Here is a 72089-nt window from a genome sequence, read left to right as displayed (position 1 = left end):
CTTGATGTTGTTCAAGGTCAATTCTCCTTCCAAAAAGAACTTCCTGGAATCTTCATTTCCAGTGAATGCTATAACCTGAATAAAAATGATGTCATGACATGATCATGTTCTAAAGGAAGTGAGGTGGAGAATGCATGATGATGATGATGATGATGATGATGATACTCACTTTTGGAGCACTTCCTTCAATGCCAAAGTATTCTGCAACTGGTTTACCAGCATCTTCTTCGTCCATTGGAACGTATACAAAAAGAGCCTGTGTAAACAACCGAAGAATAAATGTAAGATTTGAACAAAAATGAAAAACATTATAGTATTGAAGCTACAAGTCCATGTGATTAAATGAGAGACTATAAACATTATACTAACCTTTCCCATAAAATATTTTGCTGCTTCTTGGAATATAGGAAGGTACTTCTCGGTTTCATTCAAAGTAGTAAAAAGAATCACCTGTCAAAGAGCAAGATTTAAAACAAACAAATTTAAGCACCCTTTTGTTAGAATCAATAATCACATAAAAGGTTATGAATATAATCATAAATAGTATTGCTGATTAAGCAAAAAATTCTACCTGATTCTTGATTGGGTTCTCAAATACTTGTGAAGAACTTGCACGAGTGAAGTAAATCACAAGAGGGAGCTTGTTCTTTGAGACAAACTCTGTTATTGCTGAATTTACAAACTGACCCCCTGTAGTTTACATATTGGTTAAGATTTTGCATGAAGTTTAGTGACTTGAAGAAGAAAAAATGGTAAAGAAAACGAACCAAAGTGGCTAACTTTCTCGTCTTCCTTCTTTACCAATACCAAAGCTGGTCGTTTCCCTTTTGGGTCAATATGAAAAAGCTTTGCCACATCAGCACTGGATGTTTGGTAGAAGCTTACTTCATCTTCTTGTTTTGAAGCTGCAGCAAGTTCTTCACTATCTGGACCCTACACAAAAACAAAAAAAAATCATGATGTAATGTTACATTTGTGGATATTTGACACAAAGTCGAACCCTTTAATGTTGCATTTACTTTAAGATTGAAGGTGCAATGTTTTAAACTCGCTAATAATTGAAAATTTAAGTGGAAAATTTCACGTGTAAAAGAAGATATACCACCAAATTTTCCACAAAGGCCACAACTACTGGTGATTCGCTGGTTAATACGCCTTCAGCTTCCTCGGTTGTGGTCAAATTGTGTAGACCAGGACCAATCTTCTTCTTCACCCAAGTCACAATAGCATCCCTATGAAGAAAGAAAGAAAGAAAAAAAAAAAAAAAAACACAAAAGAGCAATTATTTCAAAAATTCTATATTTATTTCTTGATAGATATCTTATATTAACCCAAAATTACAATCCCTCTTTGCTCAATGGATACAAAGGATGCTAGATGTACCAATTGCATTTCCGTTGGTGCTAATTGATCACAGATTTACCCCTCTTCTAATTTCCGTTTATCAAGTTAGGCAGAAATGGAACTCCAGATTAGATCACAAATAGAAGTCACAAATGAATTGACTGTTCTTCACAGCAGAATCAAAGCTACAGGCTATAATTTATCAAGAAGATAAAATCAATTCACTACGAGAGAGATAGAGAGAGACTAACTTGTTCCTCGCACCGTTGTAAGGCTTATGAACACCGTCAATAAAGAATAACACTGTAGGATACCCTTCAACATTGTACTTTTGGGCCAGTTCAGTCTCCTCTCCAGCGTCCATCTTCGCCAGCGCTACCTCATCCGCCTTCAACTCCGTCGCCGCCGCCGCATACTCCGGTTTCAGAGCTTGGCAATGCCCACACCACGGCACGTAAAACTCCACCATGGCATACCTATTTTTCTCCAAGAAATCACTGAAATTTGACCCATTTAGCACAACTACATCACTCTCGTCGATCTCAGCTTCGGGAGCCGATTCTGAATCTGGGTATTCTCCCTCCCCGTCTCCGAAATCATCCAAATCATCATAGTTCTCGAAATCATGGTCCTCGTAACCGTGATGGGATGATTCGGCGGCGTCGTGCTCGTCTTCCTCGAGGAAACTAAGATCTTCTTCATCAAGATCATGGGTATCTTTGCAAGAAGCGTTGAAGCAAAGTAGAAGTAGAATTGACAAAGAAAGAAGAAGTGATCTCGTAGCAGCCATGGTAGCCGTTGAGACCTTGAAAACACACAGAGAGAGGGTAGAAGAAAGTGGTGTAGCTTGTGAATTTGATGTGAATATGTGTACATCTAGCCCTTCGATAGTTTTTTCAAAAATTCATTTCAGCCTATTAATTTTAAGAAATATCAGTTGACACCCAAACTTAACATTCCTTCCTTATTTAAGGCCAACTTCATGTCCCTTGTTAGAAAGTATTTGGTAAAACATTTGATAATGTGTTGTAATATCACGTGCATGTACAAATCGCTAGTAACATAAACCAGAAAGATGCATAACGTGCAACAACCAATTATTTGAAATATACATCGAATTAAATAAATATGAGAATTTTACCAAAAATATTAATTATATTCAAACAATATGATAGAAAGACAAGCTTAATAACGAATAGCTATAACGAGAATATGGAATTGAACTAATTAAATAAATCAACACTTAAAATTTATTAATAAATCAACACTTAAAATTTATTAAGTTGGATGTAAAATGCAGTCTATTTTGTTTCCTTATTTTGTGATGACAATCAAAACGTGGTTATGCATCAAAAAACTATAAGTCTTCTCAAGAGCCAGGGACTGAAACTAATATATGGTAAAAGTGAGGGGTAAAATGTGCATATTTGGTTCTATACATTTGATGCGAGAAAGTCGGTTGCCTTTGCACTTCTTTCGCCGCTTCAGCGTTGAGGTTGATTATTTTTATGTCCGACGTGGCGACTAACGTTTGACCCTAAATGTCCATATCATGTCCACTATAAATCTTCAACGAATAGGCATCTGCCACGTTGTCATAGTGAGTCACGATGTCTGTGAGAAACGTTGATTTGACTTCCGGGAGATGGAAGTGGACCTGTCTTTAGGTACTGTTCCAGTTATGATCATCGTTAAGTCAGCCGGGTGAAGCGTTGTTTAATTTGGTATTTTATGATATTAATTTTTTTAAATAGAAAGAAAATGTAGGATGATGTTTTGTCTCTCATATATTCTTTCAATTTCAACTAAACAAAAATTCAAATAACTGAAAATTACAAAAAATAAAAATAAAAAGTTAAGACAAATAAATGTACTTAAAGATGTAATTGGCAATGAAGCTAGTATTGGGAAAGGGGGGAATACGAGAACATGAAATGAATGGAAGGGGGAAGTTTACATATGTGAAATTTTCTTATTTACATGCTAAAACTTGTGATTACAAGTTTACAACTAAAATAAGAAAATAATAAATAATAACGGTAAGATCTTATAATAAATATCGTACTTATGCGATACATTTATGTATAAAGATGATACAATTTGAGAAAAATCTCAAGGGTGATTGACGCATCAGAAAGAACCTTCGGTGCTCGAAGCCTTAACATGAACTTCAAAAACAAAAACATCATTAGTTCATTTAATATCAAAGAAGAAATTACATAAAAACATTAAACCTTATTGTCTTTATATCATCACTATTGGTGCTTGTTTGTTTTTCCTAAGAAAACCACTTCTAACCACTTATTGTTGCGTCGCGCAGCACACTCACAATACTTGGCTCTTCCTAGTTGTTTGTTTTTCAAAAGGCTTTTGACTTAAAAAATGTTGCACGTGTGCTGCGTGGCGCAGCACTGAACCCTCTGTTTCAAGTCTCTTCACACTTTACTTTAACTTAGTGCAGCAGTATGCAAGAGATTAAAAAACAAACAAACTTATTATTATGTTGCAACCGTTTGATCCCCCTCTTCTGCTATAGAGGTTGCAGAGGTGGTCCGCAGACTTTATATATTTTCGCTTCGAAAAAACAAACAATATCTATATGCTCTTTCCTATTTTCATTCAGGTGAATCAATTTTTTTTGTCTTACACGATTATTATCCTAATTATTTTTTGGACTATCCATCTTCATAGCTCCAACATCTTTTAAGATTCATTAAAGTCACTTGTTTTTTTTCTTAAAGAATTCCAACTCAACTAAACTAAGATAGGATAAACATACATAGAATTAGGCTCGATAGTCGTGGTTGGAGTGATTGGGTTTTATATTGAGTTTACGAGAATCAATAGACGTGATTGGAGTGATCGGGTTTTATATTGTGTTTACGAGAAAAAAGTTGTTATTGTTTTCCTTATTTTAAAAGATATTGTTACCTTAGATTTAAAATAACTTATTAACAATCAGGTTGTTTTCATATATACTTAAAAAACAATTTTAAAATAGAAATTAAAATCTTCTTATATTTTCTTCCTACTCATCTCTTATCCATGTTAAATGTTAACATGTTTCATGTTTAATGATATTAATAATTTTTTAATATATTTATCACCATTTAACATTAATAAAAAGATAGGTAGGAATAAAATATAAGAATATATTTAATTTCTCATTATATATATATATATATATATATATATATATATATATATATATATATAGGAGTATGATCAAATGAGAACACCTAAAAGGTTGAGAACGCGAGAACAGATCTGGACCATTTAAATATTTAGATCTAAGGCTATTATTAAACGGGCGATTTATGATAAATTCTAAAACTACGGGCATTAAATTGTAACTTTTAAATTGCCAGAAGGGCATAATAGGAATTGCAAATTTACCTATTTCCTACAATTTCTCACCCTATCTCCTCTTTCCTTTCATAAACCCGTATCTTTATCTCCCTCGATCTATCTCTAGGGTTTCAACATAAACGCCTCTCTCAATGAATTCGGGTCCCTTTTCTTTCCTCTCTACCCGTCGATCGCTCCACTGCCGTCTTACCCCAACTTCAGGTTTAAATCCATGTATCAAATCAGTGACATTGGATTCCAGTTCCAGGCCAATCATCGACGATCCGACATCGACTTCCACTTCAGAAGAAGAAAGTTCAGCGAAGATCGGCGCTAGGGTTAGGGTAAAGGTGTTGTTGATGAAAAGAAAAGATGAGGAATGTATCGTATATGAAGCTTAAAGGTAGTCAAAACCTAAGGCAACAACTACTTTTATCACCTCTCGCTTCAACATCGATACTAATCGATGACATCCATGCCGACGCCACCTGGCTTGGACTCCTTCGTCATGAGGTCTCGTTTCTCCGCCTTCTCGAGACAATCTCTGATGATTGTCATGTCGAAATCAACGAAACTGGTAATCCTAGGTTTTCTCATTCTTTTTCTAACTTCATGTTCCAATTTTTTGAATGTTCTTGTTTACGTACTAGGAAAATAGAAATTGAAGAGTAGGGGTGCAAACGAGCCAAGCTACTCATGAGCTACTCGGGATCGGATCGCTAAAAGTTCGACTCGAAACCGATTTTAAACGAGCTCGAGCCGAACTCTAGCTTAATATTAAGCTCGTTTATTAAACGAGCTCGAGCTCGAGCCTATGTCACTAAGCTTGATTAGGCTCGCGAGCCTAAACGAGCCTTTATATAATATAATTTCTTATTTTTTATATATTAAAGTATTTGTGGATTAAGAATTTAGGGTATTAGTAAACGAGCCTCTTAACGAGCTCGAGCCGAGCTTAAGCTTATTTAGGCAAGTCAGACAAAAAACGAACCGAGCTCGAGCTCGAATCGAGCTTGTATAATTATTTACGAGCTCGAGTCGAGCTCAGTATAAGAAGCTTGAATCGAGCCGAGCTCGAGCTCGAGCCTCTTAGAACTTAAACGAGCCTGAGCCGAGCCTGGCCAGGCTCGGGCTCGGCTCGGCTCGTTTGCACCCCTATTGAAGAGAATATAGGGCTAATTTGTATTGAAGTTGAAGTTAACTCTATTCAAAGTGAACGATAGTTTGAAATCGATTTACTCGTTAAATTGATAGGGACGAAGTTGAAATACAAACCTGGGATAGTGATGGGTGGGGGATATCTGGAGCATGATTGTGGATTGAGTAGATCAATTGGCTATTTTTTGGAAGCTTTGATTTTTCTTATTTTTTTTAGGAAAAAACCCCTTTCCATTAAGCTCAAAGGTAACCTTACACTCCCTTCAACCTTTTCATCTAATTTTCGTTCTATTGATTTACATCATCAGAAGTGTATTCATTTATGAATATAATTACAATTATAGAAATTCATATGTATTTTATATTTTGTTCAGATTCTTCGTTTACTAAATTTGCTTCATTTAATTGATTGTTAAATGTATTTAATTCTGATTTTGGGGTTTTCTATCAAGAACATGAAATGATTTTGGGGTTTTCTATCAAGAACATGAAATGATGAAGTATGAAATTGTTTCAGGAGCGAAGAAAGAAGAATATGGAGCACCTCCACCGATTTGGTGGTTCATCGCAGTAGTGGAATGGCAGGGGCTATTCTGGCAACCTCTTCACCACTTCGTTTTCTTGTTCCAGTTACTGTCGATGAGAGGGGGAGGAAGCAGAAAGAAAACGACAACAGGGGGTGTTTGGGTTGCTTGGTGTGTCATAAAACAATGGGAGAAAACGGAGGGGTTTGTTGCCCTTGGCTCGCCGGAAACCACCAGCAAACACCACTAGTGGGGGTGTTTTTGTTGCACCTCGAAGACAGGAGAAAAAGAAGGGGTGTGAGAGGAAATGGAAGAATGAAAATTTGTATTTATCTGTGAATAGCAGTGCATTCATGTGTGAATAACAGGGAATGAATAGCAGTGCATTCATGTGTGAATAGCAGTGTATTCATTTGTGAATAACAGTGAATGAATGTATTTATTTATGATTAGAGGTATCCATTTATTCGATTCTGAATAACAAGGTACTTATTTGCTAATAACAGTGTATTCATTTGTGAATAACAGTGTAAGCATGTGTTAATGAGTATATTTATTTATGATTAGAGGTATTCTTTTTATGGAGAAATGATAATTTTTACACTCTTTTTATTTTCAATTGATTAAAAAAAGAAATTAGATTACTTGTAAATTGATGTGTATTTATTTGTGATTGGAGTAGTATCACGTTTTTTGAAAAAAAAAATCATTTATGAATACAAATGTACTAATTTGGTGTCCGATTTCTATTCATTTTTTTGAACACAAAAAAAACGTGAAATAGCAGAAAAAAATGATTTTTTTAAGAATTTTTGTTTCAGTTTTAAAATAAATTTTGATAAAAATGTTTTTTATATTCCATTAATAAGAAAAATAAAAAATTGAATATTTATTTCTTTTTTGGTAACTAATCCTAAATTTAAGGGAATTTGATTGAATTTTATTTTATTTTATTTTAATTTAATTAAAATATACAATTACTAATATACCCTTATATATTGATTGGTTCAAAATTGTTCTCGCGTTCTCAACATTTTAGGTGTTCTCATTTGATCCTCTCCCTATATATATATATATATATATATATATATATATATATATATATATATATATATATATATATATATATATATGGTTTTAGTTGGTGTCATAATATGGAAAACTCAACACTTGATTAGATGTTTGGTAGGCAATTGCCACAACAAATACATCATTCTTTCGGTAAATAAGGGCACAAAGAACATAATATGTTATGGGCGGTGTGGGACCACTTTAGAAGCTATGCTCTCAATAATTTGAAGAATTTGAAGTCAATTTCTCCATCCCTTGATTTAACAAGCATAAGGGCATGGAAGAAAATTGGAAGGGTATGAGGCGGGGTTGATGATCTTTGTTCTCATCTTCGATTCATCGTCGATCTATCAACGTAATAAACTCAAACTTATATATAAAAAAACAATTTCAAGTCTAATAAGTTAGCAAAACCAAAAGTCATACTTAGATTGTTTTTACATCAATTATTAAGTTTAACACGCATCAAAACAAGAAGTGACGATTTGGTATATAGACCGTCAAACGAAGTGAAGATTGAATAACTCTTATAATTGGGTACATAATTTTATGTACAGACTATGTCTCTGATGGTCTAATACAGAACAATTCATGCTTAGTATCCTTACATCAAATTCAATAAATTATCAATATACTAATATTATATATATATATATATATATATATATATATATATATATATATTCATCAAAGCGGGAACGGGATAGGTTAAGGATTGGTATACCCGGTCCCAACCCTATTCCCGGTTTTAGCATGATGGAGATCCTCGACCCCATACCCGATACTCATTTTTGCAGTGAATCCCCGTTCCCGGTTGGGGAGGATCAATCGGGGTCCCCAACGAGCCAGGTGAAAATTTCATGCCTACATAAGGGTAAGTAGAGTCATGCATCGGGTCGGAAGATTTTATGGGAGGTACTGACGATACCTCCAAAACACCCATTCTTTAGTGCGTTGAGAGTGGTGGGTTGAATGGGGTTTGATATTTGGCTTCCCTAACCCGATCCCACCATTTTCATCCCATATAATGACCAGCTATACATTATGCTTATATATTTGTACCGAAGCAATTTTGTATGTTTTTAAATTAGTTTTATATGTTTTTAATGTTTTGTCAATTAGTTTTGTATGATTTTTATTAATTTATGTTTATTAAAATTAAATATTGAGTGGGTTGGGAAAGATATTATTTTCATGTGTTGTGGGTTGGAAAAGATGAAAAAGAGAAAAGAGAAATTTTGATGTGGTAGTGGGTTGAGTGAGTTTGAAAAGATGAAAAAAAGAGAAAATCTAGCGATATTCCTTTGAAAATCCGTTATTTACTTATTTTTAGTGCTAATTGCAAATTAGCGAATATCAACGTACTTTTTTTTTGAATTGCAAACGAATATGTTAAAAATAAATAAAAATGGCCATAAGCGAGAAACTCAAGCCTGAATACAACAAGAACCTGAATAAATGAGACATTCACCATAAAGACTAGTCAAACCTAGAACAATTGGACCTATTCTTAATTCATTTACTTTTATTTAGTTTCTATAATAGCATCTTACTTCCATTTCTTTCCATATATATATATATATATATATATATATATATATAGGAGTAGGATCAAATGAGAACGCCTAAAAGGTTGAGAACGCGAGAACAGAACGCGAGAACAGATCTCATCCATCTATTATCTTAGATCTAAGGCTATAATTAAATAGAAATTTTGTTATTATTAAAATGTTTAAATTCAATTAATTTGAATTAAAAAATAAGAAAAGGGTATCATGGTAATTAATCATTCCCTTATTTTAAACAACTCCTAAAATCTCTCAATCTCTCTCTGTATAAACCTACGACTTCATCATTCACTCCCCCATTTTCGACTTCATCTTTCTCTCTATACCTAGGGCAAGCCTCCCTCATCTGTACATCAGTCTCAATGGATCCATCTAAATCAGACCTTCCTGGTGGTTATTCTTGGCAGCGAATGAAGAACAACAGAGGGAAAGAAGGAGGGTTCGGTGGTGGCAGATTGATCGCGAAGAGGAGGGGAAAAAAAGACCACCGATTCTCGGTTCGATTAAAGAAATGGAGAAGGATGGAAGCAACAGAAGGAGCAGAAATTAGTCAAATTAAACATGATCAGGCTATAGTGGGTTTGGTCGATCGGGAATCAACGAGAAACACACACATGCATATTCAATGTGTGCCGATCGTGGGGGTGAGCACGACAGATCCTGAGAGAAATTAGATGTAGTGGTTTATTAGACAGAATTAGAAGATGCGGGAAAGAATGGGTGTGACTGAAAGAGAGATCGAGAAGGAGGAGAATGTAGCAGGGGTGGCGATACAGTGGTATTAGGGCAGGGAAAGGAGCCGACTGCGGACCTGGTTGTCAAAAATAGTTTGTGTTCCTACTGTTTCTTTACATACAAGTGAAATGCATTCAAGAAGTGAAGGAATCTAGGGGAAATCGATGGGAATTCTCCTTGTTCGTGTTGCAATTGGTTTCCGATGACAAAGCTTCGACATTTGGTTGTTTGGTGATCGAGAAGGGTTGCACCGATTCAACAACAGGTAAGGGCTCCTCTTTTTTTTTTTGTTCTTGTGGGTGTTTGTTTGATTCCCTTTTTTATCTTCTGTTTTGACTAAAATTTGTGGAGTTTGATGTGGGTTTTTGGGTTTGCTTTTTAATAGAAATGGATGAGCTTAATCAATAGATTTTGGTGTTGTTTTGTTGCTTGAAATGAATAGGAAGAATACGAATAATGCAATGTTTTTTTAGTTTAATCGTTAAGGAGGTTTACTTCTTTAGTCTATAAGAGGCGTTTGGAATGTGATTTATTCATCTGTGCATATTTGTATTTTTGTTTGTTTTTTAATATAGATTTATTTCTTGTCGATGATTATAATCGTTCTTTATTAATTTTTGATCAAAAGTGTATGTGGTTAATGAGTTAAGCACTTTGTTGACAATAATACAAAAAAATTCTTTGATTTCTTTTAGATGGGTCGAGTAAATACGGATGACCTACATGATTGTAATGACAAAGGATGAATGAACATCTTCAACAACTTGGAAGGAATAGAAATGTATTTTATTCAACAGGTAAGGGTTCCTTTTTTTTTTCTTCTTGTTTGATTTGACAGCGACAGTAAAGGGAGTGACGGGAAGGAAGCCTTCAATCCACCTTGGGCTACGATGAACTCAACAGTACCGATTCACTCTTGATGTTGCTCCAGTCGATAGACAATAAAAAACGGATCATGAAGGGGTGCATGAATGATTGTATTTATTTTTAAATAGCACGTGTATTCATTTATGAACAACATTGTAGTTATGTGTGAATGATTGTATTCATTTATTAATAGTAGTATTAATGTGAATGAGTGTATTTATTTATGATTAGATGTATTCATTATATGATAGAATGTGTATTAATTTATAAATAACAATGTATTCATTTGTGAATTGCAATGTATTCATGTGTGAATGATTGTATTTATTTATGAATAGTAGTGTATTCATGTGAATGAGTGTATTTATTTATGATTAGAGGTATTCATTTTACGAAGAAATGATAATTTTTACACTATTTTTATTTTCAATTGATGAAAAATGCATTGAATTTTTTGGGATTGGATTTCTATCATTTTTTTTTTTAAAACAAAAACGTGAAATAGTAGAAAATAATATTTTTTTTAAGATTTTCTTTTCAGATTTAAAATAAAAAGAAATATTAATTTTTTTTAGGTAATTTTTTTGAAACGGTCATAAATTATTTTTGGGAAAAATCATAAAAAAATATATTTATATATTTCATTAACTAAAAGGAAATATTAATTTTTTTAGGTAATTAAAATCATTATCCCTAGATTTTAGGAAATCATTAATTAATATTTATATAAAGTTACTAATATACCCTTATAAAATGATTGGTCCAGAATTGTTCTCGCGTTCTCAACCTTTTAGGTGTTCTCATTTGATCCTCTCCCTATATATATATATATATATATATATATATATATATATATATATATATATATATATATATATATATATATAATTTCTTTGTGTAGTGAAGTTTATGTTTTTTCAACTTCTTTTTTGTGATTTTTTTCATTTTTGTATCTCATTAATCTTCAAACCAAATGATTTTTGTTATAAATATCATGTTAATAAAGTGTATATGATTTTTCTAGGGTTTGTGTTGGACGAGCTTTTGTTACATTTAGGGTTTTTTTTCAATTTGAACATAATCAACATACAGATAATGTTCTTTTAGTCTATAATGGATTTCATTATTTCATAGATTTGATTCTTATAGAATATATATTTAAAAAAAGGGGTTTTAGTTTTTTTTCGATTTTAACATGACCAACATATGTAGAAATTATAATGATCTTTCATTATTTGATTCATTTTATTGAATTTATTTGTGTTATTTTTTTAAAGTTCATTAAAAATCAACATTTGAAAGTAAATGATTTTCATGTGAATCTGTATTTATGAAGTTAGATGATATTCTTGTAGATTATGAAGTGTGAAATTCTAATAGAATGATGGTAGGCAATTTGTTGTTTAGTTTGTTACAATGACATTCTAACATAATGATTGTAGCATGAGGTAATATATGTAATTCTTATAGAGTATGTAATTTCGTTTAGAGTATGTCTTAATGAGATTCTAACACAATCATAATATAATTTGGTATTCTGTGTTTTTTTTTTACGGTAAATGAAGGGAAATTAAATTCCAAATTAATAAAGTATGTGATATTCTAATAGAATGGTATTACTTAATTATTTGATTATTTGTTAAATATTTTATTGTGTCAGAATATATTATAATATATATTATGTTCTTTATCAGGGAAATTAAATTCTAAAAGAATGAAGGATGTGAAATTAAATTATATTTTTAGTCATTTTATGATTACATACAGTAGAATATATTATAATATGCATTATGTTATTTATCTATTCTTTATTAGGAGTAGTACAACAACAATAAGAAGTAGAACACGAAATAAGGACAAAGGGAAAATTTGAGAAATCAACTCTAGAAAAGAAGGCTCCTAAACCTTGAAATGTGTTTCTCATGGAAAGAGAGATAAGATCGAAGAGGAAGTTTGAGAAAGTTCCAATTGTGAATAAGTTAAAGTGTAACATCCGTTTTCTAGGTATTTTCATTTATGACTTTAAATTTAAATTTGTTTGAAAAATGGTCCTAACGTGGGGCGTAGGAAGGCCCCTACGCTGGGCATAATGCATTGAAGTGGAGACAGGATTTAACTGATCTACCCTGGGCGTAGATTAGAGTACGCATCGCATACTCGCCCAGGACCAAAACCCTAATTTTTAGGGTTTAGACCTTATTTAAAGGACCTTAAGTCCTTGATACCTCCCTTATCACTAGCCCTCGTCCTCTCCATCAATCATCTCGAAACCCTAGCCTCCTTGTGTGGTATTTGAACCTTTTGACTGATCTTTTTGGTGTTTTATGAAGAAGAAGTCCATTTAAGGAGCTCTTGGGAGTCCATAGCTTGTAGATCCATAGTCTAATTTGCATCTTGCAGCTCTAGAAGGTATAAATCTTGAACCTTTATGCTCTTTTTTCTTTTCAACGTTAAGTTAGCTCATGTTTTGTTTTACTTTTGGTCCCATGGTGTTGATTCTTATGAGTAAAAGCTACTCCAAAGCATGTGGTTGGCATTTCTTGTTGTTTCCAAGGTTCTTACGCCATAAAGATGGGAGCTTGGTGTCATAAGACGGTGTTCCAGAATTTTCCGGACTGATCCAGAAGACGGTGGAACTAGTAATCACGATCTTGAAGAACCTAGAACGTCCTATAATTCTCTAGGACACTAAAGTATTACATAAAATCTTATAGAACTTTGTATCTAAGTAAAGATCTTATAAGACCGATCTAGAATACTCGAGAATGTACGAAACCTAGAAACTTCCCTTTGAGGAGGTGTAAGTTTCCTACAAATAGGGGAGGACTCATTTGTCCAAACCATCGAGAAGTTCTCATGTAAGAACTTGAGTTGTATACAAAGAAGCTTTCTTTCTTACTTTAAAGTTGTCCTTATCGTTTCTCTTGCTTCCTTGAGTCGCTAGTATATCTAGAGTATCGAAGTTAGCCTGACTTAGTCAAGAAACACTAAGTGGCACACAGTGATTGAGTCTTCCCGTGACATTGGGCACTCTCATCCACCCATACATGAACCCTGGAGCTTTAGGATGATTTATGGACTTAGGTTTTAGTATGGTTCACATTGGAGCCATGAAAAGGCATAAAGTTTGTGACTTTATCAGTTAAGACATCCTTTACGTCCAAATCTAAGAGTTAGACGTTTTGTCTTAATGGATTAAGACATTAACATAAAAGTTGGCAACATCAACGAGTACGTAGGACGTAATTCAGGCTACGCAGCGAGTAGCCTGGTTTTGGTCCCGTTTCTGGATAAGGCCTTTATGCCCAACACAGAGTTGTGTTACGCAGCGCATAGGTCAATAGAAGGTTGACTAATCAACTTTTTGACCAATTTGGCTTTTCGTTAATTTTCAGAACTTGGAAGGGCAATATGGTCTTTTGACCATTTAAGGATTTCCTTGGTGTTTGGACTTATCTGTGACATCCCCATTTTCACGGCCAGAAAATACCGATTTTGTTTATGCTTTGTTTGAAAATCAAAGTAACATTTTAAATAAAATTGTTGCGGAATTTGTCCCAAAACAAAATATGATAAAGAGTTATCAAAAGCATTTCCATAGAAATGTATTTCATTAAAAAGACTCGGGATGTCATGTTCGATACAGATCATAAGCATAAACAATACAACATAGACCTTACTACATTATTCCGTATTTACAGGCCTAAAATCCCTTAATCTCTCATCCCAAGACACCACATCTATGCTCATGCGCCGCTACCTGTAATACAAAAAACTGAGTGGGTCAGGCTTGGGAGCCTGGTGAGCAAATAAGGTTTTCAACCCACAATAAATAAGTTTATTAACTTTATCAAACCAAACAAACCCGATTACCCGTTCTCGTTATCCTCACTTTACGTCCCTAAAACATCTAACACAAGGGACCTAGTCTAAGGACTTTCATCGGGATGGACACTACTGCTAAGGGGATTCCTCAGCAATAAATGTCCTTGAGGCAACCATGTGGGGGATGGAGTACACCTGGTGAGCACACAGTTCAAATAAACACCTACAGGTTGCGAGCCTGCTAGTGTTCCACTGGACTGTCTAGAATAGTCCGTGGTCGTCATCTATACTCCGCTAGATGACTAGATCATCAATAACATCTATAACGAGGCCTCTCATTATTTTATTTTGTCACACAGCAACTGTTACATCTACCCATATTTTACCCAACACATTTTGTAGATATAAAATACATATACAGTTTAAATCATTTAAAACGAGTATAAAATCATTCATCCAGCATAGATAGCAGGTATACATATTATATGCACACGTAGCATGTAATTTATATAAAATACTTCATATCTATGTGTAAGATGAAAGTAACTATGCACTCACCTTTTAAAAATATATTACTTATGATTAGGCCAACACTTCTTCTAACACCTTAGCTTTTCCTTCCAAAATTATATCTATATTTCCTTTAACTTTTCTTTTTGATTGAGTGTTATGATATCAACTAAAAGAAGGGGCTATTGATATTTATACTAAAAAATAAGCAAGGCTTCCAAAGCTTCCGTCGAAAAAAAAGAAGAAAATAAGCTTAGTCATCCATACACGTATAAACTTCAATTAAGAAAATATGTATGAACATACTTATATATCCAACACGTATTATCCTTATCTTATCCCAAAATTGGAAAATGTATGATCAACACGTATCATTTACATTTAAGAAGGTGCATGACTCGTCCATTTTGCTTTAAGATTTATATTTCATTTGTAAGAAATATATATATATATATATATATATATATATATATATATATATATATATATATATATATATATATATATATATATATATACGTTTTCTTTATATAATCATCATAAATCTTTTTAACTTAAATATAAATACCAATGTTTCTTGTTTTTCTTTTATTATTTATTTTATAAATATCATCATATATTTTGTTTTACATATTATAATACTTATAATCGTTAAATAACATTGTAAAATTATAATTGGGGACTATCATCGAAAAATAGGTGTAACACAAAAACATTAACGTTTTACTATTTGGGTTTACCCTTGAATGTATTTAGCCCAAATATATCTTATATAGTTTGACATTTTAGGGTCGTTACAATTTTCATTAAGATCACTAAGGCTAAAATCATTTTATCGTAAAATCACTTTTTACGTCATACAACGTCGTGACGATTCTATCGCGAAACTTCGACAGGTCATAACTTCTTTGTTATAACTCGGATTTTGGTATTCTTTATATATCCATAATCCTTGTCACGCCCACTACAAGTTTCTTAATAGATATCGGTTTTATCTAATATTTATTTTCGACGCTCATTTTTATTATTAATTAATTAAATCATAGTAATTAAGCATAAAACACATAATACACATAATATTCACATAATTCCTTTTCATTTCTTCAAAATGAGTTACAAAGGTTAACCTAGACTATAATGTCAATATTAATGCCTAGCCTAGAAACGCGGGCGTTACATTGTTGATTTGGGTATATACCTTAATAATTATTTAGGGTTTGGTTTGTTATGAATAGTACGAGGAGATCCTCTCAGGTGAGTCTTCTCACTGTATTGTAGGACACTAGGTGTCGATATGTGTTTGTTATCTATATGACTCTAGTTGTATGGTTGTGTGTGTGTGTGTGTGTGTGTGTATATATATATATATATATATATATAGGGTGAAATAGACTCATGCGATTGAAAAATACCGACAAAGTCAAGTGGCGCTCGGGAGTGAAATAGACCCGTTCGATTGGAAAACACTAATTTAGTTGGAATAGTCTCGGGGTGAAATAGACCTGATGCATCTTTGAGCAGATATGTGTAACACCCGCAGATTCAGGGCTAGTCAATTAAGATATAATAAGCGTTAGAAAAATGATTTGTTTTTGTTATTTACGATAAATAATCCTAACCAAAGTAATAGTTAGGGTTAACAATTGTAACTATTTTACGTAATTAAGAAAAATTATTTGAATATTAAAAGTTTCATAATTATTATTATAATATAATAAAATAGGAAAAACCAGTTGAATCGTCCGTAAATCGTAAAATAAGTGCCCCAAACCTTTGAACATCTTTCTTGCATAAAATTTTCTAATTTAGACATAGACTCTCAATATACAACTCCCAATATGGAAGCATTTCCATATTTTCCGTATGATAATCCATTCTTAATAGAATCTTATCTATTCATAATAATGTCGATATGGTCCATCCAATACCATACTTCAAACTACTCACAAACGACCAATCATCGGCGATCTTTGGATCGTCATTCGATAGTTGTTTAATTATTTTAGTCAAAACCGATTCTAGTCCTTTTTCCCTCTTAATGCGCTAGACATTTGGACAATTTTAGAATGGTCAAATATTATAGCATTTGCAATCTATCCTATACCTGAAGCATATGGGACACGATGCATAATGTCTTACATAAAGATATGATACTTTATCAATCTTCTGTCATAATATTTTATGTGTCACGTTCTCACAATTCGAACTATGAAAAGGGATGTCGTAATCATAATCGAAATTTGAGAACACACTGTGTATCCTTTGACTATATTTATTAAAATTTCTCAATCTAAGCTTCAGATTTTGAAACGAAGTATAATATTCTCTCCCTTAATTATAGCAAAACAACTTTTCAACCCATGCAACTTTGCAAATTGAATCTTTGTTTTTCTATAATTAATATTGCTAACTTGCAATACTTGCCATAATAATCATACAAGCATAACACTTATGCTCCCACTCTCATGATGATTATTACCATATAAGCATAACAATTATGCTCCCACTAGCTTTGACATGTATTCAGAAAACAACTGAATTTCCAGAAAACAATGCCTATTGAATTCCTGAAGTTCATATTCTAATACCAGATACTTCGATAAGCATTTATCTAAGCTTCTCAAACTTATACACCTTTGCCTTAGATAGCTCATATGTGTGTCTAAACAATTCAGAACTTATGTTACTAAGTTCCAAATGTTCAAACTAATTGCCAAATCTCACAATTCGAACTATGGAAAGGGATGTCGTAACCATAATCGAATTTGAGAATACAATTTTCACAATTGCTATCTTCTTAAAATCTCTCTTAGTGAAAGCATTTCCTCACAGTCATTTTCACGAAGGAGGGAATCTTATGACACTTAGATTTTATGGTGTATGAGTTCCTATCCATGTGAATTTGCCAAAACCAAAGTTTGCGACAAATCCAAACTCATATGGACTGAACTTTCTTAATCTTGATTTTTTGCCTTATGGTAACACGAGTGCCCACCATGTATTCCAAGTAGTTTTGCAACATATCCTTGCATATCAATGTACTATCCATCGATCAAGGTGGTTTGTCTTTATGTATTCAAATGAGAACTCATAGAACTCACATACATAATTAACTCAATTGGAATGACATAGAAACAAAATAATGTCAACACGATAGGTTGTAAACCTCAAGTCGTGTGCTAGTGATGATTGATAAGGTTTATTCTTGATTTGTTTTTGAAACTTTTTCAAGATCATTAAAACTCCCACTGACCTCTTGACATATGTGATTCTCTTGTCAGAAAACTTTTCTAGACAAAACAAATATTCAATAGTTAGTGTAGTTCTTATCAAGACAAAACACTTCACATAATTGGTCCTAGTTGGTCTTTGTCTTATCCAAGACAACACAATTTACCTGTGACAACCTGAAATTTATTCCGTCGCTGTAACCCATTTCCGTTAATAAAATTTATTTTTATTGAAATTTTCCGTTAACTTTTGGGTTAGGCAAATCAATTGATGTTTTTATTTTATTTTCATAAGAGTCGAAATGAAATAAAAAAAACGTGAAACACCCTCGAATTCATTTGGAAAAGTTTTTTTTTTTAGTTTACGACCAAGTCGGGTTACGACCATTTAATCGGGTACGACCATAAACTCCGTTTAACTTCGGTATTGGGTGGATCCCCACCTGGCCGCAAACTCAAACCCTATATAAGGGTTGAGTGGCCTTCATTTGAGCCTTTTTCCCACTCCTAAAGCTTTCTCTCTCTACTCTCTATCTACAAGTTGGATTTTGGTCAAGAAACACCTCATTCAAGATCCAAAATCGTAAGTAATCCTTCCTAGCTTGTTGTTTAACTTTGTATCCATGCAAATTCGGGGTTGAATCATCCAAATACCTCAAAAACTTGTTTTTATGGTTGGGGAACACCTCCCAAAACCGTAAACTCCCATAAGGGGGTTTTGAAGCCCCAAAACCCCTCCAAAACCCTTCTAATGCTTATCTATGACTTAGAAACTTGCATGCAAGAACTTAGAACCCCAAAATCATGTCTTTATGGGAGTAAACATGAGTTTACGGTCCATGAACATTCATGAATCGTAAACACCCTTTTAAGGTGTTAAAATGCCCTTAAACACCTCCAAAAGCTTGCATAAGTGCCTAGAACCTTGTACCCTTTCATTTGATACCCAAAATCATGCAAGAATGAGCCAAGCATGAGTTTACGACCATAAACTCATGTGTTTACGGCAGTAAACTCTCCAATAACACATTCATAAACCGTAAACTCTATCCACGGGTCTTTCCAAGCTCCAAACACTTCCATAACCCTTGAATCAACCCTAGGACCCTCCTTTGTGAAGCATAAGACCTCTTAGCACCCAAAAAACACCCCACCCATGATTTTATGGTCGTAAACTCATGGGGGATATGGTCTTTGGGTCGTAAACACCCCTAAGGGTTTACACTTGAAGAGTAAACTCCTTATCAAGGCCCTACACTCCTTAAATGCAACCCGTATCACTTCCAACACTTGAGATAAAGTGTTTTCGCGCATCGGAGTGTATTATCTTACTTAATTAGTGGTTCAATGTCTAATTAGATACAATTGTGTATCACTTTATGTTAAATAGGATCCTCGCGCGTGTTCAAGCCCAAAATTGACACCTAGAATCCTACCCCGGCACATCCTCGTCTGGTGAGTTCATACCCCTTAATTAACCTTTTAAAAGTTTTTAAATGATTTTATGGGGGGGGATACAAGTGGAATCAAACAAGTTGTAATATCAATCACGTGTGATTTATAACTTGCAACCAAAAAGGATTTTCTATGTTTTTAACCGCTTTGCCAACAAAACTGTTTCAAATGATTATCAAACTCATTTCATATTAAATTGTTATAAACTTTATTTCTAAAACTCTTTTAAACTTCTTTTATCTTCAACCCATATCTACACTAATATATTTGTATAAGTAGGACTTGAAGGACTTAGGACTAATAACTCACCTTACTTCATGTTCTTGTTTGATTGTGGACTTAGGGTATCATGTTATTAGTCCGACTGTCGTTGAATTCTTAGTTATATATCTTATATATTTTTGTCAGATATAAAAGTCTTCATTTCAGCTCAGTGCCTTTGTGCATTAAAGGCATGCAACCAACATTACTATTTAACTATAATAGGTATAGTTAAGGATTACTACTCATTAGTACTATTGCCAGGGTAACTACCAGAGTCACTACAATTATGAGTTAATACATGTTAAATACTATACAAAGAGAATACTAAATACTATACAAGGGGAATACCATATACTATGCAAGAGAACACTTTATATACTTTATAACCGAAAGATACATTATACAATATACAAGGGAATATACTATAACTAGAATGTGACATACTATTTCCCGATACGACACGTCACCGTGGTATCACTTGGTAACTAGAGTCTCCTGGAGGGAGAGCGGGCATTGTGTGTATAGATCTATACGGGACAGACACTCCCACATCCTGACTGCTAGCTACAGTCCGAGCCTAAAGGCCAAAGGGTGACAAATGTCACATTACTACATATGACTCGGAGGGTCAACTGGATTCGATTGTCAATCAGTATGGTTACATACGAGTTCACATTCAAACCTTTAATTAATACATTAAGAATTAAAGGCAAAACAGACTCCTCGAGGTGTATTGTACATTTAATACTACCTGGAGCCTGCACTTCCTTACATATAGCCGACAACGATGTTGTTGGGGTAAAACATTATTTTTTTTCCATCGCTTTACATGAATAAAGTCTAAAACTATATTTTCACACTAATAGTTACTGGGAAAACTTGTACATTTTCAAAGGAACAAACAAACAATCGGATCTTGATAGAAGACTACTTTTTACTGGAAAACGTAGGGTTTTCTAGGGTTTATATTATTTTCAAACATCGAACTTCTCCTTTATACTACATTGTTGTGAACGTTTTTATACAAACAATGACACTAAATACTTATGAGCTCACCAGCTTTATGTTGATAAACTCTTTCAAAATATCTTGTATTCTTAGGTCATTAGTAGGCAGGTACAGATGCAGCTTTTGAGAAGATGGAGCACATACAAGACTCATCTTTATTTTGTTTATACTTTTGGTGTCTAACAAACTGTACAGAACACGCTTGTATTATAATTATTATCTTAATGCAATGGATGTTGTTACTTGTCTTTACTATTATGCATTGTTATGATACTGTGCATGACGTCCTCCACCCCAGAATGTATTCCGCCGTTCTCGGTTTTAGGGTGTGACATTACCAATTTCAAATGTGCAAGAATAATAAAACTTTTCCAAATTCCACATTTGTTGAGTGTTATAAACCTACTAAGACTTGTCACTCAATTCACAGTCTTGGAGTATGACTCTAAGATTCGATATTGGCACGAAGTATGATTGACTTCTTGATTTAACCAATTCCCGGTTCCTCTTCTTAAACATACAAATGTACTAAGACTCACTTAGAGAATCAATTGAGATATGGTTCTTAATTATTAAGACTTATCATGAAACATAATAAAAGGTAATCTCCCTTCTTCTTAAAATAGAGAAACTTTTATCTTTCTGCCTACTTGATTCTTCTTATTCGTTCTGCTATTCATTGAAACATTGTTCAATCAACTCAGAATTACACTTAATCTTATAAGTACATTCATATTTACTAAACTTTAGTAAATCATGTCGAATATCTTTATCACTCTTGTGGTGGACTTGATCAACGTACAATCTTGTGTACTCGATCTCCTAGTCCTTTAATTGACACTTTGTCAAAGAATTAGTCTAATTTCCAAATATGAAGTTTTTCATTCATCACACAACCAAGTTGTATGATTCCAAGTTTCTGTCCAATTGAAACTTGGGCGATGAGAAACTCTCCCTATTTGGTAAATTCTTGACATCTTCACAAATAACATAATTAAGAATCAAATCCATTATTGCTAATAATAGAAACCTTGAAACATCAATTTTTCATACACGCCATTGTAAGGATAAATAAATAAGACAAAATCAAAATTTATTTTAATGCGGAAAAACTTGTCCTTACAGTGCAATTCAACTGAAAAACTATGTTATTACATATTTCTTAGCAATCTATTTTAACTACAAGTAGTAGCTCAAGAATCCAATCTTCAAGCAATGCGATCGAAATCCATTTCTTCATGATTAGATTCAGCTCACTTCTTCCCATAAGCTTCCTCTCTTTTCTTCGATCCTACAAAACATCAAAATGTAATCTTATAACATCATGTATTAAGAATCTAGAATAGGAACTTAAAAGAGTTAGATAATGGATTTTACCTGAAGTAGAGCCATACGTCTTGACTCTCCCATCTCTTAGATCTCTCAGGTAGTTTGCGCAACTTCGTCTCCAATGCCCCTTCTCTTGGCAATAAAAGCAAATGGGCTCCTTTGGTACAACACATTGGACAATCACAAACTTAGTTCTTTCTGGACTTCCAATGTTGCCTGTGTCCATTGAAGTTTGGGAGTTTGATTCACCAGACAAATTTGCTTGACCAGCATGCCAAATCATTGCTGATCCAGCAGCTATAAGCAAATAGGTGAGATCAATGAGGGTCACGTCGTGATCCATCATATAGTACTCTTCTACAAACTTACTATACGATTCAGGAAGTGACTGAAGAACCCAGTTAATAGTCAATATTTCTGAGATATCGACACCCAACATCCTTAACCTATCAATGTGCGGCTTCATCTCTAAGACGTGTGCACACACAGACTTTCCATCTTCATGCTTAATTGCCAAGAGGGCTTGAGTGAGCTTGAACTTTTCAAGCCTTTGAACTTGTGGGGTAGGGATAATAATTGGAGGAGGTGGAGGAAGTGAAGCATGATCTCTTGTTCCTCGATTATATCGTGGAACATCATCTTCATTTGGAAAGCTTGTTCCATGGGATTTGGGAAGACCATGATTGTCAGAACTAGACATCTACAAAACGGGAGAAAAGTCAAGTTAAGTTTATTAGAATTCTTGATGTAACACCCAAATGAAACATCAAGCTAGGATCCAACACAATACTCTACAACCTAGAAGAGGGATGTTGTAATCTAGTTGCGGAATATTTGAAGGTAGGTAAATGACGATCTACCAATTTCCACCATGAAAAACGAAAAGGAAGTTTAAGTTTTAAATGAATTGAAACTCCTAGATCTTTTGAGATTCATTGAACTTTTCAGTGACATGTTTAATTTCGATTATGCCCTACAATTTGTGACTGGGATGCCGAGGATCACAAATAAGGTGTAAATAACCATACGAATCACGTGGTGCACCCAATGCTACTATCACCTAATCAATGTGCCAATTAGCCACACACGCTCCATTGATCTATGATAAGCATCGAGCCACCCTTCGCCACCAATGTCATCCCCAAATTAGTGTGCCGGTTAACTACACACGCTCCACTAACGTTTGACAAGGGTACGAAGTGTAATTCCATGGGTTAGCATACAATTTCAGATTTTGCCTAAAGTAACTATGATTTGGGAATTTGTATAAGCATTTAGTTACTTTGTACTTCATTATACTTATAATGGAAGGTTTCTGTCCTATCTTACCCGTTCGGCTAACGACCCTCCACTAGTCAAGAGTGCGGTGGGTAAGAGTGGATACCCATTCAATCGTCATTTTATAGGCAATTTCCTTAAACACCCCTTATAGACCAGCTTCGTGAATGATGCCTACTAACGGTAAGACTGACTTTTACTCATATATATATATATATATAATATTAGACTTTTAATGTTGTGTATATATATATATATATATATATATATATATATAGGGTGTATTTTACACTTTTAAAATACTAGATGGTTTAATTTAGTAAATTATACTTTTAATTTAATTAAATGTAAACCAAAACTTTATGGGTTTATTAAATCTCTTTTAATCATACACTTTAATTAATTAACAAAACCATAAGGGTGTAATTTGAACCTTTTTCAAAATACTAGGGTTTTAGAATTTAAAATTTCATCGGGGTGACTCGTCGAGTTCCTCCGATTCTCGTTCAAACTTTAAGGCCACCCGTCGAGTTCCTTCCTTGCAACTCGACGGATACACACACATACATATTCTAGAGAAAACTCATCTGACTCGCCAAGTTGTTCATCCAACTCGTCGAGTTCACGACCATCTTCATGTGACTCGCCGAGTCCATTCAGTCCTCTTTCCATACATACTTGCTTTGAGCCATGCAGCGACTCCAAATCACAGATCCAAGCTTCTAGGGCATGCTTATCATGTAAAGTTGCAAACTTTACGTGCATGCATGGCTTTAAAGGCTCTAAATGCCTATTTTAAGTCCTTAATGGAACTTCATGCTCAAGAGGGACCTTAATCATGACCAAAACTGAAACTTTATGCTTCTAGAATCCAAGGAGGGTCCAGATCTGAAGTTACAACCTCAGATCTAGCCCACAACTCATCTTTCCAACTTAATATCTCACCAAAACCCTAGAACTCAACCAATAGAAGAGATTCACAAGAAAAAGGCGATGTGGTTACCTCCAAAAGATGATAATTGAGATAGGAGTTGATTCCCACACTCTACTTGCTCCAAACTCCTTCTCCTCCAAGCATTCTCCCTCCAAAGATCCTCTTTTCAAGCTTCAAACACACAATGGGAACACACACATACATACGTATTAGGGTTTTAAGGAGCTCTCAAAAGACTGCAAAGAGGCCAAAGGAGGCTGAGGCTCCTTTAAATAGAGGTGCAAACCCCGAGATTTAGGGTTTCATCTGCCAGCTCCTACTTGCCGAGTCCCAATATAGACTCGTCGCGTAGGTCACTTAACACGCGATCTCATCTCGCTGCTACTCGACGAGTAGGTCAACCAACTCGTCGAGTAGAGATTAACCCAATAAATCTTATTTAAACAATACCTGAGAATCGGGGCGTTACAACTCTCCCCCACTTGAACTAGACTTCGCCTTCGAAGTCCGCTGGAATAAACAATGTCGGGTAATGCTCGCGCATCTCCGGCTCCGGCTCCCATATCCACTCGGATCCCTTCCGATGTTCCCACTGTACCTTTACTAAAAGTATTTCCTTGTTCTGCAAAATCTTCTTCTTCATTTCCAAAATAACCATAGGCCTCTCCACATAGTTCAGGCGCTCATCGACCTAAATGTCATCCAACGATACCACTGCCTCCTGGTCCACAATGCATTTTTGCAATTGCGAAACATGAAATGTGTTGTAGATCCGGCTAAGCTCCTCCGAAAGCTGTAGCCTATAAGCCACCCTGCCAACCCTGGCAACAATCCTGAACGACCCAACGTAAAGGAGACCTAATTTCCCCTCTTCTTGAAGTGGATCACACCCTTCCAGGGTGAGACCTTTAGAAGAACCATGTAACCCACCTGAAATTCCAGCTCAGTTCGGCGTCGGTCGGCATAACTTTTCTGCCGACTCTGAGCGGTCTGCAGTCGCTGTCTAATTTGCTGTATCATCTCGGTAGTTTGCAGAACTACTTCTGTCCGACCCATCACCCTGTGCTCAACCTTGCCCAGCAAACTGGGGTCCTACACTTTCGCCCATACAACAGCTCGAAAGGCGGGGCGCCAATACTGGAATGATAGTTGTTGTTGTAGGCGAACTCTGCAAGCGGTAGGATATTTATATATGATCTTTCTACCTGTCATAATGTTCCTATTTGCCATGTTCTCAAAGTTCTTGCTATAATATTGTCATAATGTTCCTATTTGCCGTGTTCTCAAAATTCGAACTATGAAGAGGGATGCCGTAATCATAATCGATCTTTGAGAATGCAAACAATAAATATATCTTTGACTAAATTCAATTAAAATTTCTCGATCTAAGCTTTTAGATTGGAAACGAAGTACAACATTCTCTCCCTTAATTATAGCAAAAACGACTTTTCAACCCCTGCAACTCTGCAAAGTGAAACTTTTGTTTTTCTATAATTAATATTGCCAACTTGCAATACTTAAAATAATAATAATCATGCTCCTACTAACATGATGATTATATCCATTCCAACATAACATTTATACTCCCACTAGCTTTGACACGTATTCAGAAAACAGTTGGACTTCTAGAAGATAATACTTATTGACTTCCAAAGTTCGTATTTCCAATACGATGTGCTTCGATAAGCCTTTTATCTAAGCTTCTCAAACTCACACATCTTTCCTTAGACAACTCATATATGTGTCTAAACTAATTCAAAACTTATATTACTAAGTCCCAGATGTTCAGACTAATTGTCAAATCTCACAATTCGAACTATGAAGAGGGATGCCGTAATCATAATCGAATTTGAGAATGCAATTTACATAACCGCTATCTCCTTAAAATCTATCTTAGTGAAAGTGTTTCCTCACAATCATTTCCATGAAGGAGAGAAACCTTATGACACTTAAATTTTATGGTGCTTGTGTTCCTATCCATGAAATTTTTCATAAGCATAATCATAAGATAATGTTTGTGAAAAATTCAAACTCTTATGGACAAAATTTGTTCATTCTTAATTTATTGCCATCAAGAGTCCCACCATTGCTTCCAAGTTATTCAACAGCTCACCTATGTCGGTCAATGTACTTTCATTGAACAAGGTGTTTGCCGTTATGTAGTCAATATATAACTCATATGCATAAGTAACTTTACTGGAATGACACATAAATAAAATTTTGTCAACACGATAGGTTATAAACCTCAAGTCGTGTGCTAGCGTTTAATTGGTTCACTTCTTTATTTGTTCTTGAAACTTTTCAAGATCTCTAGACTCTCATTTACCTCTTGACATGTTATATTCTCTAATCAAGAAACATTTCTTGACAAAAACAAATATCCAAGAGTTAGTGTGTGTCGATATCAAGACAAAACCTACACGCAAATTGGTACTAGCTGGTCTTTGTCTTATTCAAGACATCATAACTTAGCAAAATATGCAAGTGTAAGAACATTCATACTTAAGATTATGTCACTCAAGTCATAATCTTGGAGTATGACTCTAAGAATTGATTTAGAAATGAAGTACGATACATCTTATTGACTTAACCACTACAACAATTCTCAATTCCTCTTATTAGCCAAACCAGTGCACTAAGGTGTCCTTAGAGGACGAATTGTGATATGGCTCTTAATCATTAAGACGATCATAAACATGATACAAAAATACGCTTCCTTCTTCTTAGGTTGGAGATACCTTTTATCTTTCTGCCTTCATTGATTCTTCTTATTCATTCTGTTGTTCATCAACACTTTTCAATGATTTAGAACCATGTTTAATCCTATAAGCATGATCATATTCACTAATCTTTTAATAAATATGATGAATAATCTTTTTGATATTTATGATGGACTCAACTAGTGCACAACATTGTGAACCCAATCTTCTAGTCCCTTACTTGACTCTTTGTCAAGGAATTAGTCTTAAATTTTCTAAGTACTAAGATTTCCATACATCACATGACTTAAATCATATGATTTCAAGCTTCTGTACAATTGAAATTTGGGCAATGAGAATCTTTCCTTACTTAGAGAAATTCGACACTTCCATAAATAACATAACTAAGAATCACATCCATTTATAAAAATACACAAACATCAATTTTTCACAATGATTTCACTGCAAGGATATATATAAACAAGACAAACAAAAAAATTTATTTTATTCATAAAAGCAGCGGAAAACATGTCCTTACAATGCAAAATCAATTGGAAAACTATGCAATCAAATATTCCTAACAAATCTATCATAACTTCCTAAGCTCAAAATCCGATCTTCGAATCCATGTGACCGCAATCCATTTCTTCGTGATCATACTCATCTCGCTCCTTCATCAAGCTTCCTCTCTTTTTTATGATCCTGCAAAAACATCATGTATTAAGAATCAATGAATAGGAACTTAATGGAGTTAGATAGTGGACTTTACCTGAAGTAGAGCCATACTCCTTGACTCTCCCATCTCTTAGATTCCTCAGGTGACCGGGGCAGCTTCGTATCCAACGCCCCTTCTCTTGGCGGCAGAAACAAGTGGCTTCTTCTGGAGCGACAACAGAAGCATGGTTGGTTGAATTACCAGACAAATATGCTTCATTACTTTGCCAAATCATTTCTGATTCAGCAGCAATAAGCATGTAAGTTAGTTCAATGAGGGTTGTGTCAAGATCCATCATATAATACTCTCTTATGAACTTATTATATGATTCAGGGAGTGACTGAAGAACCCAGTCTACAACCAAATTCTTTGGGAAAAGTTGCACCCAACATTATCAACCTATTGATGTGTGATCTCATCCATACGACGTGAGCACATATGAGTTTTCCATCTTCATGTTTCATAGCCAACAGGGCTTGAGTGAGCTTGAACTTTTCAAGCCTTTGGACTTGTGGGTTAAGGAGAACAATAGGAGGAGGTGGATGAAGTGAAACATGATCTCTTGTTCCTCGATCGAATCGTGGAATATCATCTTCATGTGGAAAACTTGTTCCAAGGGATTTGGGAAGACCATAATTGTCATACTTTGACATCTACAAAACGGGAGAAAATTCAAGTTAGTTGATTGATTGAGTCCTTAATAAAACACCCAAATGAGATATTAAGACTAAGACCCAACACAATACTCTACAACTTGGGAGAGGGATGCTGTAACCCAAATTGCAGAACATTTGAAGGTAAGTGAATGACGATTCACTAATTTTCCACCATGAAAAACGAAAACGAGATTAAGTTTTAAATGTATTGAAAAACTCCTAGATCCTTTGAGATTCATTGAACTTTTCAATGGCATGTTTAAATCTCGATATGCCCCTCGATTTGTGACTGGGATGCAGAGGATCACAAAACAGGGTGTGCATAACCATGCAAATATACATGGTGCCCCTAATGTTACAGTCACCTATTCGATGTGCCGGTTAACCACACACGCTCCACCGAACTATGACAAACATCGAGTCACCCTTCGCTACCTTTGCTTAGAACACATTTAGTGTGCCGGTTAACCACACATGCTCCATTAACATCTTAGCAAGGGTACAAAGTGTAATTTCATGGAATTGCATCAAATTCACTTTTGCCTAAAGTAACTAAGATTTGGGAATTTTATAAAACATTTAGTTACTTCACAGTTCATTATACTTTTAATGGAAAGGGTTTGCCCTATCTACCCGTTCGGCTAACGACCTCCACCAATCAAGGAAGCGGTGTGTGAGAGTGGACATCCATTAAACGAACATTTTATGGGCCATAACCTTATACCCCCTTCATAGATCGACTTCATGAATGATGCTTACTAACGGTAATACTAACATTTAAGTTATACATATATAATATTAGACTTTTTAATTTTATATATAATATAATGGTGTATTTTACACTTTTTAAAATACTATGTGGTATAATTTAATAAATTACACGTTTAATTTAATTAAATGTAAACCATATCACTATGAATTTATTAACTCTCTTTTAATTATACACTTAATTAATTTAATATAACCATAAATGTGCAATTTGAACTTTTCAAAAATTAGGGTTTTAGAATTTAACATTTTAAAATTAAACTTTTAATTAAAATTCAAATTCCAGAACTTGAGGGCAAGTTTTGAAACATTTCAAATCATTAGGAAAATCTTTTAATTTGAAATTTTAAATATTAAAACTTTGATTTAATAATTATCCCAAAATTAAACAATTAATTTGAATTATCAAATCTTGAAGGATTATCTATTAAATTAACAATTAATAGAATTATCCCAAAATTAAACAATTAATTTAATAATTATTTCAAAACTTTTTGTTCAAAACGGAACGTTTTATTAAACGCTAAAAGTTAAAAACACTCGCACCTAAATACTGCGTGCCGAAGAGGTCCTTATATTAATTTTGTTTAATGTTTTTTACATACCCCCAATTGAAATAATAAAGAAAAAGTGTCAAAACGAGCCCTTGAATGCTTCAAAACCTCAAGAATCCATGTTGTCCCATTGAAAAACCCTGCTTGGGTTTAGAATCACGAGCACCTAACCCTAGTCATGATCGCCAAACTTGATAGAATCGGGGAAAGCTTCACCGACTGATCGGAAAAGCTACATACATTTTCCTGTTAATCTAGGTATTCTTTTCTTTTCTTCGAAACTTTTTTCGATCATCGACTGTCGTACTTCTTATATTTTAGAAAGATGATTATATTCTTTGTTCCTCGCGTATTCCTCCAGCTACTTTTAAATATGAGTAGTTGTCGTTGTTTTTCCCCTTTTCTTAAATCGTTTTGATTTTCATTGAACATCCTGCAGCAAATTCAATACTTGCATGTGGATCATTCTGATACGTGGTTATCATTATTTGTGTATTGTTCGAACTTGAAATTGTGAAGATAAGGGTTGTTTGCCTTTTGGGTTCATTCAATATGTTTTGCTTTAGTTGTCGCGACTATGTTGTATTTGTAGAAATTTCACCAAATGCATCTAAACTCGTGTTCGATGAAATTAAATGTGAAGCATGGCTCTGATTACCTTGGGCTGTACTGATTAGAGTAGCAAAACATTGTTAATTGCTTCATTGACTGTTTGCTTGCCCTTTTTTGTGCTTTTCGTTTTGGACAAAACTTGGGATTTGATATATGTTAAGGCTTTAAACCACAAATATATTGTAGAAGGGCTGAAGCATTAACTTTTCATGGTTCTCTGTTTCAGCATTGTGCATATTTGGTAGTGAAGAGGTTTTGAAAGAAGCTGTATGTATTGATACCAATGGACACTTATTGTAACAATAACGGTGTCATGGAATCAAAATTAACACCAGATCTAAGTGAGGAATTCCTAGAGGATTTCTGTAAAAAAGCATCAAGATCCTTTTTCAAACAGCATGGCCTTATAAGCCACCAGATCAACTCTTACAATGAATTCCTCAAAACTGGAATTCAAAACGTCTTTGATTCATTAGGTGAGTTCAATGTTGAGCCTGGATATGACCCATCTGGAAATGAAACCATAAGGAGACGTGCTTCAGTCAAAGTTGGAAAAGTCAACCTAGATAGACCAATGTTTTGGGCAGGTGATAGCTTCTCAACAGAAACTGGTAAAGGATACTTAATCCTCTTACCCAAACATGCACGCCTTCAAAACATTACTTATTCATCCAGGATGAGTGTTCACATTCATTTTCAGGTTAGTAATAGTAAACATCTGTGTTTTCCTTCAGTTTCTCTTATTTCAAGTCATTTCTAGCTTTGTGATCTGTAATGTAACAAACATTTTAGGTATATACTGAAGAGCTGGTTAAAATCGACACTTTAGAAGCTGGAAAAGAGCTTATTGAAAAGAAGGTTTCATTTGATGATAGTAGAGAAATCACAATTGGCAGATTGCCTGTTATGGTCAAATCTGACTTGTGCTGGATGAATGAAATGGAGAAAGGAGACTGTGAGTTTGACTATGGAGGATATTTCTTAATCAAAGGAGCCGAGAAGGTAACAATATTACCATTTACCCCCTCATTTTATGTTCTCAAGTAAAAATTAGTTTGAAAATGGTTTATATCTACTTCTTGGATAATACATCTTATTGCAGACTTTTATTGCACAAGAGAAAACTTGTCTGAAGAGACTTTGGTTGGTCAACAGTCCAATCTGGACAGTCAAATACCGGTCAGTTTCTGGAAGGGAAAGGGTGTATGTAAAGCTTGTGGACACTCATATTAGAGGGGGTGGAAAGGTCATTACTGTGTATTTGTTTAACTCAGTAGAGATTCCTGTATGGATGCTATTCTTTGCTCTTGGTGTCACCTCAGACAAAGAAGTTATTGATTTAATTGATGCTGATGCTAATGACAACACTATCATGAACACACTTCTTGCATCAATCTATGATGCTGATCAAAAGTCAAAGGACTTTAGGAAAGAGGGGAAAGCTTTAAGTAATCTTTCGTATGCACTCAAGCAAAAATGGACCTATGCACCTAAAGGAACATTCAAAAACTGCATAGAAGATTTATTATTTCCAAATCTTCATGGGTTCAACCGAAAAGCTAGGTTTCTTGGGTACATGGTGAAATGTCTTCTAGAAGCTTATACAGGTCGTAGGAAAGTTGATGATAGAGATAGTTTTAGAAGCAAAAGGGTAGAATTAGCAGGAGAGCTACTTGAGAGAGAACTTAGAGTTCATTTAAAACATGCTGCTAGAAGAATGGTGAAAGCTTTACAAAGAGACCTTTGGGGAGATCGGCCTTTACACCCAATTGAGCATTATTTGGATGCTTCGGTTGTTACTAATGGGCTTTCAAGGGCGTTTTCGACCGGTGCGTGGGTCCATCCTTATAAACGGATGGAAAGAATTTCGGGTGTGGTGGCCCACCTTAGAAGGGCAAATCCTCTACAGATGATGGCTGATATGAGGAGGACACGTCAGCAGGTTCAGTATACAGGAAGAGTTGGAGATGCTAGATATCCGTAAGTAGCAATATTTTTTTTTTTTTATCTTTTTTAATACTTTTTGGTTTTGTAAGTTAATTGTCTAAGTTTTTCAGGCATCCATCACATTGGGGGAAAATCTGTTTTATGACTACTCCAGATGGAGAGAACTGTGGGTTGGTGAAGAATTTGTCTAGTGCTGGTATTGTGAGCACAAATGTCCAAGAAAATCTGGTTGGTATATTAATGGAGTCTGGAATGAAAGAATTGGTTGATGACACGTCACCATTATTTGGTGGAAAACACAAAGTTTTTGTCAATGGAGATTGGGTTGGAATTTGTGATGATTCTGCTTCACTTGTTGATGATTTCAGAAGCAAAAGGCGCAGAAAGGAAGTTCCTTATCAGGTTCCCACTCTCTCTATTCCATTCCCATTTTTTTTTTCTTTTTTGTCCTGTTCATATCAGTCCCATTCCAATGCATGTCAAACAAAGTACAACATGTTCTGACATGAACTGAATTTGTTAGGTGGAGATAAAGCGAGATGAGAAGAATAAAGAAGTGCGTATATTCTCGGATGCAGGAAGGCTCATGCGACCTCTTTTATGTGTTGAGAATTTAAAAAACATTAAATCTTTAAAAACCGGAGATTATTCATTCCAAAGTCTTGTAAACAACGGAATCATTGAGCTCATTGGAACTGAAGAGGAAGAAGACTGCTACACAGCATGGGGAGTCAAACACCTTTTTCAAAAAACTTCACCTCTTTACACTCATTGTGAACTCGACATGTCATTTCTCTTAAGTTTAAGCTGTGGAATAATCCCATTCGCAAATCACGATCACGCGAAACGTGTCCTTTTTCAATCTCAAAAACACTCCCAACAAGCAATCGGATATTCAACCACAAATCCAAACATTCGAGTCGATACCCTTTCACATCAACTATTTTACCCTCAAAAGCCGCTTTTTCGCACGGTTCTTTCCGATTCTCTTGCAACACAGAAACACGGGAATAATATTAATGGCAATGAATATTACAATGGACAATGTGCGATTGTTGCTGTGAATATCCACTTGGGATATAACCAAGAGGACTCGTTGGTGATGAATCGTGCTTCTTTAGAACGCGGGATGTTTAGATCAGAACATGTTAGGAGTTACAAAGCGGATGTGTCTAATAAGGAATCGTGTGGGAGTGGGAAGAAGGGAAGGTTTGATGATGATATAATATTTGGGAAAATTCAAAGTAAAATTGGACGTGTTGAGAATCTTGATGAAGACGGGTTTCCGTTTGTTGGTGCTAGATTGAACAGTGGTGATATTGTTATAGGAAAGTATGCTGAATCAGGGGGTGATCATAGTATTAAATTGAAACATGGTGAAAGAGGATCAGTGCAGAAAGTTGTATTGTCTGCTAATGATGATGGGAAAAACTTTGCTACTGTTTCCTTGAGACAGGTAATTTTCTCCCTAAACACCAACATATTTATATTTCTTACAAAACCTCTGTTTCATAATTTCTTGATTTTATCAGGTACGCACACCAAGTCTTGGTGACAAATTCTCAAGTATGCATGGGCAAAAGGGCGTTTTGGGGTTTTTGGAGTCGCAAGAAAACTTTCCTTTTACAATAGAAGGAATAGTCCCAGATATTGTAATAAACCCGCACGCCTTTCCTTCTCGACAAACGCCAGGTCAGCTTCTGGAGGCCGCGTTAGGCAAAGGGATCGCCATGGGTGGCCCACTAAAATACGCGACCCCTTTCTCCACTCTCTCAGTCGATGCCATAACCAATCAACTTCACAGGTAAATAAAATAAACAATTAGTTTAATTTATCCGGTCATCACTTAATGTCTTAATCCATTCAGCACAAGTGATTGATTGATTGATTGATTTTTCAGGTGTGGATTTTCAAGATGGGGAAACGAGAGAGTTTACAACGGGCGAACAGGGGAAATGGTGGAGTCGTTAGTGTTCATGGGCCCCACATTTTACCAGAAGCTGGTCCACATGTCGGAAGACAAGGTGAAGTTCCGGAACGTGGGCCCGGTCCATCCGTTGACACGTCAGCCGGTGGCGGACAGGAAGCGGTTTGGTGGGGTGAAGTTTGGGGAGATGGAGAGGGACTGCATCATAGCGCATGGAGCAACTGCTAATTTGTATGAGAGGCTTTACACGTTGTGTGATGCTTCACATATGCATATTTGTAGGAAATGTAATAATATGGCGAGTGTGATTCAGAGGTCGGTCCCACGTGGGCCCAAGATCCGTGGGCCGTATTGTCGGGTTTGTGAGTCGGTTGAGGATGTTGTGAAGGTGAATGTGCCGTATGGGGCCAAGTTGCTTTGGCAGGAGCTTTTTAGTATGGGAATTGGTATTGAGTTTGAATCTGAGCCTTGCTGAAAGAAAGATATTTTGTATTGCTATCTATGATGCTATGAATTAGGGTATGTATGTATGTATGTAAGTGAAATATGGTAACTACTCGTTTTGGTGCCCTAATGTAATGCTATGTTTGTTGCTTTTTAATTGTTTCTCTTCCTTCGTTTGTTACTTGTGGGCATGAAAAAAAGTTTAAAAAAGGAAATTTTGTCTTAATATTGTTTGTTGGTAAATCACGTGGTTGTTAAATATATACATAAGTTGTATTATTATTTATATCAAATGGAAAATTGTTTACAAATTTTCAATTTTAAACATTTCTTAAATAAAGTCATTCATTAGTCAACATTATTTTTAAAAAAGAGAAAAAAAAAGAAAATTTTCTTAATCACCTTTGATAAAATTACCAAAAATTGTGAAAATTCCAATTTTAACCAGCAAAACCAAAGTTGAGTAGGTCTTGCCTTTAATCTCGGGCTGCAGAATCGTGATGTGTCTATAAAGATGCTTCATTCAAAGTCTTAAATCCTAAACAAAAATTTCTATCTAAAGTCTTATGAAATTCATTCAAAGTCTTAAAAATGATAAAGAAAAGTGGCTATAAAGATGTGCTTCATTCTTTTTGGTCGAACTGAATACCCAAGTTCACATGATATATAGTTTCCATGGGGCTCTTTCTGTACTATTTCCTATTTTCCTAATTCAAAGTTAACTGCTCGAGTATATTTATACCCTTCGACAAAACACATCTTACCAACCAAAAAACAAAACAAAAAGCAGAATACAGATATGGGCAATGATCAAATTTCAAGTCAAGAACTGTATTAACAAAATAGACCTTTATACATTCATTGTAATTGCAAAATCAATAGCATTCACATCTGGTCATCTCCCAGATTAAGAGTTTTACTTTCACCAAGGAGGTCTGAAGAAGACTAACATACGACCCTCTATCATTTCATCTAAAATCTTGTTTGTACAAAGCTGTTTCCACTTTCCATGGTCAGCATATCACTCACTAATCAGTACAAGCTGCAAAAACAAACTTACATGGGTCAGATCCGAATATCATATCACTTATGATGTAATTTAATAAGCTTTAACAGGATCTCAATCATCACCAACCATTTATAGCTCATCAATATACAAAATTAATGCCGTTGGTATTCTAGCGCAATCAAAATTTACGTTTCTTTTTGATTTCAAAGACCGGTTGATTTCTAACAGAAAAATAGAAATCAATCTCTATCAATATGATCTTCTTCAGAAAGTGACAAATCGTCATAGAACCCCTTTGCTCCTACTCTTGATTCAAAGAACGAACGCCGACATGACATAGGCTAGGTCGTAAAACGAGATTGCAAGTTTATTTATTCATCACAAAAGCTAGAATTCTAATGGAAAAAAAGCACAAAGCACACGGGAGTAAATTTGGATTTACCTCCACAGCAGTAACAGCAAGAGAAGATGATAAGAAGATCCCTGAGAACAGCACCACAAGCACGAGAACAATTCATACTATTTCGATTCTGACTACTGGTATCATCACTCAACAATTTCTCCTCGTTGCTGCTCCCCGAAGATTGATTCTTGTTATTTTTCTCACTTTTCATCCTCCGTAAGTTCCATTCAAGATTATTCAAGTACTCTAACTTGAACGAAGCCCTCAATGTCTTCGATGGCCATAGATGCATCTCTCTATCTCAGTAGAAACCAAGAAAATGAAATAAAATTGAATAGATGTTTATGATTTTAGGGTTTTATTTTGTTTATTGGGAATTTTGAAAAACTGGAGCAAACAAATGAATAATTTGTTCGTTTGTTCCCTTATGTTTGAAATTTTCTCCGTTTTTGCTACTTAATGATTTTATAAATGGTCTCTCAACACGTTATAGCCAACGAAAAGGATAATGAAGCAAGTAGTCATGTCCTTTATCTATCGATTCATTAATCATCTATCAGTCCATCTTTATGTATTGACAAATGAGTAAATAGAAACCCTGTTGCTATTAAGACATCTCTTTATCCCATTCACAGGTAGTCAACCTATAAGTACTTTTTCAAAAAACAATACAATTTCAATCAATAAAAATATTTTAAAAATTATACAGAGTGTCTAAATGATAAAATTGAGTGTCTTTTTAATCAACCCCTATAAAAATTGTGTTAGATTTAAGGATTCGAATAACAATAAATGTTTGGATAGTTTCTTCGATCGAGTTATAATGCTTTATGAAATATGATATTCGACTTTATATTTAGAGTTACACGAATTCGATTATGAGACAATAAAAAAATTAGAATTACGGTTCTAATTCGAATCTCAAATAAAGAATACTTGTTGTGTTTCGTGTTCTTACAAGACGAAAATCAGACAAAATAACAATATAGATTTTCTTAACAGATATCAAACACCTTTTGAATCTTATTTTTAAACTATTACTCTCAACTTCATATAAGAAAACACATTTTCAAATGCTTTGATAGGTTAGGCCAAAAGCTCTTTAGTACTTCATGACATGGAATAAAAAGATTGTTTTGTCTTTTTATCAAAGGTTGTTTCGTCTCTTTATCTTGCATGATTTCCCATTCCCAAACCCAATCCTTGCAAAACTAAGGGACCTTTTTGCAATGCAATAGTCGCTTCTTTTAAAGAAAGCAAGAAAAGTGTTGCATACAAAAGCTTCCCTCCACAATCCGTATAGGAGCAAGTGCCATTTAACATGTCAATGGATATAGATGAATGTCTTGACTCACATTTTATTTTATTTTAAAGATACAAAATGACTATATATGGTCGTAATTTTTATTCTTTATATCACAGTTGCATTAATTTTCCATCAGTTTACAACTACACATAAATCCATAACAAAATTATGGTAGAGGAGAGGTTGTACGTAGATAACCTCACCACCACATGCCACTTCCATAGAAGTCCTTCCATGGTGCGCCAAACAAGGGAGGATAACAGTGTGAGAATTGAAAATCGTGTACAAATTAACAATAGAGCAAAAAAAAAAGATAAGTAATTAACCTTAACTTAAAAACAATTACATTATATGGTATTTGAAGATCAATCATATATACTCAAATTCTTGATCTCAAGATCAAGACGAGGCGGATGGTTGGTGTTACACTAACATGAGCCATCGACATCACCAACAAAAAACAGTGGAAAGATGTTTTTTTGGTGATAAACCAAATACATGGCTTTAATTCAGAAAGGATGTATAGCATCAAAATGAAAATAAGCATTACCAATAAGAGGATTGTTAGCAATATGGATCAAGTATTGTCGAGCAGAGTGATGGATTGAAGTAATCGAGGTGATGAAAATGAGCAAAAACGTGACGATTGGTGCCATTGTTGAGAGCTAATTGATCAAGTGCGTACTGTGTTTTTGTGTGTGTGTGTTTCATGATATTCCTGGCCTTTACAATAAATTTCAACTACCTGCTTCAATTTGCTGTGTGTATTTGAACTTTATTGCCTTTAAATTCGATTTCAACTACCTGCTTTTGTAAATGAAAATGAAAAGGATAACTGGGGTTTGTTTTTTTAATATTCTGAATTTTGAAAGGTGTGTTTTTTTTTTTGAATAATTAAGATGTTGACATATGCCTTAATCCTTGTAGCTTCTTTCCTAGTGGATAACCTTTAATTTTGACATAATCTTATTATTTTAACATGTCGTACAATGGAATTGCAAACACTAATATGCTTTTGCTGGAATGTAATGTAATTGGGGGAATCGGAATCCAATATCACCCATTCCAATCTTTGGTTCACCTTTTTGAGATGAAGTTGAATTCTTAAATGAAAAAACTCTCCACCATATGAATAAAAGTGAATTCCTATTAAGTTTGGAGGAAATTAATTTCAATTCATGAGGGAAAGTGCAAGAAAACTATATTACCCTCTACCACCATAACTACCAACACCCACAACTACTGGCACCACCACCACCTGCCACCACAACCACCACTACCACCACCACCCGATCGACATCATAGGCTCACGGTGTTATTATTTTTTACTTAGTTTTTTCATTATGAGTGTTTATTTGTTTTATTTGAATTATAACCAAATCTAAAATGATAAAATGTTGTTTAGAAAACATTTGGATGTGAAAAAACAGAAAACAGAAACTTCAACAAATGAAGATGAAAATTGTTATACCAAAGAAATAAACATTGTTAACAAAAGATCATACAAGTCAAATTTCAAATAACAACTAGAAGCAAAATTATTACTATTGTAAATGAATATGATTTTACAAAAACAAAGATGTGGATGCAAATACTCACTCACATGTGTGTATACACATTACTTTATTGTTATTTTTTAGCATTAATATTATATTGACCAAAAGTTAATATTAAAAACAATACGCTCAAATAGTTAATTACCATTTTTTTTTCATTTACGTTCATACACCCATTTCTACATACGAATTACTTGGATACTTAATGGTTTAAGTTAGCGTCGAAAATAAGTATTTCAAAATACAACACTAAAAGAAAAATACAGAATCCATTTCGTGAACACCAACTTATACAAATTAAGCTTGATATTAATTTTTATAATCCAGCAGAAGATTAACCCGACGTGTACGTGTTTTGAAAATAAACTACGTTAAAGAACCTGGGATTTGAATATCAACGTATGACGTATTTATACTCGGATTCCCGATCTGAAGATCACGATTAGACGATCATGGATACTTGATTTGAGCCACTAAAGTCACCATAAAAACTCGGTCCAAAGATCTTAATTTTGGCTAGCTATAAACTGAAGTGAAGTATTTCAGAAAAGATGCATCACGCCAAAATGAAGATAAGCATTTCCAAGAGGACTGTAAGTAACATGGACTGGGTGTCGACGAGCAAAATCAAAGATGGAAGAAATCGAGGTGATGAAGATGAAGAAGAAGGTAGTGATGGGTGCCATTGTTGTTGAGTGTGTGTGTGTGGTATTGGAATCGATTCTTTTGGGTTTAAATGTGATTCAAATTGCTTTGCTTTAACATAAACAAATGAGGGAAAAGATTTAAGTGGGGTCTGCTTTAATTTTAGTATTGTGAAAGTCGGTATTTGAATTATGCGGATGCTTACACGAATTGAATATGTCATTTTTATCAATCCCATTAACTAAGTAGATGTTGGCACGATTCGTCCTTGTTCTATTTTTAATAGGCATGTTAAGTTTCTTAAAAAAATTTCTTCTGCTAATTTTAGTAGTTTACGTTTTGGCAACAACCAACAACCAGGTTTTTATAGTTGAATCGTTTTAGTGAACATATAAATAAATAGGTAAATCATCTACTCTTCCTTAGGGTATAGACAAAACTACACAGATGGTCCATGTGGTTGGCACAAGAGACCAAAGATAGTCCTTATGAGGAATTTTGAACGAGTATGGTCCCCGTGGTTTCCAATTGTTGCATGGACAATCCTTATAATTGACTTCGTTTGATTTCTGCCGTTTATCAAAATCACGTCACCCTCACACGACAGTATTTTGGTCTTTTGCTTTATTACACGATTTGATCATATTCTTAAATGATCCTTGCAGCTAGTTATCATTTACATCACCCCCAAGAAATCCACCCATTCTTCTCCCCTCTGGTTTTTCATCTTCATCACTTCGAAACTCAAATGAGAACTAGTGTTTTCATCTTCATCTTTTGCGATGGTTCTAACTTTATGGAATGTCCGTTCAAAATTCTTAGAAAATCCTAACTTGATCAAAGCTTATAGTGAGCGATCAATTAACAACTTTCAATTTTGTTAAAATTTCCATTTTTTAAACTTTTGAGACTTCTTTCTTTCCTCATATCATTATTTATTTCCTTTTCAGTTGGGTTAAGTAATGTACACACATTCAAGATTCACCATGGAGGCATGTTCATAAAATACCCAGGAAGACGTTACGTGGTTGGGAGTATTGACTATGTTGACTACATAGACATGGACATGTTTTCAATACATGAGTTAAACGGTATGCTGAAGGAGATAGGTTATAACAATGGTGAGCCTATCTACTACTACTTCTTGATTCCAGAGATTGAAATCGAGTATGGGTTACTTCCTCTAGGTAACGACTCAGACGTACTTCTGTTAAGTAAGCATGTCTCTAATCACAAATAGATTATGGTGTATACTAACCATGGAACTACTAGAGTCCATACTTACTTTATGTCTCCAAATAAGGTCGTATTGGAAGAGATAAACAAGCCCATTTCTCCTGAACTCAATCGAAAAAAGTTTACCAGTACAGAGGTAGGATCATGTAGTAGAAAATTGGATTTAAATGAGAACTATGACTTTTCTAGATCCATTGTACCTTTTGGACATTTTGTTGGAGATGTAGTGAAAGACGCCGGTGTTCAAGCTGCATGTGAGAAGGTTAACAAAGTCCAAGATGTTGGTGTTCAAGCTATAGGCGAGAAGCTTGGTATACCCATTGATACTCTTTTAGAAGACATTGATCCTTTTCTTTTACATGGATCATAATGATTACCAACAGATGGGAGATAAAGATTTAGAATATTGTGGTGATAGGGTGGTAGACAATGAAGAAATTGGGGATGTTATTAGTGACGAGAGTAGTACAGATATGCCATAGTTGAAGCCGAGACCAAAATCTCATGGAGTTGGTTTCTAGAGTGTCTAGGTGAAGATTTGGAGCTCTCTACAAAATTCAAACTTCACATTTATTTTTGACAGGCAAAAGGTAAATGTTCTTATGATACTTGTTTTTAATATTACATTTAGAAAATAACATTTTTGCTACTTGTTAATTAGGGGATTTTACCTGCCATTGTCAACCTATTCCCTAACGTTGAGCACAGGTTCTGATTACGACATATTCACGAGAACATGAAGCTACAATGGAGGGGGAAGAAGCACAAAGATCAGTTGTGGGAATGTTCAACAACAACAACAACAGTTAGACACTTTGACAGATTCATGGAAGATTTTAAAAAGTTCAATTCACAGGCATATGACTGGTTAAAGGTTATTCCACCAAAACATTGGGCAAGAGCATATATTTCAGGTACACTTACCATTATATTGTATAATAGGTGTTTATTTTTATATATCCTTATTTTTTTTTACTAAAAGCATATTTGTTGCATTGTACAGGAAGAGCACATACCTATATGTTGTTGAATAATTTATGTGAAGTTTTCAACTCAAAGTTCTTAGATGCTCGAGACAAACCTATAATTACATGTTTAAAGTATATTAGGGAATACTTAATGAAAAGAATTTGTATTGTGCAAAATGTGATATATAAGTCTCAAGGGCCACTTACGCCAACAACCACAAAACTTTTAGATGGAGTTAAAAAAGATGCTTCACAATACACTTGCATATTTAATGGTGCTGATAAGACTCAAGTAACTAGGACATTGGAGGATCAATTTGTGGTTAATTGGAGGGACGACAACTGTAGTTGCAGTCATTAGGAAATCACTGGGATACTATGCTCTCATCTTGTTAGTACTATTTGGGATAAGGTTGAGCATGGGCCCAAAAATGTCCCACCTCTTGAGGAGTGGGTACATCCATGTTATAGGTTAAGCACATGGAATGAAATGTACAAGTACAAATTTCAGCCTATCAATGGAAGAAGTATGCGGCCAAGGTCAGATTACCCCATAGCACTGACACCCCCAAGCATACTAAACATGTAAATAATTTTCAATTTACAAGTTAATATACATTTATAGTGTTTTAAAATTTATTTATTATACAGGTGGGGAGACCAAAAAAGAAGAGAAATAGAGCTCAAAGTGAACCAAATGATCAAGGTAAAAGTTTGACCATGAAATTCCTTACAGTTACTTGTAGCAAATGCAAGAATAAGGGTCACAAATCTAGGAGTTTCAAAGGACAAGGGGCACAAAATGAAATTAAAAATATGGTTGCAGGGGGCAAGAAGCTTAGCAAGGCAAAGAAGCAGGGAGATGGAAAAAAGGAGAAACCCAAAATGATGGAGAAAACCAAAATGAAGGAAAAAGTTGTTTGATTTGTTGTCATTATGGTTTTTAAAAATATTTCTTTTGTGTTGTTTATTTTGGTACCTTAGAATGCTCAAACTAAGTAGGTTCTTGTGTGTATTCATCTTTTTTTGGTATTATGGTACATTAGGGTGCTAGACTAAGTTGGTTCTTGTGGTTATGATACATTAGTCTGCAAGCTCTTTTGATATTTTGTTTGTATTATGACTTTGCACTTTAAGGTTATGGACTAAATTTTATGACTATGCAAAAGTTTGCATTTTTTTGAGCATTTCTAATGTTATTATGACTCTACAATGATCAACACATGAAATTACAAAATTTACACATTATATTACAATGGTCTAAACATTTTACTGAACATGCTCATATTAATACAAAAACTTTTCACTTTCATATTTAATACTTTAACAGATCTGCAAAGTTCATATGGTTGCAGACCATCAATATTTTACAAACATATTAACTTTTCCAATAAAACCTAGGTCTATATGGTTGTAGACTAAAAAGTTTTCCAAATAAAAATGTAACGTCTGGTTCCTGGTACGCATTTAATTATAATTTATTCATCTTTGTAGAGCTACTCAATGAGTTGGAAGCCCCATACTCGTGGAGTAGAAACCAGAATAGATGCGGGTTTTAAGCAATCTACTCGACGAGTTGAGAGCCTCAACTAGGCGAGTAGGTCTGCCAGAATGAAACCCTAATTTTGGGGTTTTGCACCCTATTTAAGCATCTTAATCCCCACTTGCTGGCCTCATTTCCAGCCTCCAAGTCCCAAACCCTAATCCACGAAACCCTAGTGCCCTTTATGAGTTTGTGAGTTGTTTTTGAGTGAAGATTGTGTGTTTTGAAGCATGTTGAAGAAGGAGGAGCTTGGAGATTCAGAAGGAAGCTTGTAGATCTAAAAACAACATCTCATCCTCTTCATTTTATGGTAATCAAGTCTTAACCTTGCTTAATTGCTTGTTAGATCTCCTTATTATCATTTTATGGGGTTTTTGGTCCAAGAAACATGATCTTTGGGACATGGACGTCCCAAGTGGGTATACTTTCAGATCTATGACCTTGAAGGGCTCACATGGCATAAAGGTGCAAACTTTATGGTTATGGAAGCCCCATGCAAGCTATAAGTTGCCATTTTAGCCTTTTAAGCTTCAAAAGGCCATGCATGGGGAGACAGTTAGGAAATTTATGTGTTTATGGAGTGCTTAGAGTTTAGATCTCAGTGAATATGCCTTAATTTGGAGTATGGATGGCTTGTGGACCAAGATCTAGGTCCTAAAGGTTTTGGGTTTGAGCTAAACCCATGAAGAAAGGCTATTAACGGGTAAAGTTGAAAACTTTACCCTTAAAAGTATGTTTTTAGTGTGCATGAGGAATAAAAAGCTGAGATCTGAAGAGTAAGGGCTTAATCCTTTAAGAAGGCTCAAACAGACTGAAGAAATCGTCGAGTCCATGGAGGGACTCGACGAGTTGAGTCGTTTTGTCCTGATTCTATACTAGATAGAACTTGACAAGTCAGGGAGATGACTCGGCGAGTTGGATCGCGATTTCAGGATTTCTGAGTTATAGAACTCGGCGAGTTGAGTCAACCCAAAATATTAACTTTGACCGGGGTGTTGACTCTGACCAGGGGTAAAGTAGTCATTTTACCCTAAGAAAGATTTTGGATATTGATTAAGTGTTATTGTGATGATGTTAGTTGGGGATTCGCGGAAGCAGCCGATAGAGATTCCTTACCGAGAGATTCATCATCCAACTTTGTGAGGTGAGCTTTCCTCCAGTAGGAATGGGTCGAAGGAACCAATGCCAGCCCGTTTATGTATGTTAGTATATACCGAATTTAGTTCCGATGTCGGGGTTAGCCTGATGTAGATTATATGTTTTCAGACTTCGGCCCGATGTCGGGGCAAGCCCGAGGAATGTTTGTATGCTTGATGTCTTCGTGATTCTTGCATGTGTATGTTTATGTGTTCCGGGCTTCAGTCTGATGTCGGGGCAAGCCCAAGGAATGTTTATATGTTTATGTTATGTGCTATGATATATGCTTGTTGATATGTTATATGTATATCGGGCTTCGGTCCGATGCCAGGCGGGGCCCGATGCCAGACTTCAGTCCAATGCCAGGTGGGGCCCGATGCCGGATTCGTGCGTTGTCGGGCGGGGCCCGATGTAGTGGGCAAGGCCCAATTTATGCTATTATGTGATTATGTGCATGGTATGTGGTAGTTTGGGGGGACTAACTAAGCTTCGTGCTTACAGTTTTCAGTTTTTGTTTCACGTACTCCCGCTAGCAAGGGGAAGGGCTAGGGATGACTGTGTGGCACACACCATAACTTTTAGCCTGGGATGATTTAATCTGATATTTTGGCATATGATTTTGATATATTGACAATTATTTATGATATTTATGAGACACATGATTTATGATTTTTATATGATGAGTGATACTTTTGGTTTTTAATTATGATTTAAAATGAAAATTTTGGACCGTATTTTTGGGATGTTTCAAAAAAACATTCCATTCATACATACAAACATTTCTTAGATCCCAAATAAACAAAACGAAATCATCTTCAGACTAATACTATCATCTGATATCCTTAACAAGAAAAAAAGCATCATCTCCAGACTAATATTATTAGCATCTTTTGAACACATACATGAAACAGAAAACCCAGTTAAAAACAAGCATCATCTTTAGTTTTTTTGCTTCCAAACTTGTTTGCAACAGAGATTCTTGAAGCTTGTTCATTGATCTTAACAAACCTGGAATGACAGCCACAACCCAACGACACATGAGATCATCAAACCATGCAATGAAACTGCAACTGCTAGGACATTTCCAAAACCTACGACCTAGGTCCAGATCCGTCCATGATGTCACTATCACCGCTTGCCTTCCACAAAACAATTCACCATTATCAAGCAAAGTTTCTTAAAAAAACACAGAAGGGAAAAGAGAGAATAGAGGAGAAATAAAATAATGGAGGAAGTAATGGGGGTCTAATCTTTATAGGGAAGAAAAAATCTTTAGTAGGTGTTATAAAGATATGAGAGAGAAGGGATAAGCAAAAGACCAATATACCCTCATGTGAGGGTTACATGATTTTGATAAACGGCAGAAATCAAACGGAGTCAGTCATAAGGATTGTCCGTGCAATAATTTGGAACCATAAGGACCATACTCATTCAAAATTCCTCATAAGGAATATCTTGGGTCTCTTGTGCCAAGCATAGGGACCATCTGTGTAATTTTGTCTAGAGTATATTTAATTGGAGCTTTTTCGATTAAAAATTTACTGAAAAAATAAATTAAACTACTGAAGTAGGTTTTTCAAACCAAAGTTAAAAAAAAAAATTCTTATTTAACCAACTCTTAACATGAAGTTTTCAATACTTGTGTAGATTTGATGTGTTTTTTTGTTATGAATTATTATTTAGTGAATGACTATTGAATTCTCTATATTCCCCCATTACTCTCCATAATTAGTGATCATTATAACAAACATTATTATGAGTTTTATGAGTGTAGTTATGCACCCCTATAATGAGCATTCATAACATATCTCACATTTTATCTTTTTTGTCAAGTATAAATAGTGAATATTATGTATTGTAAAGTTTGGTGATTTCATCACAAGTATTAGAATAAAAGTTCTCTTCACTCTCATGTCTTTCTTTACTTTATAATGTATCTTGTTATTTGATATTATTCTATAACACGTTATCAGCACGACTCTACCATAGAGCTTTAACTCCTTATTACTCTTGTCATTTTTAGGTATGTATTTTCTTAATAAGTTTACATTTACAACGCTTACAAATTATTTTATGGAATTTCTTAACTAACAACTGCTTAAAATACAAGTCTTTATTTTGATTATATTTTCACTATGGAAAACCATGCTAGAGAAAACTTTCTCTACTTTTCATGCCCCTAACATGCTCATGCAGCAACAATATCATGAGAAAGGTTTTAAAAAAATATGAAATAATCTCATGTCTTCTAGTGGTTGAACAAAACAATGAGTTATTGATGAAAAATCACCAATCAATCCCGACCGGTTCTAGTGCATTCCCTGAAGTGAATGCAACATCATATAATTATAATAATCATGGGTCTAACTGAGGTCGTTGAAGTTATCATAATTATCATAAAAGTAACAATATTACAAGTAACCACCAGAAGTTGGAAAATAATAAAAACTCACATCCTAATGATAAAAGTGGTCAAGGCAAAAAGAAAATTGAAAATAATATTCACCGATGTGGAATGACTAGTCATTGGTCTCGTACATGAAGCTCTCCAAAGCATTTTTTTGATCTTTATCAAGCTTCTCTAAAATATAAAGAAACATAAAATATCGAAACAAATTTTATTCAAAGTGATTTTTCACAAAGATCAACCAGAAATGACACATTTTGATGTTGTCGGTTTTCTTGTCTATCCAAAAGGGACAAGTAGTGTTATGTATGGTGACGAAAGAATAATATGTAGTTTTGGTTCATATCATTTAATATGTTTTTATGTCATATTCGATTCATGAGAAATGATGTCATCACAATCTTCTCAAAGTAATAAAAAATGAGGAAGATATATGTCTTGCAGACATTGCAACAACACATAGCATTTTTAATAATGAAAAATATTTTGCTTACTTATCAATTGGAGAAACAAATGTTAATACATTAACGGGTAGTGCAAAAATGATTGAAGGCTCTGGAAGAGCGAATATAATATTACCACAAGGGACAATAATTACAATTGGTGATGCATTATTTTCATCCAAATTTCCAAGAAATTTGTTAAGTTTTAAGGATATTCGGTCTAATGTATATCATGTTGAAATAACTAATGATTGTAAAAAAGAGTATCTCAATATTACAAAAATGATATCGGGTAGGAAAAGTCATGGAAAATTACATGTATTGTCCTTCGGATTGTATTATACAAATATTAGAATGATTGAATCCCATGTTATTGAAAATAAAAGGTATGATAACACTTTCAAAATTTAGCATGACCAGTTGGGCCATCCCGGATCAATTATGATGTGTTGAATAATTGAAACTTCAAGTGGTCATTCCTTGAAAAAACATAAAATTTTTCAAGCTAATGAATTGTCTTGTGTTGCATGCTCTCAAAGAAAAATTAATTTCCTGTCCATCATTGAACAAAGTTGGGTATGAAAGTCCTAGTTTTTTAGAAAGAATTCAAAGTGATATATGTGGACCAATTCATCCACCATGTTGACCATATAGATATTTTATGGTTTTAATTGACGCGCCAACTAAATGGTCACATGTGTGCTTATTTTCTAGTCGTAATTTGGCTTTTGAAAGATCATTTGAATAAATAATCTGCCTAAGGCACATTTTCCCGATTACCCAATTAAGAAAATTTGACTTGACAATGTTGGAGAATTTATATCATAACCTTTTAATGACTATTGCATGTCGATTGGGATAACTATTGAACATCTTGTTGCATATGTTCATACATAAAATGATTTAGCTGATTCGTTAATCAAACACCTTTAATTAATTACAAGACCATTACTAATGCATTCTAAACTCCTTATATCAACATAGGGACATGCAATTTTACATGCATCATCACTTATACACATCAGGTCAACTAGTTATCACAAGTTCTCCCTATTCAACTGGTTTGCGGCCAGAAACCAAATATTTCCCATCTAAGGACGTTTGCATGTGCAATTTATGTACCCATTTCTTCACCTCACAGCACAAAAATGGGTCCTCAAAGAAGAATGATAATTTATGTTGGATATGAATCTACATCTATATTAAATTATTTTGAACCATTAACTAGAGATTTATTTGCAACTAGATTTTATGATTGTCATTTTGATGAATCGGTTTTTCCAACATTAGAGGGAGAAATAAAGAAGTTGGAAAATAAAATCTTTTGCAATGAATTATCACTCTCATTTTTAAATCCTCTTTCAAGTCAATGTGAGTTTGAAAAAGATAATTCATTTACAAAATGTAGCATATCAGTTGCACGATGCGTTTACTGACCCTTAGTGAGTAACAAAGTCTCATGCACCAACTGTAAATGCTCCAATTAGAAATGATATCCCAGAACGAAAAAAATACAACTGCAAATGAATCTTAGGCACGCCTGAAGCGTGGAAGATCAGCCGGTTCCAAAGATAAAATACTCGAAAATGAAATGAAGCAAATATAATTGATGGTGCAAAAGAGAAAACAAAATCTCTTGAAAAAATTAATGAATATCTAGAAGAGCCCAATGACATAACAAAAGAAACTATGGTACCTGAAAATTATGAAAATGAAGAGATCTTAATAAATTATATCATGACAGGAATAAGATGGAACTGAAATAAGAGAGACGTCGACGATAATTTTTCATATCATGTTCTGCGCGATATTATAAAGAAAACTAGGCGAATGTCCGCGCGTTGCGTAAAAGCATCTATATAGTTGAAATCTTTACAAATATATATTTTTTTAGATATAACAATAATGTCGTTGTTAAATTTGATATAATAATTCGTATACTAAGTTGATATAGTATATTGATTATTTTGAATTATATGTTAATATATACATCTAGGATGACCTCTACCTGCAGGTTACTCATGAATAAAATTAAATATAGTATACTGTTTAATATTATTTATAGTTGTTGTTATTCTTAATTCATTTTTAAAATTTATTTGCTTAACGTTTTAATTTCTATCAGTGTAATTATTTAAAACATCAAACATTTTTTTTAAAGGTTACAATATAATTATTTATATATAGTTATTTTTAACTATTGTTATTGTAAGTTATTTTAAGCTACTTATTTCAAAACTTTTAACGATTATAAAATATCTTTAGAAAATATTTTAGTGAATTGATATTACAATTTAATTTTTGTATTGAACACTACAATTTATCACTTTTCACTATTCACAAAATATTCTTTGGGTTTTTTTAAGTGGAACTGAAATTTTTATTGAAGTTGATCATGTAATGTTATATTTAAATTAACAATTTACGTATTTTATCCATACAGTTTAAAAATTGTAGCTTGAAACTGATAATGGTTTACATACAACGACATATTAAATCTAATAAATTAAGTATAATATGTTAAAAGTTAAATACATAACCTTATAAGTAGAGATAAAAATATTATTTTAATATTGAAATTTAGTTTATTTTTTATTACACTTTTGGTTTGATACTTATTTAACCTTATTAACCAATTTATAATCATTATTAGAAAGACACTACAATTTATCACTTTTAAATATTTACAAAATATTTTTTGGGTTGTTTAAGTTGAAATAAATTTTATATTTAAGTTGATCTTGTAAGGTTATATTTAAATTAACAATTTAAGTATTTTATACAAATTGATCAAAAGTTGTAGCTTTAAAATGATAATAGTTTACATACAAAATATTAGACCTAATAAATTAAGTATAATATGTTAAAAGTTAAAAAGAAACTTTATAAGTAGAAAAAAAAATATTTTTTTAATATTGAAATTTAGTTTATATATGATTACACTTTAGGTTTGATATTTATTTAACCTTATTAACCAACTTATAATAATTATTAGAAAGAAATTGAAAAGTCATGGGAGTTTCAAATAAATGTGGTGAAAGGAAAAAATGCATGAGAGTTTCAAATGAATGTGGTTCAAGAAAAAATGCAAGTTTTATAAGTATATAATGATAATGATGAGGATCTTGAACCTAAATCTATAGAGAAATATAGGAAAAGAAAATATTGGCCAAAATGGAAAGATGAAATAAATAAAAAGCTTAATTCTCTTACTCAACAAAAAGTTTTTGGACCTGTAGTCCAAACACCAAACGGGGTAAAACCAATGGGACACAAAGGAGTATTTATGCTTTAAAGAAACAATAAAAATGAAGTTGTGAGATATAAAACAAGACTTGTTGCACAAGGTTTTACTAAGAGGCCCAAATTTAATTATGAAGAAAGGTACGCTCCTTTGGTTGATGCAATTACATTCTGTTATCTAATAAGTCTAGCAACACATGAAAAACTAGAGATGCGTCTGATGGATGTAGTTACCACTTATTTATATGGTTCACTTGACAATGATATTTATATGAAAATCCCATAAGGGTTTCGGTCTCGCGAAAGGGTGGGCTACCCGACATGGCCTTGTGGTGCACTGCGGTGCTGCCATGTCATCAGCGTAGGTATTTTCTCGTAGATCTTCGGACGGCCATAACTTTTGCATACGAGCTTCCTTTTCGACATTCTTTATATCAAATAATCCTATCGACGAGCTATACAACTTTCATTAAGGTCTCAACCGCTAGTTCTCATTCTATCTAGAATTCATATATAGATCGGTTTAGACTGTTAAAATACGTGAGAAATTCATATCTCCTTCATACAAACTCTGTTCTTGACTATCTTTATATTGACGGGTTCATATTCACGGGATCTTCAATTCTTATTAAGATTGTTTCGGCTAACAATCAACTGATTTGAATTTCAATTTCTGAGTCAGTACTATTGCGTTGAGCCTTCGAAAAATCATAACTTCCTCATACGAAGTCATATACATTCTCTATATGCACGCTCTCAGTTTTACGATTACTACGACTTTCGTTTAGATTGCTTATGCTAATAAGCAACCCATCTAAAATTCACTTTTTACGGTGCGCATAAGCGTGTCGGTTTAATCGCAAAACTTCAAAAAAACATAATTTATTCAAACGAAATCGGTTTTCAATGTTTTTATATGTACATAATCGTTGTCACATGTACTATAATTTTGGTTAAAATTATTTATCATAAATAATCTTCAAGCAAAATGTCGTTTTTATTGTTTATTATATCTTAACTGTCTAGCCTGATGATAGCTTCATTTTATTTACTTCTTTTTATAGTTTATTTTAGTACATTTCATTCGCATTTTAGTTAACTTCCATGCATATTTTCCCTTTTGTTATTTTTATGACCATTTCGGGGTACTTTCTAGTTTCTTGAGCATTATTGCAGATTTTCTTGGAAACTAGCGGGGTGGCACTCTTGGGAGGCGATTGAGCTTGAAAGGAATTGGGGATTTCGTGCTTGATGGCTATGAAGGTGACTCATGGGGTAGACCTGTCAATTGCTTGAAGACTTGGAAGAATTGAGCTTTAAATTTGAAAAACGTGGGAGAATTCTTGAGTGTGCAAGATCAATATTTGGGAGTTTGCGGAAGTTTAGAGTGATGTGGATAGACAAATTGGGCTTTAATTGAAGATATATTGAAGAAAAATGGGCTAGGAGTTGATTGGATTCGAATTGGGCCAATGGATTAGCTGTGGGGGCTCAAAACTTGAAGAAGCCCAAAATTACCCGTTAGAGCCTGCGGCCCGCGTAAGATTCCCCGCGGCCCGCATGGGTTCCTGACTAGGGCAATTTCGGGATTTTGCTAAGAGCTCTATTTTGGGAAGTTTGGTGTGCCTCTTTAGCCTTATCTTGAAGGTCCGATTTTGAGACTTTCTCTCTGGATTTTGGAGCACTTTTGGAGGCCAAGAACACTTGAAGAATATCTTCTTTTCATCTCTTGAATCTTGTCAAATGTTTGGTACAATCTCATCTAACTTTGTTCATTTGAGTTTAGCCATGTTTGGCTAAGCAAATCTTGGTTGACTTTTTGTTGAATCTTTTGAACTTTTGTTGGATGTTGAAGAATCCAAGAACTTGATCTTAAATCTTTATGGAATTGTTTTGTGTTTTATCATATTATCACTACTAGTATGTTTTTATTCATGAGTTTAAATATGTTTGTGGTGATTAGTTGGCTAATTTCTTGATTAAGTAAATGATCCTCAAATTATCAAGCAACAAATGATTTTTGTGTTGTTTTTGCTTTACACAATCATAAAAACATTTCCTCCAACATGGTGGTGAAAGAATTTGACCCCTCTTGGATTTGGTGACTTTTTGGTTCTTAATGCTAGTTGACTTTCACTAATTACATGCTATTTGGAATTAGTGACTTTGACTAAGGAAATTGTTATGAGCTTTTCTAGCCATTTCAACAATTAAGAAAAGTCTAGGTAATCTCAAGCTCCTTGGATTGCTATAGCCAAATTAAGGATTTAAATCAAAGTATTGCACCATTGGAATCTAATGATATGTTCATCAAAAGTCAAAGCGAGGAAACTTTAAGTCAACCATCTCTCCTTTATTGATTTTACATCAAACTCTTATTTTTGTTGCATTTGTCTATTTAAATCATAGTTAACTCTAGTTTGTTTCAAGTATTTCAAAACACCAAAACCCCCCATTTTATTTTTATTGTCATTTTACAAGTACTTTTACAAAGAGATTTTTCATAGAGTTATAAATTGAACCAATCTCCGTGGATTCGATCCCTTTACCACTATACACTATTTTAGTGTGTAATATTTAGGGTTATTATTTGTGTAGGCCTCGACAACCACCAAATTTTTGGCGCCGTTGCTGGGGATTGGTTTATTTTTAATCAATTTGTTTCTCTATGCCCAGATCTCAGCGTACAGGTGACTTGATTTACAATCCGGAAATCGAAAAAGAAGCAAGGCGTTTGGCGAAGGAAAAACGAATTGAACGTGGTCAAACTTCTAATCCCCACGGGGACCCGGAGGTTGAAACCGCTTCATTAAGTGATATAGAACCCGATTCTAGTCCCGACCCTCGCCAAGAAATTCCCGAAACACCACCCCTACAACAAAATCCACCCATTATTGAACCAATTGCAATGGCGGACGGAGGAGAAGTTCCTGAAAGAACTTTGAGGCAAATGATGGAGACCGATGTTACACAAACTCTAACCGGTATCAATTACCCGGTTTTGGAAGGAGGCTCGGAGTTGAAGTCAAGTTTAGTCCATCATCTACCAACTTTTCATGGATTGGAGAATGAAGACCCTCATAATCATTTGAAGATGTTCCACATTATTTGCACTAGCATGAAGCCACAAGGGTCAACCGATGACCAAATCAAGCTAAGGGCATTCCCCTTTTCATTGGCCGATAGAGCAAAAGATTGGTTATTCTATCTTCCACCGGGGTCGATCAACTCATGGACCGACATGGCAAGAGCTTTCCTTGATAAATTCTATCCCGCCTCAAGAGTCTCAAGTCTTATAAATGAGATTTGTGGAATCCGCCAAGGTCAAAATGAGACTTTCCATGATTATTGGGAGAGGTTCAACAACTTGTGCTATAGTTGCCCACAACACCAAATTCCAGAACAAATCCTCATTCAACACTTCTATGAGGGATTGTTGCCAATGGAGAGAAGACTAGTTGATGCCTCAAGTGGTGGAGATGTCTTTAGTAAAACCCCACAACAAACAAGACAACTTTTCAACACCATAGCCGCAAATTCACAACATTTTGGCCCTCGCCAAGATATGAAGAGAGACACACAACACAAAGTCAATGAAGTGGGAACATCAAATCTTGAGTCTCAAATAAAAGATCTAACCTCCGTTGTCCAAAAGCTAGCCATGGGACAAACTCCACAAGTGATGGTTTGTGGAATATGTGCAACAATGGGACATCCTACGGATATGTGTCCCATCCTTAAAGAAGATGCGGAACATGTGAATGCCACGGGAGAGTTCCAAAACTACCACAACAAACCATCCGGTTACCAAAATGCATATAATTCGAGTTGGAAGCCAAATCCCAACATGAGCTACAACTCAAGACCATTGCCTCAAAATGCATTGGTAGACCGTCCTATCCACCACCACAACCTCAATACCAACATCGACAACCACACTATCAACCCAAACCGCACCCTCCACATCATCATCAACAACCTCCTCAATCTCAACCAAGTAGCTCCGGAATGTCTCTTGAAGACATTGTCAAATCTCTAGCCACTAGTACCCAACAATTCCAAAAAGAGACAAGGACTAGTATCTCCAACCTTGAAGCACAAATGGGAGATATAGTTACATCTATAAGCAAGTTGGAATCCCGTGGTAAACTCCCTTCTCAAACCGAAAAGAACCCAAATGTCAATGTGGTGACCTTGAGAAGTGGCAAACAAGCCGGAGAAAGTACTTCAAAGAAGAAGCCAAGGGAAGAAGAGGAAGATATAGAGATCATTCCCATTGAAGAACCTATAGTCAAGAACAATGCACAAGTCGGAGCCCCAAAGAAGACTACCCTTTTAGTAACACCGATAGCCACTCAACCACCGTTCCCCTCCCGACTTGCAACTTCAAAGAAGAATATGGAGGAGAAAGAGATTTTGGACACCTTCCGAAAGGTGGAAGTAAACATCCCTCTACTTGATGCAATCAAGCAAATTCCGAGATATGCAAAGTTCTTGAAAGAACTTTGCACCAACAAGAGGAAGTTGAAGGGAAATGAGAAAATTTTGATGAATGAAAACGCATCCGCGGTTTTACAAAGGAAACTTCCACCCAAATGCAAAGATCCCGGGATGTTCACGGTTCCTTGCAAGATTGGAGATGTCACTTTTAGTAGTACTATGCTTGATCTTGGTGCCTCTATCAATTTCATGCCCTATTCGGTGTATGAATCATTGAATGTCGGACCCTTAAGTGAAACTGGTGTCATAATCTTTCTTGCGGATAAATCAAGTGTCTTTCCTAGAGGTGTTTTGGAAGATGTCCTAGTGCAAGTGAACCAATATCCGTGGATTCGATCCCTTTAGCAATATACACTATTTTAGTGTGTAATATTTAGGGTTATTATTTGTGTTGGCCTCGACAACCACCACCTGAATATACGGATCTTACATATTTTGTATAAAAATAATTTTTAAATTTTGTTTTCTAATTTGAAGATGCATTAATTTTCCATCAATTTACAACTATAGGTCTATACCAAAATCCATTACAATCCTAAAGCCATCAATACTCTAAACCAAGGCATATAAACTGAGATCTGGACCCTAGACACTACATGAACACGTAAAGCTTCCACTTTTCCTTCCATTGCATGGACGTTTGGAGCTTAAAAGGCCAAAATGACATCCTATGGCTTGCATGGGGGCTTCAATGGGCATAAAGTTTGCACCTTTATGCCATGAAAGCCCTCCATGGTTCCAGATCTGATGATATACTCACTTGGGACCACATTCATTTGAAACTCCCATTCATTTTTCCTTTCATCACATTCATTTGAAACTCCTATGACTTTTCAGTTTCTTTCTAATAATGATTATAAGTTGGTTAATAAGGTTAAATAAATATAAAACCTAAAGTGTAATCAAATATATAAACTAAATTTCAATATTAAAAGAATATATTTTCTTCTACTTATGAAGTTATGCTTTTAGCTTTTAATATATTATACTTAATTTATTAGATCTAATATGTTGTTGTATGTAAACCATTATAATTTTAAAACTACAACTTTTGAAAATTTTGTATAAATACTTAAATTATTAATTTAAATATAACATTATACGATCAACTTAAATATAAATTTTAGTTCAACTTAAACAACCTAAATAATACTTTGTAAATAGTTAAAAGTGATAATTTGTAGTGTCTTTCTAATGATGATTGTAAGTTGGTTAATAAGGTTACATAAGTATCAAACCTAAAGTGTAATCATAAATAAACTAAATTTCAATATTAAAATAATATTTTATTTCTACTTATAAAGTTATGTCTTTAACTTTTCACATATTATACTTAATTTATTAGATTTAATATGTTGTTGAATACAAACCATTATGAGTTTAAAGCTACAACTTTTAAATAGTTTTGAGAAAACACTTAAATTGTTAATTTAAATATAAAATTATATGGTTAACTTCAATATAAATTCCAGTTCCACTTAAAGAACCCAAAGAATATTAAATTAAATACTTAATTAAACATACCATTTTAAAAATAAAAACAACATTACAAAGGAAAAAAAACATTGACCGAAAACATACAATACACCTAATAATTTTAAAAACATAAAACCGATACACTATTCTTCGCTTAAATATTTCTGCTCAATTTTCGCCTTCATTTTTCGGAGCACTACTGTCCGTCTCGGTGACATATTCTCCTCGCTAGTTTGAAGAATTGTCAAATCCTTCGTAATGAAATTTTCCTCGGCTTCTCGACAAAGGAACTCCAAATGCTCACGTTGCAACTCATATCTTTTAAGCGTGATTTCGTTGTGGACCTCAAATTTCTGTTTCATTTTTGCTTGCTCTTGAAGTCTACTTTCGCTTTCCTCTGCATGTTGTTGAGCCCGCCTCGCTTTGTCGCACCCTATCGGTCGACGAGGCGGGGAGATCTCTTCGATGTCGTTGAGGTCGTCCGGTAGCTCATCCGTATCCGCATTGAGGTCGATGTTCGTGCGTACGTCTGAAACGTCGATTGAACGCGAGCCGCGAGACCTCTTGGATTGTTGTTCCGAAAATGTGTCCGTTTTATTCTATTTTGGGTTTTCCTTAACAATCTCCCAAATTTTTTCGTGCTCGAAAACACAGCCCATCTCGACATGATACCGGTCCATCGCCGCTCTATAAACATCAAAATCGTTCATACCACTTTGCTTGTAGGAGGAAAGTTTGTTGTGGATAGAATTGAACTTTGTGCACTTCCTACTTATTTGAGTTCATTTGCTACACAACATATCGTGATTGCGATAATTTTCATCATTTTTCAAAATGGTTCAAAATTTCCTGACCATAGCTTCCCCAAAAAAGCGACTTTTGTCATATCGTTTCCCTGAGTTGAATTTTTTGATGTTCCCGGAGCACGACACCGCCAACGCGTATTCTTCCTCCGCAGTCGACCATGTTGGAGATTCTTCTACCGATTGTTCCACCGCGACCACTTTACCTTTCCTTTTTGCTCTCCCTTTGTTGGCCGTCTTTTTCCGGCTCCCCCCGCTTGCGTCTCGGGAGCCGTTTCTTGTGTGAGTGGTGGTTGTGTGGTATTTTATAGCATGGCAACAAATGTGTTGAAAATGTTTTATGGAAGGGTTGTATGAAATTATGATGGAGTTGAGGTGGGATTGAAAAAGTTGCTGGAAATTGGAAGTTGCGGTGTGCTTTGTGAGTTGAGGATGTTTGTGTACACCTCATATTGAGCAAAACCGAAAGGAACGGATGTGTTTGTGTTTGGAGGAGGAGTGTTGGAGTTTTGGTCCATAATGATGGAATCAGAAATTGTTTGATGATTTATAAAATAAGATGTGAGAAATAATGTGGATTTGTAGGTAAAAAAAAAATAAAGTTAAATATGTATATATAGGTGTAAAAATTAAAGTTAAAGTCGAATATATATATATATATATATACACTACATTTTGACCGTTTAAAAACGGTTCAATTTATAGCCGTTTAAAAAATTCGTTCAAAATGAAGCCGTTTCCACCGGTTACCACCCTAGTTCGTCCTAACGTAACGCCCGATAACGCCTGCCGGGGGCGGTGTAGCCGGCGTTATAACGACGTTTTTCGTATGCCATGTCGGAAAAATTAGTATCCCTGTTGTTGGCTCCCACCCATCTAAAGATGAGACAGGAAAGATCCTTTAACTAAACAAGTAAAATTGATTTTAAATAACAACTAGAAATAAAATTAGAATAAATTACAGAAATGATTCTCGTATTCTGGTTAGATATGCAGTTTTGGTCCCTACGTTTAAAATTTGATAAGTTACATCCTTGTGGTTTATAAATATTGCAGTTTTGGTCCTTACTTCATATAAAAAGACTAACTTATCAATTCCTTTTCTTTTAATAGTTTTATTATTATTATTATTATAATATAACAATTTTATTTGTTCTTTATTTAATAGAACTTGTATAGGTTTCTTATAAAATTATTTTTATTTTTTTAAAATAATTATCTAAATTATATATATATATATATATATATATATATATATATATATATATATATTCTTAGCTTTATTTATTTATCTTTGTCTTTGTGATTTAAAAATCTTTTAGTATTTTGACGTCTTGATCGAATATACGATTTAATATATATATATATATATATATATATATATATATATAACCATTTTTCTGTCATGTATGTAATGTTAAGTATAGAACCATCAAAATCGACTTCATTTTGACTAGAAAACACATTTTTCTTTCATTTTTAATTTCTTCCTATTGCAATTGAACTCATACTATATTTGATTTCGTGATTCATCCCCAATATCTATCTATTTCGAAGGTGTTTTCTATTAGACCATTAGTAGGTTTCATAGCTTCATTCAATACCTATCTTATGTATACTTGTATGTTTTTTCTATAATGGCTTATGGAAAGAGGTTTAGTGGGTTTTTTTAATGAATAATTTCAATCTTTCAATGCACTTTTTTGTATTAAATTTCAATTTGGAGACCTACAGATAGTTGGTAAAATATTCTTATATATGGTTTGTTGTGCAAAATTAAACATAGAAAATTCCATAAAAATATATACAAAGCTTAGCATTAGCTCTAATAGAGGATGCAAAAAAGATAATAGATAGATTTGATTGCATTTTGTTAAAAATGTATAGTTTTTAATGGTTCTATATCTAACATTAGGTACATGACAGCCACATATTCCTTAAGCTATATATATATATATATATATATATATATATATATATATATATATATATATATATATATATATATTACCTTTTGTTCGTTCACATTATATAACGTTTTTTTTTTTTTTTTTATCTTTTGCTCAAGTAAACAAATTAAAATAGAACTCCGGATAACTATCAAACATCAAATATAATTATTTAATATTTTTTTATGTGTTTTTCATTTACATCATTCGTTTATGTGTTTTACTCTTTTTTATTCAGCTTTAAGAGGTTTTATTGTTACTTTTTAAATGACTAATCTTAAATATTATGATAAACAACTATTATACCGTCATAACAACTATATTTGAACACCTTTTTGTTAAAAGAATAATCTTTAATAAAATCTATTGCTTATTAATACTCATTAAATACATATTGTCTGAAATAATAAAAAAATCCCCTCATATTTTAATTTGAATCCTATTTCTTTTGTTAAAATTTACCGCTTGTTAAGACGGTATCATAGTTGTTTAACATAATATTTAAGATTATTCGTTTAAAAAGTAACAATAAAACTTCTTAAAGTTGAATAAAAAAGATTAAAGCACATAAACAAATGATGTAAACGAAAAATACATAAAAACAATAATAAATAATTATATTTAATGTTTGATAGTTATTCAGAGTTCTATTTTAATTTGTTTATTCGATTAAAACATTTAAAAAACTTTATATAATGTGAACGAACAAAACGTAAAATAAATAAATATTAAATCGTATATTTGAATAAGACGTCAAAAATATTAAAAGATTTGTAAACCAAAAAACAAAGATAAATAAATAAAGCTAAGAATAAATTATATATATATATATATATATATATATATATATATATATATATATATATATATATATATATATATATAGAGAGAGAGAGAGAGAGAGAGAGAGAGAGAAATAGTTAGATTATTGTGTTCTTATTATCTATTATGTGCATGTAGGATTGATTATAGACCAATCATTTTAGTTATTTTAAAAAAATAATTATTGTCTTCAACATTTAATATGTATTGATTACTTTCTTAAAATAACTAAACTGATTGGTTCAGAATCAATCCTACATGCACACAATAGATTTTTTTTGGAAACGGCAATTATTTTATTAAAGATAGGAACCCACCCCTAGCAAGGAGCTAGAAGAGGGACCAATAATAAGAAAAACATACAAGTCAATGCAAAATTACAAATCATAAAATGGAGAAGTCAACCATTCCTCCCAACTACATATATCCTTATTACCCATATGTTTAACCCAATAGAAGGTCATAGCCTTAATACATTCCAGACCATTATGGACAGAAATACCCTCCAAGTGAAATAATCTTTTGTTTCTAAATCGCCATAAGTTCCAAAGCATGCCATAGCAAATCACGACAAATCGTTTCCGTTTCTTTTTATTCCCATCCCAATTGCTAGCAAAGTGTATCAGATCACTGATGGTTGTTATAGAATCTTGCACACTTGCAAGACCACACCAACTCCAGATGCAGGTCCTAATCATATGAGCAAACGGACAGTTGATCAACACATGATTAGCACATTCAGAACTTCCAATACATGTACTACATAATGTTGAGCTGACCGAAATACCCCTCCGTTCCAAGGCGGTAGCAGTTGGAATGCGTTGTTGTGCAGCTCGCCATACAAGACATGTCACCTTGATCGGTACTAATTGGCTCCATATGATCACAGGGGCAACTGGGAAAATGGTTTTCAGTTTGTCTACTAGCTGTCGTATGATGGCCACCGAGAATCTACCATCCGACGAAAGTTTACACCTCCATTGGTCCATTCCTGAGTTTAATTGAATGTTAGAGACATCACTAATTAGGTCATTAACTTCAGAGTCAAGCCCCCGAACAACAGGCCTAACTTTCCACTTCCAGTTCTGATTCAAACCGCCAACCCTATCCGCAACCGTGCACCTTTTCTTTGATTCCAATTCAAATAAGTTGGGGTATTTTGATTTCAGGCTGCTAGAACCAATCCAATGATCATACCAAAAAAGAGTATTATTCCCTGACATGATTTTAATATTGAACAGATCATGAATCTCGATTCCCAGTTTACCCAAAGTTTTTTTGGTGCTGGCAATATTATTCCATACTCCAACATACTTTTTTGAAGATAAATACTCAATCGGTTTATTCGCCAATTTTTGTATACCGGTTATTACTCTAGCCCACAGAGAATGTGCTTCATTGTTCAGCCTCCACCACCATTTCACAAGTAAACCAATGTTTAAAGCTTGTATGGATCCCACACCAAGTCCCCCATCTTCTTTGGCAGCAAGGACCTTGTCCCAGGAGACCCAGTGAATTTTCTTTTTATCTTCACAACCGCCCCACAGGAAGGTACGACGTATCTTTTCCAGTTCTTCAATTACACCCACAGGAGCTCGAAATAAGGATAAAAAGTAGGTAGGCAGATTACCTAGTACCGATTTGATAAGTGTGAGTCTTCCCCCAAACGATAACGATTTGGCCTTCCATAAGGATAGCTTGGAATGAAATTTCTTAATTATGGGCTTCCAATGCTTTTTTAAATTCATATTGGCACCAACCGACACTCCAAGGTAGTCAAATGGAAGGTCCCCTGACACGCACCCGAGGAGATTAGCCCAATTCGAAGATTCAGTTGAGTCAACTCCAATTCCAAATACTTTCGATTTGTGAAAGTTAACTTTGAGACCCGAAGAGATGTGGAAACATCTAAGAATACGTGCCAAGTTCTTTAGGTTTGATCTAGACCATTCCCCAATAAACAGAGCGTCATCCGCATAGAATAGGTGAGACAGGGTTGGACCATTACCCGGGATTTGAACACCCTTGAAGATCCCTTTATCACAAGCTGACTTAAGGGCCACATTCAAACCTTCCATAGCAATAATGAACAGGTAAGGAGAAAGAGGATCACCTTGACGAACTCCCCTAAAGATAGGGAATTCTTTTGTTGGCGAACCGTTGATGACCACCGATGCCCAGGACGAATTCAGGCAACCACGAATCCACGACCTCCATTTATTTCCAAAACCCATTTGTTCCATTGTTGAGTCAAGGTATTGCCAGTTCACCGAGTCGAATGCTTTATCGAAATCCACTTTAAAAAGAAGAATCTTTTTATGTGCTCTCGCAGCCCATGAACACACCTCATTAACCATAAGAGGACCCTCAAGTATGCATCTTCCATCGACATAAGCAGACTGCACATCGCCTATCAGGTCCCTAATAACCGTCTTCAACCTGTTGGATAGTAGTTTACTTATTATCTTACATAAGCAACCGATCAGACTTATAGGACGGTAATCATTTAGAGAAAGAGGGTCCTTGATCTTAGGGGCAAGAGTAATGAATGAGGAATTACATCCCCTAGCAAGTGATCCAGTTTCCTCGAAATGCATTACAAACTTCATCACGTCATCGTTAATGATATCCCAGTGCTTTTTCATGAATTTGAAGGTGAAGCCATCAGGTCCCAGGGCCTTTTCACATCCATAGTCCCAAACCGCAGCTTTTACTTTTTCCGGGGTAAAAGGGGACTCAATTCTAATGGCATCCATCATGGAAATTGATTTGAAGTTTGGATTACAAAACTTGGGACGGACCAAATGGGCATCCGTGAATTTGTCATGAAAAAACTTGTATACTTCCTCCTTGATCTCATTAACCCCCGTCGTCTACCGCCCATTAATCATGAGGCCATGAAGAAGACTCCTTCGATTCTTGCTGTTGATGTACCCATGGAAGAACTTGCTGTTCTCATCTCCATCAATGGTCCATTTGATACGCGCTTTCTGTTTAAGATCGAGTGCCTTCAGGCGATCCCACTCCGTTATCTTCTTTATCCCATCAGACCAACTTTTCAGTTCATCTTCTGAGAGTGGTCTAGATTCTGCAACCTTTTCAAGGTCTTTAACCACATCCCAAATGACAGTTACTTCCTCCCTTTCTTTTTGGTCGCTATCTTTTCTCCACAACTTAATTTTGTCTTTCAAAAATCTGAATTTGGCTGCCAAGTATGCATCAGGGGTTCCAAACCCTCTAAAACAATTCCAAGCATCACTCACCACCTTATCAAATCCTTCTTTGAGTAGCCACGAATTAAAGAACTTAAAAGGGATAGGCCCAAAGTCAGATTCACCAGACAAGAGGGTAATAGGACTGTGATCCGAGAGCTCCCGAGGGTGGGCTGTGACGTAGCTAAGAGGGAACAATTGCAAATAATTTGGGCAAGTCAAGAATCTGTCTAATTTACTTAATTTGGCATCGACCCTACTCATGTATGTGAATCTTTCCCCACCTATGTTGTAATCTTTTAGATTAGCCTCGTGGATAAATCTGTTGAAGTCTGAAGCGCTATAGGGACAAAATTGTGAATTACATCTTTCACCTGGTCCTCTAACTGCGTTAAAGTCTCCAAACACCACCCACGTTCCAGGTCTCTCATTTATTATGTTAATCAGCTCAAGCCAAACCTTCTTTTTCTCTGATATTGACTGAGGACCATATGCGTTAACAATATTCACAATAACACTCGCAGAAGAATTCTTGTATTTACCGCAAACAACCAAGTAGTGTCGATTCTTAATAACATGAAAACACTGAAACACAGAAGTGTCCCAAATGGAGATGAGCCCACCAGAATGTCCGTTCGCGTCAACACTAGCATAATCAAATTCGATCGAATCCCAGCACCCGTTAACATCAATACTTGAGGAGGACGACAGCTGCGTCTCCTGTAACCCAACGAACGTCGCCTTGTGTTTCACTTTCAGCCTTCTTACCCAACTAGTTTTCGCCACCTCACCCACACCTCTCACATTCAGCGATAGGAAATTCATTGGTTATTAGTTTGAACTCCCGTACCCCCTAATACTTCCGTTAAGATGGGATTATCAACACCCATCTGGAAGCCAATTTTAGTTCCAATCGCCACCGTTTGAAGAATTTCATTGGATGTGGATTCACCAGACTCCTCAGACGATCCTGACACCATTGGATCTTTGTTGAGATCCAGCGATGCATCACCATTAGGAGAATTAGGGTCTTGTGATTTTTGATTTGGGTAATTGACTCTCGAAGAAGCATCACCATTCATGGGGGAACGACTACCTCTCCTCCGCTTTCTCCTTTTACTTTTAGGCTCACTGCAGCAACGCTCGGAATGGGGAGGCAAATTAGATACAGAGGCTTTGGAATTATTTTGGTCTGATGAGGAGCACATGGATGGGTCAGAATTATCATTTAGCCCATTATCTTTTGGGGCCGAGTCCATACCCACATCACCCGGGTCCGTCCTTAATCTGTCAGCGCCAATCCCAGAAGGCAATTTCTCATTCATCACGTGGGGAATCACAACCGACTCCCTAATAGACTCCATGTTGACAACTTTCTGGGGTATTACACCAATAATCTCAACCGGTGCGACGTTTGTGCTCCCAACGATCACCGTGGGATTGCCACCCTCAGCCTGCCTGTTCGACTTATCCAACTGTGTTTCTGGGTCACCTTCGAATCGGAATTCTCCTTCCTCTAGATCGTTATCTTTCTCCGGTATCCACGTTTCAGAGACACCATCGTCTTCGCTGTCGTTTTCACTATCCTCCACTTCCGTCTCTTCTTCTACTCAATCAAATTGGCAAGGCTTGAAGGGAGACCAATCCTCGGTATACTCGACGACCCCAACACCATACATCACACTATCGACACAGATTTTAACCTCTTCATTGATCCAATTCTTCAATGATGTTATAACACCCACTTTTCCGATTGATTGGTCTCTTCTGTCAAAGATGCTTTCGAATGGAATAATAACCTTCCCAAATCTACTAGCAACCATGGAGAAGTTATCCGTATCCCAATATCTGAGAGGAACACCTGTAATCTTTAGCCAGGCTAGTCTTTCGTATTGTACCTCCTTGTTCATATCTATAGTCAACCACTTGAACCATTCATGCCACCTTGATCTGTCTTCTAAGAATTCTCTAGCCTCCTTAGACGATCCAAATTTAATACCTAGCTTAAGACCTCCGAGGTACTTTGTAGTTTCATGCGTGAAAGTATGGTCTGGCAAGTTTGCTATGTGATCAAGACTATGAGCTTCTCCTATTAGTAGGGTCTTCTTGGTCCATTCACTCATGGCAGTTTTGGCGTTAAGTAGTATAGGAGGGGAAATACCATGCCGATCTGCGTTTATTCCTGCAGCCACCTGCGCAAAGGTTCTTGAATCCCTGTTTCCAATTTTAATCCCCGGGTTAGCATCCGAAACCTTTGGTTTTCTACTGATAGTCCGTCTACTGTTGGGATTCTCCGTTTGATAGTTGGCAAGGTTGGCGATTAGGGTTACTCCATGAAATCTAACACCATTCATCTTCACTTCCATATCGTGTGTGTCGTTCACACCCACATATCGAATAAAAGCGAAGTTTTGGTTGCGTCGGTTCTTCTTCCCACCAATATAGATGTCCGATACTTGCCCGAATGCATCAAAAACCCCATGCAGATCCAATTTACATGTCCCGTCTGGAAATCCTGCAATGTAAAACGTAGAAGTATCGTGCCTCTGTCTTTGCATACCCCGCCTGCAAAACTTCGACCACCCATCTCCGGTTGTTTCCACGAAACGTCGACCACCCATCTTTTCCTTAGATCATATATTTTTAAAACAGGAAACGAATTGAGGGTGACCGGGATCGAACCCGGGACATCAAGATCATCAACATGCACACAATAGATAGTATAAACATTTGAACCTAACTCTCACTCTCTATCTCTCTCTCTCTCTCTCTCTCTCTCTCTATATATATATATATATATATATATATATATATATATATATATATATATAAGAGTTCTATACAAATTCTATTAAAATAAAGAAGAAATAAATTCTATAAATAATAATAATAATAATAATAATAATAAATTCTTAAAAGAAAAAAAAATGAAGAGTAAGTTAGTCTTTTTAAATAAAACAAGGACCAAAACTGCAATATATATATATATATATATATATATATATATATATATATATATATATATATATATATATATATATATATATATATATATAAACCATTGGAATACAAACCATCATTTTTTAAATTTAGGGATCAAAAGTGTAAATCTTACCAAAACAAATGAACCATTTCCGTACATTACTCGTAAAATTATTATTATTGTAAATGGATAATTCTACAAAAACAAAGAAATGCTCAGTCACATCACACATGTGCATCTCTATATGCATCTACCCCAACTCTTTTAACACATTCGATACGTGTAGAATGTTTGATTGTTTGTACACATTATTTATGGTTTATTTTTTAGACTCAATATTATGTCGACGAAAAATTAATAGTAAAAATCAAAACTTTCAAATAAGTACTAATTACCACGTTTTTGTTTTTAATTTTTTTGTTTGTTTATTTATTTATTTATTTTGCTATTTTCGTTCATACATCCATTTCTATTTACGAATTGGATAGATAATGGTTTCAGTTAGCATTGAAAACATACCAAATTCACCGACTTTTACAAATTAATCTCGATATTAATTTTTGTAATCCGGTAATTAAATTTCAATGTTGATCGCCTTCTCATTAATTACAATAAAAAAAAATACAAATACAATGAGCTAGTGGGCAGAGAATGCATCCAAATACAATTATGAGTATGTGTACACCAACAATTTTATGCTGTAAATGTTTTTACAGAAACAAATCATATCATTATATCATATAGAACCTGCGATTTGAATAATATCCATACTCGAATTCCTGATCTGAAGATCACAATTAGACGGATCATGGATACTTGGTTTTAGCAACTAAAATCACCATAAAAACTCGGCCCAAAGATCTTAATTTTGGCTAGCAATAAACTGAAATGAAGTATTTCAGAAAGGATTCATCACGCCAAATTGAAGATAAATATTTCCAAGAGGACTGTAAGTAACATGGACTGGGTGTCGACGAGCAAAATCAAAGATGAAAGAAATCGAGGTGATGAAGATGAAGAAGAAGGTAGTGATTGGTGCCATTGTTGTTGAGAGTATGTTAGAAATTGGAATCGATTATTTTGGGTTTAAATTTGATTCGAATTGCTTTGCTTTATGATAAACAAATGGGGCCATGGGGGAAACGATTTAATTGGGTGTTTGCATGTTGTAATGCCGACATGAATACTGTCACTTTTATTAATAAACTAAGTAGATGTTGGCACAATTCATCCTTGTTCAAAATTTAATTGACATATTGAGTTTCTTAAAGAATTTTCTTTGTAATTTTAGTATACTTTACTTTTTAGCAACAACAAACAACCAAGTTTTTATAGTAGAAAATTAATTTACCTGGCCATATTTTCACCTCGGCTTTCCTACGCCTTATCCTTCTTAATAAATCAAAGTTTTTTTTGTCACATGTCATTTTCTTCTTCACATGTCATTTTCTAGAATTTTTGAATTTTTTATTTTCCGTTTGTCATTTTATTGTATTTTTCATTTTATTAACTTAAAATTCTACATTTAATATGTAAGGTAATATATATGTAAGGTATTTATTATAAATGATTTATATATATAATGTATTCAATGTATTAAAGCCTCATTAATTTTAATAATTAAATTTTTTTTTCTCAATTTTCTTATAAATTCAAAATTTCTCAAATTGTTAAAATTTCATATTTATATTTTTTAAATAAACTCATGTAATACATGGGTCTCACACCTAGTACTTATGTATGTACATTCAAACTAGGGTCAGTCTTCAAAGCGATTGAACCAATCTTGGACCAAGAAGTCTTTAGGCATTTTCGAGCCGTTCCTCTATCAATTTGGTTGTTGGATTATCCAATATATATATATATATATATATATATATATATATATATATATATATATATATATATATATATATATATATATATATATATATATATGGAATGGTTCAAATGAGAACCACAAAAAATTAAAAACCTTAAGAACCCTCATTTTATAAGTAATATGTATTGTGAATACTAGTAAACATGTTAAAATCCTGATTTTTGTTTTTTTTAATGTAAGAAAGGGCAAAATCATAAATTTTTAGTTTAATATTTCCATTTATACGTTTAATTATATTTTAACATAAAATTTATATAAAATACAACTTTATAGAGTCCATTTACATTTTAATACATAAAATTCACAACTTAATACCATTTATTTTACACTAATTCACAAATTCAGAGAAGTGAAACTCAAACTCTACCACCACCACCACACGCCGCCACCAACCACCTGTGACACCGTTGCAACCATCATCCTTCCAAATCAAATCTGTATATAAAGTCATGTAATGACAAGTTAAATACTTCATTCATAGTTTAATAAACTTATTAGTTCACTCATTTTGAGTTTAACACAAAACAGTTATAAAAACAATGCATTCTTACGTACTTATACAACATAAAATATAAAAATATTCACAAGAATATTAATACAAAAATTCATACATAAATCATTCATATTTACCATAAAATTTATAAAAATTCACAGCAAAATGCAGTCAATTCACAACTTAATACAGTCAATTACCGTTTAATACATAAATTTCACAACTTAATATAATAAATTAACAGTTTAATATAAAGAATGACATATTCTTAACTTAACACTAACATTAATACCTTCAGATATAGAGGCAAGTGCTTCTTTTAAAGTTTAATTTACATAAAACTCATAGTTTAAATTTTATATAATTTATTTAAAATTAGAGAAAAAAATCATATGTATAATGCTTATTATTCTCATCTTTCATATTAACACACAAAATAATAAAAAAATATGAAACTTAATATAGTCAATTCACAGTTTAATACACATAATTCACAGTTTAATAAAATAAATTCACAGTTTAATACACAACAATTATATATTTGTAGTCATATTTTCAACTTAAAACTTACATTTATATGTTCATATCTCGAGGCATTTCTATGTATTAAATTGTGAATTTATTATATTAAGGTGTGAACAAAATTCACAACTTAATACACAAAATTCACAGTTTACTACAATATATTCACAGCTCATTTGTAAGTATAATTGCATATTTCAGTGTATTAAACAGTTCATTCACAATTTAATACATACATAAATTATCTCATATTTTATAAGCAAACATTAAAACAAAAAATATACATGTATCATAAAAGATGATATAACTTATCTGAAATCAATGAAGAAGATAAGTGAGAAATAGAACAACCATTAACCATGGCCACCACCAACCACCAATGCCAATACCACCAACATCTTTCCCTCAAAAATCAGATATGGATAAAAAATCAGAATTCACAGTTTAATACCACATTTAAGACGCTAATTCACAACTTAGAGTAATACTTCATACACTATTTCACAAGTTAGCGCATCAAAAAAATACACATCCATAGCTTAATAAGTTACATATTCACTAATTAATACATAAAAACACATATTCATAGCTTAATGACTTACCAAATTTCTTTGAGGCCTTTCATCAAACAATTTGTGTGCACCACATACATCAAATATATAATCACCATAATTATTTAAAAAAAACACGTATTCACAGCTTAACATACTAGTCCAGACATCCATTCACAACTTAATAAATTAGTTCAAACACTCATTAACATTATTCACAGCTTAAAAACATACCTTCTTTTCATTGAGACATTTCATCAAAAACCTTCAATGCATCTTGTTTCCACATCTGATATTTTTTTTTTCTCTAGCTTCATATCTATGAGCACTGGGGGTAAGGAAACAACAACAGTGGTGTGACTTCGTTGGTGGTGGCAGTAAAGTGACGTCGGAAGTGTTCACAATAGTATAACATTGGCGGTGAAGATTATAAAATCAAAGATCTAAATGAGATTGGTTGAATAAAGAAGCAGATCTAGAGGTGGTCGGACATCTAGAAGAGAAAATAGTTATATGCTTCATCAGATCTGTTGTTTCGGTGAAGAAAATCAAAGAAGTTTTCTTGTACTTTGTCAGATTTGGACGTTGGTGATCTGAGGACGAAGCAGATTTGAACTTCAGAGTAGAGTGTGATGTTTTTTGGTGTTCCATCGAAGCATATTAGCTGATGGTAGGCGGTGGTCGGTGGTGGAGAGATCGACGACGGTGACATTAGACAGCAACTCGACGGTGATGAGAGATCTGAAGACGGATGTTCTAGATCTGAAGGTGGCAACTCCAGATCTGAAGGTTGGCGGATGGTGATGGTGATATCGACGTCGGTAGCTAGAAGTAACGGTGAGGGAGATGAGGGCAAATCTGAAGGCAAATGTTGTAGATCTGAAGTCGGAGGTTCTAGATCTGACCAGATCTGGACAGAATTGAACTACAAAGACCACCAGAAATGAGACAAGACCACAAGAATCCTTCAACTAGTATTTTGGAAGTCGCCGGAAAAGCATGTAACGGCGGCGGTAACGAGTTTTGTCAGCGGCATGAGGCAACGACATGGTGAAGACACTAGGTGGCGGTGGTGGATAGTCGTCGGAGGTAGGTGACGACGATATTGTACAGTCGCTGGAGGTAGGTGGCAGCGGGGTTGTACAGTCACTGGAGGCAGGTGGTAGTTGTAGATAGTAAACCTTTACAACTTCTATTTCGTGAGAATTACAACTTATGTCATTTCGTGTTTTGACAAGAATTTCCCTTAATTAGTTGGTTGTTAGGTTCTTAATCTTTTTTGGTTCTCATTTGAACCTTTACCTATATATATATATATATATATATATATATATATATATATATATATATACACACACACACACACACACACACACACACACACATACATACCAGAAGAATCATGCATCCTAACTATCTTGTCTAACCGCTTTTTCCTTGATAGCTAAACACATTTTTAGAATTAATAAGGCTGTGGGAGTGGTGCGGTCTTTACTGCACCTTTTGCCACATAAGCAGGGGAACACCGCCCTCTGACTGCGGTTTGGGTGCGGTTTAGACCGCAATGTGGTAAAAAATAGCCGTGGTTTGTGATTGGGTGAGGATAATTTGACCATTTTGTGATTGGGTGGGGAGAAGAATAATGTTTTTATTTAAATTATATATATATATATATATATATATATATATATATATATATATATATATATATATATATATATATATATATTAAAAGTAAAGTGTGGCACTACTCTTTGGGTGTGGCAAGGAACCGCATTTTTGTGGTAAAAATGACGTGACGCTTATGTGGCAATGAAGGGAGTGCAGTTTCAGTGTCATCACTCCCTCCAGCCTAAGTGATCCAGGTAATGCAGTCCACTGATTATAAATTAAACTAAACTATTAAAAGGACTAATTATAAGCTAAACTAAAGTAACTTAGGTTTAGTTGCATTAATAATAATATAATTTAGTTTGAAACTATTAGACCTCATATAAAAAAAAGAGATAACAATGTATTTTCTACACATAAATAAGTACGTATAACGTATGTAATGATGAGTAAGTATGATGACACGATCATGATATAACATCTTAATAATTTCTGCAACCAATCATACAAGAAATTCTTCATTTTTAATTTCTTATGCCGGCTGCCGACTGAGAGTTATTAAGCTCATTCGGAAAGCTATGTATTCAGGTTTTCGACAAGTAAGTCGTATGACCCCAAA

At 34.4% G+C, this 72089-nt stretch overlaps 3 protein-coding genes and 2 long non-coding RNA genes across 5 annotated transcripts in view; 1 reads left to right on the top strand and 4 right to left on the bottom strand.

Moving 5' to 3' along the window:
- LOC145088346 (protein disulfide isomerase-like 1-4) overlaps positions 1-2197 on the bottom strand; it is a 3562-nt gene extending 1365 nt beyond the window's left edge. Inside the window, exons 1-7 of the mRNA XM_079026625.1 lie at positions 1596-2197; positions 1103-1232; positions 768-933; positions 572-690; positions 370-450; positions 170-256; positions 1-75 (exon numbers count right to left, since the gene is read on the bottom strand). Of these exons, the coding sequence (XP_078882751.1) occupies positions 1-75; positions 170-256; positions 370-450; positions 572-690; positions 768-933; positions 1103-1232; positions 1596-2134 (1197 nt within the window). The 5' untranslated portion in view covers positions 2135-2197. The remainder of the gene's footprint in view (positions 76-169; positions 257-369; positions 451-571; positions 691-767; positions 934-1102; positions 1233-1595) is intronic.
- Positions 2198-14207: 12010 nt separating this feature from the next.
- LOC145090771 (uncharacterized) lies at positions 14208-15094 on the bottom strand. Its single transcript, XR_013701755.1, has 2 exons — positions 14999-15094; positions 14208-14375 (listed from the first exon to the last, which is right to left on the bottom strand). It is a non-coding gene; the product is annotated as an uncharacterized LOC145090771 (long non-coding RNA).
- Positions 15095-29896: 14802 nt separating this feature from the next.
- LOC145088345 (DNA-directed RNA polymerases IV and V subunit 2-like) lies at positions 29897-34927 on the top strand. The gene is made up of 8 exons (XM_079026624.1): positions 29897-30098; positions 30679-31152; positions 31245-31454; positions 31555-32432; positions 32510-32801; positions 32923-33855; positions 33932-34203; positions 34300-34927. The coding sequence occupies exons 2-8, from the start codon at positions 30736-30738 to the stop codon at positions 34799-34801; spliced, it is 3504 nt and encodes a 1167-aa protein (XP_078882750.1). The 5' UTR covers positions 29897-30098; positions 30679-30735; the 3' UTR covers positions 34802-34927.
- Positions 34928-35562: 635 nt separating this feature from the next.
- LOC145088344 (uncharacterized) lies at positions 35563-38798 on the bottom strand. The gene is made up of 2 exons (XR_013701081.1): positions 36222-38798; positions 35563-35812 (listed from the first exon to the last, which is right to left on the bottom strand). It is a non-coding gene; the product is annotated as an uncharacterized LOC145088344 (long non-coding RNA).
- A 24291-nt stretch (positions 38799-63089) lies between these two features.
- LOC145090015 (uncharacterized) lies at positions 63090-64253 on the bottom strand. The gene has a single exon (XM_079028374.1). It carries the CDS (start codon positions 64251-64253, stop codon positions 63090-63092), a length of 1164 nt encoding a protein of 387 aa, XP_078884500.1.
- Between the last annotated feature and the right edge of the window lie 7836 nt (positions 64254-72089).

Source organism: Lactuca serriola, chromosome 2 (assembly GCF_051521515.1).
Source record: "Lactuca serriola cultivar US96UC23 chromosome 2, Lser_US96UC23_V15, whole genome shotgun sequence".
NCBI lineage: Eukaryota > Viridiplantae > Streptophyta > Magnoliopsida > Asterales > Asteraceae > Lactuca > Lactuca serriola.
Note: the sequence above shows the minus strand (reverse complement) of the source record. Positions and strands in the feature narration are given on the sequence as shown.

Coding starts and splice junctions, on each gene's coding strand:
- LOC145088345 (XM_079026624.1), top strand. CDS start 30,736: ATGGACACTTATTGTAACAATAACGGTGTCATGGAATCAAAATTAACA. Junction 31,153..31,244: donor GTGTTCACATTCATTTTCAG/GTTAGTAATAGT, acceptor CAAACATTTTAG/GTATATACTGAAGAGCTGGT. Junction 32,433..32,509: donor GTTGGAGATGCTAGATATCC/GTAAGTAGCAAT, acceptor TAAGTTTTTCAG/GCATCCATCACATTGGGGGA.
- LOC145090015 (XM_079028374.1), bottom strand. CDS start 64,253: ATGAATTTCCTATCGCTGAATGTGAGAGGTGTGGGTGAGGTGGCGAAA.